The 71,790-nt window shown below is 41.1% G+C and overlaps 3 protein-coding genes and 1 non-coding gene across 6 annotated transcripts in view; all 4 read right to left on the bottom strand.

The window, feature by feature from the left end:
- The window catches only part of SAXO1 (stabilizer of axonemal microtubules 1), a 10,249-nt gene extending 4,723 nt beyond the window's left edge, over positions 1-5,526 (bottom strand). The window contains exons 1-4 of the mRNA XM_009954941.2: positions 5,428-5,526; positions 4,159-4,250; positions 3,278-3,457; positions 385-587 (exon numbers count right to left, since the gene is read on the bottom strand). Coding sequence (XP_009953243.2) covers positions 385-587; positions 3,278-3,457; positions 4,159-4,250; positions 5,428-5,526 — 574 coding nt within the window. The remainder of the gene's footprint in view (positions 1-384; positions 588-3,277; positions 3,458-4,158; positions 4,251-5,427) is intronic.
- A 22,681-nt stretch (positions 5,527-28,207) lies between these two features.
- On the bottom strand, positions 28,208-46,366 carry HAUS6 (HAUS augmin like complex subunit 6). The gene is made up of 17 exons (XM_086480109.1): positions 46,218-46,366; positions 45,592-45,687; positions 44,789-44,867; positions 43,236-43,368; positions 42,521-42,668; positions 41,727-41,792; positions 41,552-41,603; positions 41,178-41,360; positions 40,371-40,552; positions 39,661-39,787; positions 38,973-39,072; positions 37,025-37,115; positions 35,596-35,659; positions 34,756-34,938; positions 33,799-33,934; positions 31,231-32,250; positions 28,208-28,557 (listed from the first exon to the last, which is right to left on the bottom strand). The coding sequence occupies exons 1-17, from the start codon at positions 46,364-46,366 to the stop codon at positions 28,505-28,507; spliced, it is 2,862 nt and encodes a 953-aa protein (XP_086336235.1). The 3' UTR covers positions 28,208-28,504.
- On the bottom strand, positions 35,781-35,910 carry LOC147413294 (small Cajal body-specific RNA 8). Its single transcript, XR_015184086.1, has one exon.
- Positions 46,367-47,141: 775 nt separating the features above from the next.
- PLIN2 (perilipin 2) lies at positions 47,142-61,088 on the bottom strand. Of its 3 annotated transcripts, none has more exons than XM_086479060.1 (9): positions 61,057-61,088; positions 58,649-58,705; positions 58,373-58,568; positions 57,632-57,714; positions 56,843-57,128; positions 56,342-56,526; positions 55,449-55,583; positions 54,474-54,764; positions 47,142-48,106 (listed from the first exon to the last, which is right to left on the bottom strand). In XM_086479060.1, exons 2-9 carry the CDS (start codon positions 58,676-58,678, stop codon positions 47,972-47,974), a joined length of 1,341 nt encoding a protein of 446 aa, XP_086335186.1. In that variant the 5' UTR covers positions 58,679-58,705; positions 61,057-61,088; the 3' UTR covers positions 47,142-47,971. The 3 variants fall into 3 exon arrangements, with proteins under 3 accessions (XP_086335186.1, XP_086335187.1, XP_086335188.1); XM_086479061.1 differs by having other exon boundaries at positions 47,142-47,678; XM_086479062.1 differs by lacking the exon at positions 55,449-55,583.
- Between the last annotated feature and the right edge of the window lie 10,702 nt (positions 61,089-71,790).

Here is a 71,790-nt window from a genome sequence, read left to right as displayed (position 1 = left end):
CTTCATGACCTGCTCAGGAAGCAAATTCTACATATTTAAATGTGTGTGATCCACCGAATGAGTGGACCAGCCCTGACATATACCAAGAGCGTGTTCAGTATATCCTAATGATGATGCTGCTGAAGCCACTTGCAGGAGTTCACACAGTCCTGCTTCTACCTAGGATACCTGTAGGCCTGTCAGACATGCAAAAGATGTGACTTCAGAGAGATTCCAATAATACCATTATTGCAGGGATGTATTCCAAACGATTTACGTCTGTGTGGTTCCTGCACAGCTTGTGGGTATCCATAGACAGAAGGAACAACAACTGCACACTTGATCTGTCTTCTTCAAAAATGAAGTTACTGGTGAAATTTTGAAAGAAGCTGCAAGGGCACATACCTTTGTAAGTGGTTCTTATATCCAACTTGGTGCTGAGCATGTGTCTTGTCACACAAGGGAGGCATGGAGGTACTTGAGAGATAGGGTAAGAGTTGTAAACTTGTTTATAAGTGGAGGTCATATCCATACTCTCATTACCCTTTACTTGCTTTCCAGGTGGTTTAAGTTTCTGTGGCAACACTTCATGCGTTCTGTAATCTTTCCTGTGAAGAATAATTTCGCTATGTCTTTTGTCTTAAGAAAAAAATTATGTTCCTTTTTCTGGACACAAAAAGATATTAATACTTCTCCTTATCTCCACCTAAGAAAGTCTGGGTAGAATGCAAGTAGTTAATGAAACACAAAAGCCTCTCACATTTGGAAATCTGGACTTTGAAAAAGGAACTGAAGCAGCTCTGGACAACCTCCAGCAGGCCACGTTTCCCCTTCTCTCCACCTAGTGAGGTTAATGACCTTACACAAAGCTATCTCTGTTCCACAGTGGAGCTACAGCAGAAGATACAACTCCTTTTAAAAGCCCAATAATTACAGCAGGCTATCTAGTATGTATGGGAAACACATAAAAGAGGCAACAATAACCTTCCCAGACAATACACTGTACGGCAGTTCAGCCCAGGATGGAGAGATAACAACAAAACAGTTTTACAGCAAAACACCAGTTGAGGAAAGATACATCAGCATGTTCAGACAGTCAGCTTTTTCTCAGGTACCACTGTAAAAGAGCTATTTTAAGATACTGCAGTAGCGTTACGTAACTCCAACAAAACATTACAGTAACAAGATGGAGAAGAAACTAAAGTCACCATCCGGCATTCACTAACTCAAACCTATTTCACTGCCCATATCCTTTGGTAATGGGCAGAAAGTCTGCTGCCTGGCACCCGCAAATTCAGTCTCTAAAGTCAGAGTACTTTTCCACTGGTGTGCAGATCTGTTTACACCTTTGGCAGCTGGCTGGGAGAAACAGTCAGTACCAGAGGCAAGTAACAGACCATAGGCAGGCAATTCTTCACCAGTGTGATCAAGGGTTTTCTGGCAGTGGGAGTACCTTTTCACCCTCTGACTACTGTGATATGACAGAACTTGCACTGGAGAATACAGAGGAGAGATTAATCTGCTGATAAATCAGTGTCAACCTGCATCCAAAATGCCATGAAAGATGGTACTGCCTGCAACTCCCAGGCTTGCTGTTGCAATATGACACCTAACACTCAGCAGAGAGCTATTAGAGAAGACTTCTGACAACTCAGTGTTTGTTGGCCTCACAGTCCCTGCAGTTATTCTCATATGCACCGTCAACTCATTGTCACTGAGTTTAGCCATGCAGAACCAGAGCTTTTAGCTCTCTAATAGGTGGTGGCACTTTTCCACTAGGCTTTGGTACACTGGTACACCCACTAGGCTGGGTGTATTTTCTTACCAGTGCTCCCCAGAGGACAGCAAGACTTGCAGTCTGATGACTAACTGCTTCAGGGTCTGTTTTCTTCTCTCACAAGTGCAGGCAAGTTTTACATATTTGATAGAGTGCATGCGCTGAAGAAACAAATAGAAGTAGTTTCTGCGCTTTCCTATTAGTCTGGTTTTCAGAAGTCATACTAAACTCCAGGAGTAATAGTTACTATGGGAATCACTAGCCTTGTCTGAGCAAGAATAGTTTTGCTGATTGAACAGAAAGTTTCTAAGGACTCCTTGACAGATTCCACATTGCGGCTGCCCCTCCTTGCTTGCCTTAAGAGGACACCAATGAGCCCAGGATTTAGTTATATGCAGACACAAACATGTCTAGCTGCTTCAGCTCATGCTGGAGATGCAAGTCATATATGGAAGCAAAGTCTGCTCTTTGAAACTCTCTGATCCTTTCAGTTGTTGCTGAAAACTCCCACGTAGATAAAGTCATTCCAGATGTAAGTTGGGCAGTTCAGACTTTGTCAGCCACATTTGTGATTTAAATTAAAAAGGCATAGGTGGTGGAAGGAGTCGGTAGAGTTTCTATGTCGGAATGAGGACAAATGGGTGGCATTATCTGTTAAGACTTTATTAATAGCCATTGGCATCTCCTAAGTCCCTAATTCAGTTCAGCAAAGGCAAGAGTGATGTTGTTCATAACTATATTCGTGATGATAAAAGAAGTAAACATACAGATCAGGCAGCAGGTGCTGTTTGAGGAAAGGCAAGCTCTCAGATTCATACTAAAGGATCAGATTCATATTTTTTAAGCTTCATCTATGAACGAGCATTTAACACACCACTCTACCAGCAGCAGGAAAGAGCCTCAGAAGTTATTTCCACCAGGGAAATGGGCACAGTGCAAGTGTGACGACTTCTGCCAAACACCAACATCGAGCAACAACATAGCTGAGAAGCAGAAACAGCCCAGAAATCCACAGTGACTGCCTTGAGGAAAACATCCACACCCCCTTTCCAATCACCAAGCCCTACTGTATTCACACCTCCTTGGAAACCCGTCACTCACGTCACAGTGTACAAAGTGCCACACAAAACACAGAACAAAAGAAAAAAACACCTCCAGTATCATCCATACTTTCCCAGACAACATTTCTGCTGGTTTCCCCTAAACCTTCCCAAAACCAGAAAGTTAGCAAGTATCAAAATCACGACTGTGCTTCTATGGCCCATGTGTTCTTTGATCAGTACACACCTCAGCCTCCAGGAAGGGCAAGAAAAACAGCATCTTGCCTCCATTACAACTGGCCTAAGACAGACTTTCACCCCTCCTTCATAGAGCCCTCATGAATGTTGGTACAATTGCAACATTGTTCTTTTCAGGTTCCCCTTGTGAAAACAAATAATTTTTCTTTTCTCTGTTACCTATCTCTCACACACATACTTTATCTAAGTCACAGTCCTCACTCTCTTTCACTGTTTTTCATACTTTGTAGTCGAGATGCCTTCCATGGGTATCTGCACCATCTTGTACGCTTCCTTTGGCTTAAATGAGCCTCTGAGAACAATGATGGGATGAAGGGGGTATCGCTCCATGTATTCTGACAGCATGCATGACTTCTCATTCTTCTCATAGGGCCTGGTGGGCAGGTGTGGACAACGGTGACATCTGCAAGAGAAAAAAAACAGCGCAGAAGTTAGTGACTCACAGGTAGCTGATTAATAATAACTCGTTGTGTAATTTGGCTGCAGACTGCAACTATAAAATAGTGGACAAGTAAGCGTTACAATGACTGCTACAGCCTTGGTTATCTAAAGTGCAAAAGCATAACCTGTACAAAGAAAGGGTTGTTTCTGTCTACTACTACAGCCTGCAGTCAAAAAAGTCCATGAAGCCAACAAAAGCAGCCTAAGAAAAGCAAGTTCACCTAGTTGAAGAAAAGAGCAAGTTAATCTGAAATACAGCCAAGTATTGTGCTGGAATAGAAACCCTATTTAATGTCCCTTTTGTTCCATTTCTCAGAAATTTATTATCCTACTATGCCCACGTATTGAGCTCACTTGGGTAGACAAGTGAGCAAAAAGGTAACAGTTCAGGAGTCTCTATTCACTCACACTTGGGCAGCACTGCTCTGCCCATCTCTCTTTCGGAAAGCAATTTGGTCTGGGTACAGCAAGACCTCTCCATAATGTGCACCAAAACAAGGACAGTGAGAACAAACTGATTTTCTGAGGAAGCTCCCTCCTAACTGAAACTAAAATGCCACCATGGATTGTCCATCATTGGTGACCTCCTTCTTTCCACACTGGGACCAGGAAAGAGCAGGGTGGGCAAGACTCATCCTGTCAAAAAGATGTTTGGGATCCCACCTCAGATTTCTTCCCAGAAAGGTAACAATTTGCTTGCCTTTCTGGGTTGAGTCAAATCCACCAGAGTCAATGCGCAGGCTGCTGATTAAGGACTCCAGGAAACAACCCACGGGAATTATTACAGTGAGAGGCATAGGCCTCTGGTTTTATTTGTCATACATCATTCCTGCCAAAGTCAGAGTGCTCCCTACTGGATGTATGTTTTCCAGTGCTACATCTAGTCCAGACATGAATTAGTCGTTTGAAAGGGCTTCTATACTTAAAGCCCGTCTTAAATAAAATGTTGAGCAATCTAGGATCTGTAGATGTCTGATTACCTAAATTTATACAGACCACCTCTGGTCTACATTCAAGGGTACACCTTCATATACTGAATCATTTTCCAAACTAGCACAAGAGGGGAAGAAGGGCCTAGAGGGCTCAAATTAAAATTCAGCATCTTTTTAACAAGCTAATTTCTCACTTGGATTACAAATTCTTCTGTGAAATCATATATCAGGAGGAGTCCTGGTAGATTCATTTTTGCCTTAGAGAAGTTTTGAGTTTGGACCAAACGGAGTCCTTACAGCGAGTAAGGGAGACTATCCCTGTCAGTTAAAATATTAGAAGAAAAGACTTCAGGGTGGAAATCTGGGGGAAAAAAAAAAAAAAAAAAAAAAAAAAAAAAAAAAAAAAAAAAGATACCTCACTCTCTTTGGAACCTTATAAAAGTCCAGCTTTCACATAAGTGGAGGAGAGGCAAACAGGAAAATGAAAAAAAAAGATGAATATGCTCACTTTTGCTGGCCCATGTGACCTTGCTGGAATGGATTTAATGACAAAAACCTTCCAAACACAGGCTGCACTGACACTTTCTGGCCACATTTGTGGTCTTTCAGATTCCTAGGAATTTTTCCACATTTTCCAAGGGAAAATCACCTGCCTATTCTTTCTGCTTCAAATCTCCTGGCTTCACATCACCCTTAAGTGCACTTTCATCCCTCTACTCAAAGTCTATGATGCAGCAAGCCAGTCTTCAGTTTGGTTTTGGAGTGTGTTGATGAGGCCCTTGTGTTAGCTTTTTATGGTAAAACTGCATTCAGACTAGAGTGGGAGAAATAGCTGTACTACCTAGGATCATGGCCCTGCATATAGTGCAGACACTGGCCAGCAGTAGCATTTTGAAATAAGGAGTGGCTGATCAGGAGTAAATTAATGACATTTCACTAACACCATCAGTTAATATCTCATTACAGCTCAGCTGCACACACAGGGTTTGGAGGGGCTTACTTGTGATGCCATGTTTCTCAAGTGGTCCAGAGCAGAGGCTTTGTGTAGCTCCCTTGCCATACCAGACAGGTTCTCTGCAGCAGACATATTATCCCACATCCCGATAGACATTTGTGAGACAGAGTCCTGCACCTGCCCAGTAGCACTGTTGGCACTGAGAAGGTGAGGGGTCCTGCAGACCAGCAGGACAAGTGTGGGTACCTCTCTTAACACCCCGCAGGAACAGGCAGGGAACAACAGCTTGCGGAACCTATGTTTTTCCCCTTGCAGACATTGCTGACAGCATGAATGCTGGGGGACTTCTCAACAGCCCAGGATAGGAAAAAGGCCAGGGTGTCCTGCAGACAGCAGCAGCCCTAGGCTGCCAAGCTCTTTACCCTAGGATGAAGTTAAACCTTTAGTGTGATCTGGCAACACAGGTGGCTTTACACCTCAGGTATTCACACTTCTTCATGTGTGCAATCCTGCTTTCTTTGTTGAACTTCAGAGCACACAACAACAACAGAATGAGATACCTCAGAGTTAGCTGTTGAGAAACAGTCCCACAAATAAATCCTTCCGACAGGCCAGAGAAGTAAACCTGAATATTTTGTCTTCTATTATTTTGCACTAAATTGTGATGTATGTCCACAGATTTTACAGTAACACTCACTGTATTACAGACTATGAGCAGAAAATTACCAGTGATAATTCACTACCAATATATGACGCTATAAAATCTTTGCTTCTGCATCCAGAGAATTATTCCTGAAAATATTTTTTACTGGAGACTAATGTAAATAACAGAGTAAGACTCTTAACAACCAGGAGTAGAACAATGCTAGACTTCAAGGTTTGCTACACTTTACTACTCCTTCTGGCATGATAAATATTTATAAGACAATTACATGATTCTTCAGTACTGAAGTCACTGTTGTGTGATTGCAGCAAGTCAGTACATTAATGTCAGAGCTAAACAGTTAAAATTACTATATAAACGTTCTGATATTGCAGCTGTCAAACTGTAACCTATCTTCCAAAAACTGATGAGATCTAAATTTTGACATTTATTATGCTTGCCTGCTTAGATATTTGGATTTTTTTGGCTAATTCCACTCTGATTTTCACTTGTGCAAATTTTGCTTTACCTGATTGAAGTCTATCACGTTAGCCTGGACAATATTAGTAATGAAATGTAACAATAAGGAAGCACACATGATTTTGTTTACTAAAAATTATGGAAGAATAGCAGACTCATAGAGAGTAAAAAGAGTGCAGTTGCCCTGCCTTCAAACCAGTTGGGTTCATCTAAACAGAAGCTGAGATGAAACAAGTGAAAAATGTATCAGCTTACATTAAATACTTGTTTAAACCAAGAAGAAAAACGTGGAACCATTTCTCAGGACCAGAATTCAGGATGTTTGAATTCAATTTCAGCATTCAGCACAGTCTCCCTGACCAGCGCAGCTCTTTGCCAACTAAAGATAAAATATAGCATTCTCCAGAGGAGAAAGAGGAGGAATCCTGTAAGATTTATGAATTTCTCAAGATAAGCCTCTCAGACTCACCTGATTTTTTTAAAAATCTGTGATTAATAATAAAAGATTATCACAGTGGGCTTAAAATGCAGGTGGAATAGTAAGAAAGTTGTACGATTAAAACCCTAATTCATCCCAGTTATGTGGCTCACTACTGGTAATTACTGTCCACAGAGGTCATGGATGCCATGGTGTTACTGCTTGAGAGAAAAAACATGAGGCTCAGAAATGGCTGAACTCTCATTCAGGAGAACTTAATCTTCCCTTGGAAAAAAGACTGCTCCTCAGAAAAGTCTTCACAGGGAAAAGCAACACCTACCTAACCGCCTAATCTATTTCTTGTACCATCTCTAATTCCATGAGTCATCTGATCATGTCAGTATTGTAGAAACCTCTAGTTTAGATGGAATGATGATGCTGTCCAAAGAAAGACAGCGGTGTAAAAATGTGCCAAAGAACTAGGGCAGACTCTAATAGCAGGAGCTGATTTCCAAGAGTCAGGCTGCAAAGCAAATCACTGAAGGTGAGTCTTGTGTAAATCTCTTCTCTTTCAAGCAATGGAGATGCAATCAGAGGCCCAACTATACCTCTTTGAGTTACAAAAGGATGGATGACAGATCAGATGTTTGTGAAGGGGAGTATCCGTATGCAAAGTATCAAAGTATATCACATATAAATATTGAGTATGGTAATAATATCAGGAAAATGAAAGATTAATACTGAACCATTTAAAACAGAAAGTATAGCAAGTAGAAAGGAAGTCTTAAAGATCCTGACTATCATTATCACAAGCAACAACTGTGCAAAACCAGGCAATCATGCAGATTAAGTAACACTTTTATGTTGTCAGAGTTCACTCATCCTAGCTAAATGCAGCAAACAATCAACAAACTGATGCTGAAACTCAGTTTTGGGGTCCCAGGTGCAGTCATGGCAAAAGCACACACTAAACATTTGTGGCTGCATTGCTTTTGGCACCTGACCCAAGACATTAGCAAAAGGAAGCTCCAAACAGTCCAATAACTTCAGGAAATTATTTGTGGAAACAGTATCCTTTGAAATTGGAACACACTCTTGACAAGAAACAGGTAGATACCTATGTCCAGGGATACCACATTTCAGTGGTAACGGGTTTATATTTCACAAAATGAATACAGTGATTTATCTGTGCCCTCCAACTGAGAACAAAGTTTCATACCACTCTCCTCCAAGAGAGCAGTCAAAGTGTAATTAGACCTGTCATGAAGTACTATAATGCCATCCTTGCTGCAAGCCTAAAAGCTCTCAGATTTCAGCACATTAACACAATCACTGCAGATCCTTGTCCTTGTGCATGCATACCCACTGCACCTAAACAGCAATGATGGAGGAAATATCAATTTCTTTTACATCTTACTTTATACAGCACTACCACAGATCAAGCAGAGGTGCACACTTGATATTTATCTGAGAAGGTATAGATAGAAAAGTATTTCAGGTAAGTAAAAAAATAAGATATTTACGTATCAGTCCTCAGAGAATTCATCTGTAAATCACAAAGATTAACCAGTTTTTGTGGACAATGTTGTTTCTGTTTGTGAAATGAGGTGTTCAAATTTTTAATGTCAACAATGTTACTGTGGACAGATGCCAACAAGCTCTGCCTGTGCTCAGGATGCACAGGATGTCAGTAAAACCTGACGTGGATAAAGTGGGCAGAGGCAACCTGGTGACTACTTATCTGCTCTAGTACCAAACTGTTCAACTGCATTAAAGGCTTGCAGGGCTATTACAGACTGGAAAAAAAAACCACCTTTAAAATAATGATCACTCCATATGGAGGCACCGAATGAAGGCAACATCCCTTCTACACTGACGACTATCAAGAGCTGATTGTACACGACAGGCATCATTAGACACTATGTTTTCTGCTTGTGCATGCACACTATACGAGAACAAACTTCATGCAAAAAACTACATTAGAAGCTTGGAGACATTTGTAAAAACTTGTTGATTTAGATACTCCCTAGGCTGCAAGACTGGTGGCCAAAAGAAAGACTGCAATTAAGGACCTCAGAGAAAGGAATGAGGGAATGAATGAGTACTGAAAACATCATGGTATGTCCAGTGTGCCCGCTGAAATGATAGAGAATGGATTACACAGATTAATTGGGCCATTCTTCCTCACTCTGAAATATACCAATCACATAATATCTCAGATGTCAGTGATATAGTATATCTAGAGCGAAGACAGATTTAGTGCAAAAAAATCACCAGGTTCTTCTGGACAGATGGCTACTAGTTCTCGCAGAGTGTGTGAAGGGTTAGAAAAATCAAGTGTACACACACATGCTGCTTTCAGGAATAACAAATAGTAACACACATCTGAGCGAATTAATTGCCTTCTGGGTGCAGACAGGAAACAAAGACAGGCACCCATTCCCCTATGCTGCCCATTCCTTATTTGTTCAGAAGTCCAGGGTACAGCAATGCTATGCCAAAAAATGGAAAGCATGCATCCTTATGAAGGAGCTGTTGAACCAAAGTTTATTCTATGTCAGTACTCATAAACATGTGAGATCTTAAATGGAGTGATTGTTCTTTTACAAACGTGAAGTACAAGCAAATCACTCAGTCCAGGCTCCCAATTCTGAACTCCCCTGGAATTTGGCTTTGGATACAGATGTTTGGCCTCTACCTAATACGGAGCTGAGGCAAAATCTTAGCTATCTAAGCATCAAAAAGATTTAAGAAAAATTAGACGTAATTCAAATGTTGATGACTTCAGTTCTAGATAGAAAAAATCTGTTTGACTTTTAATAATTGCTCCCACTTCAACTAATAGTTGCTGTATATACTCAGACAAAGGAAAGTATAGTCCATCAAAATGACAGGGAAGAAAAAAGAAGTAAAGAAATAAGAGAGAGAGCTGAAACATCCATGAAAACTGAAAGGAACCTAATCTAGCTAACAAAGCACACAATTTTCTCATTAATGAGGTCCAAAGTTGCTCTCCTTCACACCATTGCAAAGTTTGAGTAAGTTTAGAAAACCATAGGAGGCATGACAGCAGCATAGAATTGGTCATAAACTAGATATAAATTAATCCAACTCTCATTAAAGAAAATGGTGAAGTAGGTACAAAAATACTCAGAAAAAAAAAAAAAAAGACAGAGAAGGGTTTGAGAGTAAAATTGAATGCTTAAATAATAAGCTTTTTGATGAATTCACATCTCAGAAATTATTAATCTCAAACAGAAAAAGTCTCCCATGGTTTTGTGCTAAATTAACAGCTGTCGCCTTCACCTCCGCTGAGATGGAGCATGCTGGAAAATGAGAACAGAAGGTGTTATTCAGAGTCAAAATGGTATGCCTCCCGTTCGATCTCGAGTAGCTGCTGTGTATCTAGTACAAGCTGCTCAACAAGGTTCCTTGTGAGGAAAAAGCTGAAAATATTGTATCTTTGCTCACAGGTTTTCCACCAGTGAATCTCATTTAACTTACACCTTCCCTAAAAAAGTAAGAAGTTACAGCACCAAGCCTGTCAGAATTCAAGGAGCATCTGGACAACACTCTTGGTCATACGGTCTAGTTTTAGGTAGTTTTGCGAGGAGCAGGGATCTGGACTTGAAGATCCATATGGGTCCCTTTCAACTTCATATATTCTATGATCCTATGATTCCATGGAGTTCCTCTGCATCATGGTGGTAGCCTGGGTCCCTTCCCTCTGCTCAATACCTGCCCCCCTGTGCCCCCCCTCCTTTCCTCTCTCACAGCAACCTCCCTCTTTAGAAGGGAGAAATCCTTTGCCCAGCAATCTCGTTCCTCCCATAATCTCACCCATTTTTTCAAACCTTGCCTCGAAACCTGCAGGGCACATGTGTTTCCACAAACCTGGCCTGCAGCCAGTGGAAATCCCTGAGGCAGGTGGAGTGGAGATCCAACCCCACAGTTTGCTTAATTTACCTATGCCCTTGTTTTTCCTTCAAATTTGTTACTGCTTTAGCATGTTCTGTAAACTTTGATGATTCACATGATACAGAAGCGGGATGCTCTGCATTCAGTAAACATATGGACCACAGCCCAGTGTCCTTAAATTCAAGACTTAGCATACTATTTTTTTTTAAAATAACTCCACCAATTAATTTCTGTGTTATAAAAATGGAAACTGATTGCCATTGATTTTAGGGCAAAACAGTAATTTTTTTTTTTTAAGAGACAGCTGAAGAGGACTTTAAAAGCTGCTATAGATTCAGAGAACCCAAAGCAACACCTTCTAGAGGTAATTTTGTTTTACACCAGTGAAATGAGGAGCTGTTCCTCTGCAGTCAGTAGATTTATATGGTGTACAACAGGAGCACTTGAGAGTTAAATAAGATCCTGCATTCTTTTAACAGGACCTGAGCCTGGTGCCATAGTAAAAATGAAGGCTTCTGCAAAACAATTTCCAAAATCATGTTTTCACCAACTGCTCCAGATTTCAGGAAGCAGAAGACGATGCTGATAAAACTCTGCCAAAAGATCTCCAACAGCTGCTTGCTGTGATTTATGTAATTTCTAATAGACGCTGCATAATGCAAGCCAAGAAAAGAAAAGAAGCTGGGGGAAGATATTTACAAACTATTCCCTCACTCCTACACTAAATTTGTCCCTCCTCCTGCAAAAGGAAAGTCAGTTTTCCACTACTTCTACTTTTGTACTAAATTTACCACCTGAAGTGCTACATAAATTCTGGTTAGCAACATGGCAATACAGTCTGACAATATAAACAGCATGGAAAGATCATAAGCTGCTCTAGGAGTCCATCTAACTTGCAGAATTGCAGGCAAATTTTCACTAACATAAAAGAAACAGTCACCTTGCTTTGCCAGGACACAAGTTCTTAAGTTCTAACAAACGTTTTGATGTGAAAGAAGTCAAATAGAGTAAGGTATAAATCAGGAAAAAGTTATATTTCCTGTTGAACTATTCCCTGTACAAAAGAATTCCAGCCATGAGGGAGGTGTCAGAAATCCTGAAATTCTTAACTGCTTTACATTTCTGGAAATGAAAAAATGGACAATCAGTCACTTCTCACTGCTGATAGGTGATGGGCTTCCATATTTCCAGAGTTAAAAAATAAGAACACAATCAGCCCTTTTAAGGAGACATTAATTTCTCAGTCCATCCTTCCCTATAGTAAAATGTCTTTTATATTTTCATCTCTGTTTTATCAGATTTTCACCAGTTGTAAGTTTAAACTGGATCCTGCATTATCAACAGCTTTTCTTGGTCAAACATGTCTCATCCTAAGAAAACAGCAACAAAGAATAACTACCAAGTCTATAGCTCAGATGGGTTTTGTTAAGCACAAATTTCTACGAAAATTTCAAGCAGTCTCACTTTCTGCAAACAAATACACATACTTGACATCAAAGTGGACCTATTAATAGCGTGTTCATCATAAGGCCCTCTAAGCAACAGCCAAACACTGTTGTAGCTACCATCTTTTTTCTTTTTTTCATTATTTTCATTGATTCAAATGTTTTTTAACTGTAGGAATGGCAAGAGAAAAAAAAGGAGACATACAAACATTGCATATAAGTATATCACTTGATTTCTACCATGATGCTTACATTGGATATATGTATATTACTGTTGCATGTGACTATTTATGCTGTCATGCTAAAAGCACACAAAACTGTTGATAGTCACTGTTATTATATTCTTTATCATGAACATTTCTATAAATCTCCATGAAATCTCTTTTTAAATATTAATCAATTATTAATATATGTTTCATGAGGCACAATGAAAAACCAGAACTTCAGAAATTCTTTGCGTGTATCTCATCAAGCAAACAAGGAAAAGGATACTGAATTTCAGAAAAAACCTATTTCTTTTGGTAAGATATTTAGCTAGCATAAAGGTACCATTTTATCTCTTCTTAGAAATGGAGAGCAGCAAGTTTAGAATACATTAAGACTATGAGTTCTTCTTCAATTACAAACCATTACTTTTAATGCAGGTACCACAGAAAAGTCAATACATTATGAAAGAGGTCACACTAGGTAATTACATGTCCTTGTAGGATTGAAATATATTTTCAAAGCTACTTAAGGGTTGTAGATACCTATCTTCCCTTTGAAAACTGTTACCATGTATTATTTGCCTTCAATATCTAGAAGGTTTTTAAAACACACTGTATTTCTTGGAGACATGCCAATGCACCAGCAAACACTTTACAACCTTTCATTCACAAGGGAAACAGGCCTCAGTAATGTACTCCTTTCACCTGATTTCTGTACTAGCAATACCGTTCTTTCTGCCAACCTGTACCACACTGCAGCATACAAACCTATTCAGTCATGAAGCAGTTTTTTGAACATTTAAATAAAGAGCCATAAGAATTATGAAAGGATCAGTGACATTCCATACACAAAATTTGCCTGAAATAGTTTCTCTTGTAGCCAAAATTTTATTAAAGGGCCATTTACTTAGTTAAAAGTTTCTGGTTCTGCCTCTGGCCAACTCTGTCTGGGTATACTGTGGTGCCTAAATTTTGCAAACCTGGGTGCTAGAATTTATTAAGGCCTTTAGCTCATCTTGCTCTCCTATAAACTTTAGAGAGACCTAAGATACTTTTAATGAGGGTAAATTTGCCCATAGTGGCTTTCAGATACTTATCAACAGCCACCTGTAACGATCTGAATATTAGAGCCCTTTTGGCAGCCAAAAACCCAAGGCCTTCAAAGTTTGTAAACTGCAAATTTGTAAGAAGATAATACAGCATTCAACTCTCAAAACCTTTAGGTACATTTTTAAATACCAGGTTTTACTACAATCAGGTTAATTAAATCAGCAAGCACTGTTAGGTTATAGAGGGAAAAAATGTATTCTTTTAATTAAAACTGCCATAATATTTTCTGGGTTTTCTTTCCTGAACTCTGTAACTTGTGTGCTTCTTATAAGGCATTAACTTGTGAAGATTTTTCTTTAGGAAACTATGTATGCATAAGCACATTATAGCTAGAACAGAAGCCAAACCATTCAAGGCAGAGGATCTGGCACCAAGTGGCTAAGTCAGAGCAGCCAGGCCGTCACCTAGCACTGCATTCAGTTTTGGCCAGAATAATTAGCAAACGCCCCATTGCAGAGAAAGTTGAAAACTCAGGTGCAGCAGCACCACGTATAAGGAAAAGTCACAGCTATTGGTGACTTTTGATTATCCATGGCTACTGGCAGTATGACAGACAATTCAATACAGAAATTAACACATGGTGAAGAGAACCACCCCTCGAGAAGCAGTAAAATGTCACATCCATGGACATCCTGTGTTGTGCACAAGGCCACCATTCAGGGCTTAAATTCATCAGGAGATTAAAGTGAGTGTTGTCTGCTCTGAGGTCTGTGCTGTCACTCTGCACCAGACTGGAGAGGCCAGGTCCTTGGACGTGGTACAAAGCATGCCTGTGTCAGGCAAGAGAAATCTCAGAAATCAGTATCCACCTGATATGCCCATCCTGCACAGTAAACAAGTTCTGGATTATATGTTGTTGAGCAGTATGGTTCTGTCCTGGCAGCCAATCCACCCAATTCTCCCATGACAGCTGCCTTTACCAAAAATTATTGATGTTTTTCACTTAAAACTGGTGGGGCAGACAGATTCTGCCTACCCAGATGAAGTCACGCTCTGCTCTCATATGAAGATTTGACAATAAGTCTTATCGAGCCATGGTGCAATGGATCACACTGGCTGGATTTGGTGTTTTACTTCTCATCTAAGAAAAACACATGCATTTTCCTCTCCTTACATTCTTCAGAAGGAGGTTTTTGCCAACGGTAAATTTATTCTGCAATACTTGAATGCACTGAAAATAGAAAATTTATAAATGTATTTAACACTGACATTTTGTTCTTGTTAACACACTAAACATTTACTATGGTGAAGATTAATTTATGGCTACAGGTTAAAAACCATCTTTGTTTCTCTGGCTAATACAGCTTATTTTCCATTAAAGATACAACAAAACATCTGCAAGAGCTCCACATTTTTTTATCAATATTTACATAGGCTTTTCATTGAAAACAAGAATTCTTTCTGCATCGTGCACTATCAGTTCCAGTCCTTTCTCTGCATTTGTTTGTCTCTGTCACAGAAAACCTGCATCCACATTTAACTGAAGTTTATTGCCAGGAAAAATAATTCTAGGAACAGACTGAAACGTTTTCCTGAACTGAAAAGCAATATGCAACAAATGCAAACTTATTTAAACAACAGTTCTACCTGCTTTGATTTTTCTTCCAAAATAAATGCTTTTGAAAGACTGTCAAATGAAAGAACATCACTGAACAACGGCCAGGAGTTGCACAGGACTTGCACTCCCGCAGCCAGCCAGACCTACAAACCCACAAAACTGCTTGACATGCAATGTTTTGCAATGCCCAGTTTCTCACTGTGAGCTATGGTAAACTATTCGATTCAAAGTATTTAGCACAGTATCTCCACATTTATCCAACAGTAAGCAGTAGAAATATTTGGGACTAACATCAGCCTGCTGCCATCTTCTGATGAAAAGTTCAGGACATTAAGCAAACACAATCAGTTCTTACTTGCTCCCATTAGCTTGGGCTTTTATCTCACAGTAAGGCAATGGAATATTACTTGTTCAGTAATATTGCTTAGAGAGAAACAAACAGGTTAGTGATCTCACAGAGAGTAAGGGTCCTTTTCACAAATCCCCTTTCACTGACCCTTTACCATACCCACAATAATCTGGATAGTGACTGTCAGAGGAACAAAGTGGCTTCAGCACTAAGTAGTAGCTATTATTTTACTTGGAGTAATACACCAATCCAGCAACAATAACATATACTTCAGAAGCCATCTATTTGTATAGACTGTACACAGGAGAGATAAAACACGAGTAAAGTCAGTAAAGGCAGAATTTGATACTAAATGGGCAAAACAAGGTTAACCAAGCCAGAACTGCAAAAGTGTAAACAGATACCACTCCACTCACTACAGTAGTCTTGACTGTTGGCTGTTCTTTGTCCTAAGTGTGTGCAGCTGGGAAATGTTCCTCTCAAGAGTGAGACATCCTGGGACATGAGAAATGAGCACATGACATTTCCAAGGGGAGATACAGGATTCACATGCCCAAGTCACTTCTTCCCATATTTGCAATGAAGAACAGCAAATTCCTCACCACATCATATCCAAACTAATGCTGGGGATAAGGAACACATGAGAAAATTATCTTAAGTGCACTGTAGTATCAGTTTTGGTGCTTAGAATATCCAGCAGAAAGATGAGAGAAATTTGCAGTCCTTTAGCCCATTTAATCCAACCTAGCTCTTGATGAACTGAGGTTGACTCACATGAAAGTTTATTGTTGAGTGCGCCACTGTTTCAAGCATTTAGATGAACATGTTCACTGTAAGATTACACACAAGGCAGTGTTGTCATAGTTCAACTGAGCATCAAACACTGCTAGGGGTACAACTTGCAGGTCCGCAAATTACTTTGGCAGACCAAGGAACAAAAAGCCAGATGCACAATTTACGGAATATTTTACGAGGCTGAAAAAAATAATACAGTACTCATATGCACTACAGTCACTCCTTTCCTTAGGAAACAGGAAATACAGACCTCCTGGTGCACTCAAACGTAAGCTTCACCATAGCCTGAAAAGCAAAGACTCTAGGAAGGAAACTGAAGATGGATTGAAGGTCACAAGTTCCCAGCTGACTTCAGAAACCCAACAGCACCAGTACTTAGTTTTGAAGCCCTGCCAAGAGCAGCTATCTGCGCCATCATAACACCGACCCAAGTTCTAACAGAAAGAGTAGTTTTGGACAGGTTTTTCCATCAGAAAGTACTGAAGGAAATACATGCAAATAGGTTGATTTCCATTTTCTTTTAAAAACTAGTGTTCTTTCCTGTTTATCTGTCTTCAAGTTTTCCTTTTTAATAGTTTAAGGATTTAAAGTTCTATTTCATGTTCTGGCATTTTATGTTCCTACAATGCCATGTTGATACCTCTGAAAGAAGCTACATCAAAACATCTGATATCACAAAAACCCTCCTCTCAATCCACTTGCATTACAGTTCAGTATATAGAAATTCTGAAATAACATGTAAAAAAATCATTAATTTTACACTCCTACCTTGGCAACAAGGAAAGAAAATATTGGCAAAGCATTAACTGTAAGTCCTTGATAAAGTCAGGATTTTCTAATTGTTAGCATTCCCCACTATTTTAGAAACAATGGTTGCAAGAAATAGTAACTGATGATAAATAACTGACTTCCAAATCTAAACCTGCTAAGCAGCTGGAAGAAGCCTTAGAGAGAAATGTTGTGTAAAGCTTGCTGTCCTGACCAGTATTACCACAGAGATTGTTCCTCCTACTGCAGAAAATCTGCCTGAAAAGAAAGCCAGCACAGCTGGTCAAGCCACAGGCAATTATTCTTGGCTCATACCGTTTGCATCTTTCTTCAAGATTAACAGCTTCAATTTGCAAGAACAGTCTGTTCTTTCTCCCTAAGCATCTAATTATATTGCAGCGTGAGGGTGTGGCCTCTGTATCTCAGTCTCAGCGCTGGTCTTCACTGGTATGACCAACTTTCAGCAATCCCAGGTCCCTGAAATCAGTGGGAAAGTCTGGGACAAAGAAAACTTACCCTTGGTGGAGGAGGAGCAGGTTAGGAAACACCTAGGTCTGTGGAACACCCACAAGCACCGAGGGAGCTGGCCCATGTCACTTTGAGGCCATTCTCTTTATCATTGAAAGGTTGTGACAATTGTAGGGAAGGGTCCCTAGGGCTAGGAGAAAGTAAATGTCACCCCTGTCTTCAAGAAAGGCAAGGAGGAGGATCTGGGCAACTCCAGGCCATTTAGCCTCAATCCCTGGAAGATGACAGAGTAAACAATCCTGAAAAACAAACGACAGACACTGGCTGTCAAAAGGGCTGGAAGAAGTCATCTGGAGCAGTCAGCATGCATTTATGAAGTGGAAATCATGCTTAAACTAAACCAAAAGCCTTCTACAATGAGAAGACTGTCTTGGTAGATGAAGGGAGAGCAGTAGATGTTGCTTATCTTGACTTTGGTAAGGCTTTTGACATTGTTTCCCATCGTATCCTCATCAAAAAACCATATGAAAGTATGGGCTATATAAGTGGCCAGTAAGGCAGATTAAATAATGAGCTGCTGGACTCAAAGGGCTGTGATCAGTGGCACGAATTCCAGACAGAAGCCAGTCACCAGCTGTGCACCCCAGGGCTGGATAATGGGTTAAACTCTGTTAAATAGCTTTATGAATGACCTGGATAATGGGACAGATGGCACCATCAGTAGGTTTGAAAATTATACAAAACTGGGAAAAATGGCTGATAGACCCCCCATTCAGAGGGACCTCACCAGGATAAAGAAATGAGTCAACAGGAATGTCAAGAAATTCAACAAAGGGAAATGCAAAGAGGAACAACTACGGGCAGCAGAACAGTCTGATGTCCAACCAGCTGCACAGCAGTTTGTCACAAAAGGCCATGGTGGCCCTAGTAGACAAACCTGCCAAGAGCCAGCAACATGCCCTTGTGTCAAATGCCAGCGGCACTCTGGATTGCATTGGATAGAGCATTGCCAGCCCATCAAGGGAAGTGATCCCTCCCCTACTCAGCACTGAGGAGGAGGTGTCTGAATGTTGTGTCCAGCCCTGGACTCCCCAGTATGAGGTATGGACAGACTTGAAGCAAGGGGCCACAAGGATTTTAAAAGACTGGAACATCTCTCATACAAGGACAGACTGCGGGGAGAAGGGACAGACTGAGGGGAGAAGGCTTAGAGGGGAGAAGGCTCAGAGAGATCTCATCAATATGCAGGAATAGCTAGCGTGGCTGGGCATAAAGAAGAGGGAGTTAGGCTTTTCTCAGTGGTGCCCAGCAGCAGGACAGGTATGCCATCCACAGAAGCAGGTAAGTAATGCAAAAATACAGATAGTAGCCATGCCCCATCCTCCACAGTGTCTTCTTTCTTCAACATATCAATTACTTTTACACTACTTTTTTATTGTGTTGATACGAAACCACGAGTTAAGCAGGACTGGGAAGTTACATGCGCTTTTGCTGGTTTTAAGTCTATTCCAAATAAATTTTATGCTCTACTGAAGACAACAACTCTGAGCTCTCCAGGTCTGAGTTGTTAAGTAGTGCTTAGCGTCTGCATCTCCCGTCGGTCTAAATGGAATTTATAGCTATCCTTTACCGGCCCATCTCTGCTAAACTCTCATTCTTCAAGCCAAGGCCAGAAGAATAATACCATATCTTTCCCAATACCATGAAGAATCAACTACTTACATCACAGTGAGCGAGCTGAGGGAAGACGTTTCTGCATGGGCCAAGTGAGAGTTAAGTACGTGAAGAAATTTCTTTTTTTTTCCCTTGCCTTTGAGTCTCCCCTTCGACTACTTAATGTGAAGTACACTTTAAACTTTTCCTGTGTTCAAGAATATCATAAGAATCTAGAAAATACTTCTAAACCTTGCTTTTGATTCCTCACTCACCCCCTACAATAATTTAAACATTACATAGACTGAACATTGAAGTCAATGGGATACAGCCAGGGCAGATATGTCAGCTTACACCAGTACTGTAAAGACCTGATGCAGTAATGCCATCTAATGGCCTGAGGCCATGATCTCTTCCTGAACTTTGAAGATGAGATCAGTCCAAACACTATCTTTTCCCAACTGAAAGTATTTTATAAAAATCCCACAATTCCTATGAATACTACACAGAAAGAAAAGGGAATAGAAAAAGAAGGGTTAAAAAAACTGTCTTGAAAAATCAAAGAACCTTTGTTCTTGCAACGCTAAAAGACTGTAACGTCTATAACATGGGTTTAATTCTGTTGCACTCTACTCATGCATGGATTGCATGCAATGGGTTGAACTGGTAATAGGCAATTGTAATAGGCAGTAAGGTGCGAAAGCAATAGGTAGGAAATTGCCCATCACTATCAGGAGGACTGGCAGAGCTGAAATCGAAGAATTTTAGGATCTCCAGCATAGGCTTTGTAGTATTTATTTTTAGAATTCATTTGGTTCTTTTGTAGGACTAAAGAAAATTTTCTGTTAGGGTTATAAGAACTGTTTTACTTGAACAGAATCCAACACTGGCCTTTACTAAAGCTCTTTCTAGACATAAATTTACCGTTTCGTTAACATACTGTTTCTAACACAGCAAAAATGATGAAGCCTTAAGCATCTTTAGTATCTGCTAAAAGAAATCCCACTCAGGTTTTTAAGAGTTGGTTTAAACTTAAAGCCAGAACTTCATTAAAACTAATAAAAGAAACAGAGCTCTATGGAAAGAATTCCACTCAGTTCTTGTTTTTCCCAAGTTTACAAAGTTTGGTCTGCATGAAAACTAACACTCTACACTGTGAAAACAAATTCACAAACTGCTGAAAAGTGATCCCAAAAGTGCTGTATATTCCCCCTAGGACTTGCCACCTCGTGAGACTTCCAGAGTTTGACATTTACAGGGTATTATATTTCTGCTCTCCAAGGCAAGCTACTGAAGTTTCAGTGCTTTACATAGTGGTGCACTGCCATCACAGAAGCTGTGTTTTGAAGATGGGCAAACACTTTCAAGTACTTAAACCAGTTCTGAGGCAAAATAATCTTAGTAACTCTGAACTTACTAGTAACTTACTAGAACTTAGGAACACTGAAACTAGTTAGGTGCTGAGTGGCTGCAGTGACAAGTGTTTTATTTCACTTTATCGCTGAGAAATCCTCACAAAAACTGCAACAGGAAATAACAAAAACCCTTTTCAAACACCGTCAGAAAGGGACTTCAGGATATCAAGATGGAGATGAGCAGAACATACTACAATAAAAAAAAAAATTGTAAAGTCACACTCCAGTGGCCAACACACTCTCCAATTAAAATTTGTGAAGAGTAAGCTGCAAACCTCCCCTTGCACTGGGAGATGACATCACTCAGCAACATGGTACCACCATCTCCATCAGTGAAAAGATGCACCCTAGTGTCCAGAATCGGCATTACAAAGTGTCAGGTGAAAAAATACTTGCCATATAGCTGCACCTGGCATTTAGTGTTGAAAAAAGTTCGTTACAAACGGCTTGTTAAAAGGACCATTATTTTTACCATAGATGTCTAACTATGAAAAACTAAGTAAACAAATACATATTCAGTCTGTTCATAGTTTTTATTTTACATTACCCTTGCTGACTAACAAAATTCCCTTGTTACATGATGGATGAAGCTTCTAAGCAGTGCCCAAGCCTATGCTCCCAAATGTTTCCTATAAATACTAGTAAAATATCTAATCTTTTAAAATGGTAAACAGCCATTGAAAAAAATTCAAACCCCATTGACATGAAATAAAAGAATTGCCCAAAAATTCAAAGGTAGGAGTACTGAGTATGAGAATCTGTGTGTTAGAAACACAGACAACACTAGTGAATCCCATACTGAGTGAACCTTTCTCTGAGATGATATGTACTGCAAAATTCAGACAGCACCTTTGATAAAAATCACTGTCCAGAATCTTGATTTGGTCATTTGGGCTTTCCGTTGCCATGAACTGCTTGAGAGTCAAACACAACTTTCACCCTGTAGGAGAGCATGGAATGCAGTAAGAACACTGCTGAGAGGGAAACAAAATAGCTACAGTAAACCTGTTCCAAGGACAAGAGAACCAAACATTTCCCACACAATTTATTTCATGGCTTTTGATGATCTGTGCAGCACTGTTCCTGCATACACATACTGTTTCCTCTCGTTTCATTCTGATGAATCACATCAGCAGCACAGATATTACCACTTCCTTTCTTTCCCGAGTAAGGCTACCTTACTCGCCACCTCCTTGACTGGCAACAGGTGCCAGTTGTGTCCTATTCTCCTTTTCTCTTCATACACATATTGTCTACAGCAGCTACAGCATACACACCACCAATCCCGCTTGATTAAAAACATCCATCTTCCATATCTCTGATTAGGCTTCTTGGCTAGATTTTTGTCTCTTAGTCTGAAAGCCTCTTGCAACAAGGACTGTTTCTACTTTTATCTATCATTGCTCAACTACTTTTAAAAAAAATACTGTGCAAATAAACTCTTTAAGCAACTAAATTATGTCCAGACATGAACAGGAGCAAAATGATTTGCCCCTGGCTCCTGCAGTACTTTATGATAACCATGAAAGAGTTTTCTTGCAGCTTTCCCCAACTGGTATTCGTAAGTGCAAACTACTAATATGCACGCAGCTGGAAGACAGTCAAGCTGCCAGAAAGTACATAATGAATGGGGAACGGCTTGGGGAAGAGTGGCTGGAAAGCCATCCGGCAGAAAAGGACCTGCGGGTACTGGTTGACAGGTGTCTGAATATGAGTCAGCAGTGTGCCCAGGTGGCCAAAAAAGCCAATGGCATCCTGGATTGTAGCAGGAATAGTGCGGCCAGCAGGAGTAGGGAGGTGATCGGCCCCCTGTACTCAGCATTGGTGATGCCACACCTCAAGCACTGTGTGCAGTTCTGGGCACCTCAACACAAGAAAGACACTGAGGTGCTGGAGAGAGTGCAGAAAAGGCCAACAAAGATGGTGAAGTGCCTATAGAATAAGTCATACGAAGAGCGGCTAAGGGAACTGGGGCTATTTAGTCTTAAGAAAAGGAGGCTGAGGGGAGACCTTATTGCTCTCTACAGCTACCTGAGGACATTGTAGAGAGGTAGGTGCTGGTCTCTTCTGACAGGTAATTAATGACAGAACACGAGGGAACGGGCTCAAGCTGCACCAAGGTAGGTTTAGGCTTGACATTAGGAAAAAATTTTTCACTGAAAGGATTGTCAGGCATTGGAATAGGCTGCCCAGGGAAGTGGTTGAGTCCCCATCCCTTAACGTGTTTAAAGGTCGTTTAGATGTGGTGCTTGGAGAGATGGTTTAGGGATGTACTTGGTAGAGTAGGGTTGATGGTTGAACTTGATTATCTCAAAGGTCTTTTTCAACATAAATGATTCTGTGATTCTATGAACAACTATGAGTTAGATCCACCTCTTAGGATGATTCTGCCTACATGTAAATTATCAGAAACCACTTTTGGTGCCACAGAGAAACACCATCAGATATGTGATATGTGATTTAGAAGTGTTAAAACGCCCTGAACAGGTACTGAAAGATACCCTCTGCAGTTTATGCCAATTAAATACAGAGTTCCTCAGCTGTTAGCCCACACACATTTCATAGACACAGCTGAACAGCTTCACATAGACTGGAGTGTAAGTAGGTATCACCAGGTAGGATGGTCTGAAAAGTACTCTCAAGTTAAAGAGCTACCTCCAAATAGTGCCACACTTAACAAGTAAGCCCAACTGAAGTTGTCAAGCTGAATAAGTCAGAGCTCTCATGCAACTGTCTGCCATAGCTACCAATAAGAGTAATTTCTGCCAAAGTTTTTCCAAATGATGCAACATAGAAGACTGAACCAGAACTATCAAGCCATGAATGTAATTTAGGCTTGCTGAAGGACCCCACAGTCAATCTCAAACTGGAGTACTCACACCCTTTTAAGTCCCTACTCATCCCATCTTCTCCCAATCTCCACTGAAAAATAAAATAAAATAAATGTTTCATGAGTAGCTACCAAGTATCTTAGATCATTTACCTGTCCAGCTCCAAGAAACCTCTCTGTAGGTATACTGAAGATGAATATACACTCTTCTACGTTCAAAACAATGAAAGCTATGAGTTATTAGACAAAAGCATACGATCACTTCAACATGTACCTCCAACACACCACAAAAATCTGCTTCCTTCTATTCAATTGTCCCCACGGCACTGTGGAAGACTGCTCATCCCTTGTGTGAGGCATTACAAGAACCTCAGCTGTGTGCTTATGGAATTACTAAAGGTTCAGTTTACTCCCTTATGCATAAACGGGTATTGTACAAGATGCAGGAACAAGAAAAGAAGTAATCCTGCCTGCAGTTGCTCTTGCCCTCACACATTCTTAATTTAAGATAATTTTATTCAGTAGATCCACACAAATTGTGGGGATATAAGAAAACATGGTTACAAACTCACCAGTTATCTCAAACACCTTTCTCACTGTACAGCTGCTGCTACAAAAAGCGGGTTTGCATTGCTGCCCTAATACACTGGAATTCTTACCCTCATGCCTCTGTCCACCATCTCACATGCACACCATCCATGAGTGAAAGAAAGATGGTGTGAATTTGCCCCATAAGGAATGATGATACACCTATTTCTGTCTCTCTCCATACATGCATATATATGGATACATCCATAAATGTCATCCGTCACTTCGCAGTTGTGTAGTAAACATTCATACACTGAGCTCAAGTGAAGAACACTGAATATCCTGGAATCATTAGAAAACTTGTAGCGCTCACATGGGACCCACACCCGAGTGACCTGGTCACTGTTGCTTGTAGTATGTTAGCTAGAACAGTTAGGTCAAAAGAGTCTTGCCTTAACATCTCAAAGCTGTGACAGAACAGGTCATCTTAATTTAAAAACAAAACAAAAAGTATTTCATAGCTACTGTCTTCTGCCTCTCCTAGCTAATATTTTCTTGATCCATACCATCATAGACAGTACAGAATGCATAACTGACTTGGTAAAACCATTTCTGCCTTTATGCAGAATTAACATAGGCATTCCATTCACAGCCATTCCTAGTACAAAGCAGAAATTTTGTCTCTCAGCTAAGTGCTACCACAGGCTGCAACGACCAATTCTAAAAGCAGTAGTTACACAACTAACAGAGGGGACTTGCTGTTCATGAAGTCTTATAATTGAAACAATTTCTCCATTACTTGTCGAAATCACTGACAGAACTGTTAGCATTTTCAATGCTCGGTGAGCTAGTGACACTCAAGTATATGTTCTTTCAGTGTTACTTTTCAACAAAAACAGACTAATGTATGTTCAGTACAGACAGAACATATACAGGATGGCAAACATCTATCCTGCAAAAGTTACAGCAATTTATGTTTTGTTATAGCTACACATTATTTGATATGCTACTACCAAACATTGTCACACTTGATACTACAGTTGGAGGAAAGATATTCCAGACATTTCATCATACTTTATGAGCAATGCATATATGCTTTGGTAAGAAGAGAACGTTAGTATAATCTTCCAAAGTAAAAAAAAATACTGAGTATAGAAGTTTGCCCTTTTGGAAGTCACCTGGTAAGGATGGGCAAATCTAAACTGTGAAATACCAAGTGGTCTGCAGTGTTGATCAAAATTATGGCATATTCACTCTGGAAAAGAAAATGAGAAATTTGCACTGTGAACTTCAACAAATGATAATCCAGTGCAACTGACTTCAGAAGCCCAAATACCTTATTCTTCAGAAGTTAAATGGCGGAATCTTCTGATTAGGAAGTTAATGAGAAAATTAATTTCCCAAGCTTAATGGGCAAGTACTTCTGAATGGTATTTCAGGACAGGTATCTTAGACTCGTAACTCGGTACATTATGAATACTATATTCCTCTTCAGCAAACACCCAGTTTTAAAGAAGTCACAGAAACATACAGAAAGTTCTATTCGTAGTTGCTCCTAACACCCTGCCTTTCTCCCAACTCCCTCTCACTAATCAGTAAATCACTGCTCTAAAAGAGAAGGATTTTATTGTAAAGTTCAACACCATTATGATGGGCTTCTAATATAAGCCTAACCAAAATTTCCTAAGAATCCACCACAAACCAGTAGACAGGTGAGCTACTACTTAGAACACAAAAAACTATAGTGTTGCACTTCTCTGCAAGCAGTAAAGATCTCTAAGGTACACAGGTGTATCATTTCTGCTTTTATATATATCACCTGGAATCTGAGGCCAAGTCTTCACAGGAAACTCAAAATTCTTAGCTGTCACTTCTTAAATCAGAACTGTCCATGTAGTAGCAACCCAAAATCCAGTTTAATTTTTAGGACAGTCCATGACCACGGTATTATCCACATCCTTACATCTAGCTCCTCCACCAGCTCATCTAGCATGTGCAGGACTACTGCAAGCCTCAAAGACAGACCTATACTTCAGTACATTGCTTGGTTAGAACTAGAGGATCCACCTCAGTCCAGATCTCAGTGGTCCTTGATAGGACAATCCTCCAACACAGTAATTAAATCACTATTATTTCTCTTTGAAACACACTTCCCCAAGTCAAATATAAATACTGACTGAAGAAAAAAAAATAGGAATGATACATACCAGTCTAGGAATGGAAGGAGTAGATGCACTTGTACCTTACAGGGCAACAAGAAAAGCTCCTGTAGGTACATCAGTGACAAAAGGAGAACTAGAGTTAATCCAGGCCCTTTCCAGAAGGAAATAGGAGACGTGGATACCCAGGATATGGAGAAGCAGTAGTCAAAGACATTTTTGCCTATCTTCACTGGTAAGTGCTCCAGACACACTGCCCAAGTCGCAAAAGGCAAAGGCAGGGGCTTGGGTGCGCTCAATCCCACTGTCCATGTTGCCAAAAGACATTAAACAGCACCAGTCCCGATGCTGACCCTTGTGGACGCCCGCTCCCTGGCAGTGTTCAGTGGGAGAACAGACATTATGCCTAAAGCTAATCATTGCTTTCAAGAAGAGTTTGCATGCATTCACAAGACTGCCACTAACAAAACTGCTAATGAATCCTGGTATTTTCATTTGTCTCTTCCATTTCTAAAGCTCTACCCCCTTAAGTCTTCCAGAATTAGCATGTTTACAAAGGAAGTACTACTTTGTATTACATTAAAACACAGACCTAAAGCCAGTAAAACCCATTAAAAAGCAAGTTTCTGGCCAAAACCCAGAAAGCTCTCCTAAAGATGTAACCCATCTACATAAGAAAAATGGTAAGCCTCCCTGCCATTTGTTTACTCCTATGACAAAAACAACCACCATGTGGTTGAATAGGTAGAATGGGTGAAAAATACTTCCTGTTTTAAAGCTTTAAAAATGCCCTATATTTTTTTATATATGTACTTTATATATACATATATTAAAAAGTGTGTATGTATATATATACATATACACACACACACCCCTTTACTTGTAACTTTTCATATACAACTTACAGCCCTAAAGAACAGTGCAGCCTGGTAGCCAAGTAACCACTAGCTCCTTCCCCCAGCCTCTCTTACATACCCACAGGAGCACAGCTGACAAATACACTTCTTCAAGGATGGAACTACATGCAAAGGCACAGGTTATGCAAAAGACACGTTTGCGTGCTATGATTCAGATCTTTCTGCTTTATAGCAGAACAGAAACAAAACGCCTCTTCAGCAGCAGTCCCTGGGGACAATTATGTCAGAAGATCTAGGAACCTCCAGAAGCGGGGACAGAGCACACAACACTGGTACAGACTGCACGACACGTCCCAGCATGCCCAGGTTCCTCTGGTGGCATCCCTATCAGAGCTCTGGTCCTGCTTTCAGGCCTCTTCTGACCAGAGCATGGAAGCCTTGACAGTCACCTGGGAAACCTTTGTGAAGTCACCAGCACCAAGTTCCAGAGCCCAGGTCTACAAGGAACACAGCTGGGCCTGTTCCAGACAGTCCATGCTAAGACCAGACCTTCCAATTCTCTAGCTGTTTGACCATGATCAGATTAACATGTAAACGGGCTATTAAGAAGCACTTCCCTCTTAGCTGTTAACATGTCAGTCGCCACATCGTAGTTTCCACAACCAACCACATAAATCTCTTTCCACAAAGGTTGTTAAATTCTGCTTGATAGGGAAGATGACATGCCAGTGGAGATTCTTTTTAAAACCTATTTGTAACTGTTTGGAAGAAAGGAGGAGAAAGATACACCAGAACAAAAAAATGCTTCTAAACTCTGTAAATCCATTAGGCTAGTAGTCGGTACTTTCACAATAAGAAGTTTATGTGCTGGAACTTCAGCTTTTACATTCTCACCGCATCACAAGCTGTATTATCAGTTACTCAGATGACAATGTCATAAATGTGTATCAACTCTTTGAAAATAAAGTGGCAATAACACGAGTCAAATTTTTTAAAACTTTGAACATTTATTCAGCAGTATGCCTAAAGAAATCGGCAGTGCAGTGGAAGTTTCTAAAATGAGAGCAGCCTCTATCAACAGACAGAATTGACGACAATTACCAATCTCAAATCTCAATAAGAGAGGATTGTTTGGGGGGGTGGGGGAGGGGCAGGGAAGATCAGCAGGAGAATTAAGGGCAAGATGCAGACAGCAAAGATTTCACTATTTGAGATTTTGCCTTCCTGTTTTCCAGGATTATGACACCTACTCAAACAGCTGCTATTTTTAAAAACAGGCTTAAGAAGGAATATGTAATTCCGTACATAAATGATGGGTTGTACATAAAATGCTTCTATGGATGACATGAAAATAGAAGAACCAGAGCTGGCAACCAACACTCTTAAACAAGGAGACTGGAATACAGTCTCTGCAAAAAGCAAAAAGGAGTTTTAATGTCTCCATCTCAGCAGTGCTTGGAGAAGACAATACACACTCAAGCGAGCCATGTCCTATTATGGGTATGCTTCTGTTTTATAAGTTCTATCCTGATGATGGTTCCTTTGTGCCCAGCTTCTCTTTCAACTGCTTTTTATCTGGAAGAAAAAGTTTATTAGTTAGTACTCTGTAATATTCTATTCACTGACAGAAATACTCCTCCAAAAGCATTTGGAATATATTTTTAAAAAGCATATATAGACTCATAGAATCGTAGAACAGTTTCGGTTGGAAGAGACCTTCAACATCATCAAGTCCAACCTTTGTCGTAGCTCTACCAACAGCACTAAACCATGTCCCTAAGTACAATATCTACCCATCTCTTAAGCACCTCCAGGGATGGTGATTCCACCACCTCCCTGGGCAGCCTGTTCCACTGCCTGACAACACTTTCAGAAAAGAAATTCTTCCTAATATCCAGCCTGAACCTCCCCTGGTGCAGCTTAAGGCCATTTCCCCTTGTTCTATCACTTGTTACTAGGGAGAGCAGACCAAGCCCCACCTTGCTACAACTTCCTTTCAAGTAGTTGTAGAGAGCGATAAGGTCTCCCCTCAGCCTTCTCCAGGCTAAACAGCCCCAGATCCCTCAGCCGTTCCTCACATGAGACGTGCTCCAAATCCTTTACTGGCTTGGCAGCCCGCCTCCGTACCCTCTCCAGCACCTCAATGTCCTTCTTGTAGAGAGGGGCCCAAAACTGGACACAGTACTCGAGGTGCGGCCTCACCAAAGCCGAGTACAGGGGCACGATGACCTCCCTACTCCTGCTGACAATACTATGTCTGATACAGGCCATGATGCCGTTTGCCTTCTTGGCCACCTGAGCACACTGCTGGCTCATGTTCAACCGGCTGTCAAGCAACACTCCCAGGCCCCTCTCTGCCTGGCAGCTCTCCAGCCACCCTTCCCCAAGCCTGTAGCATGACTGGGGGTTGTTGTGGCCAAAGTGCAGGACCTGGCACTTGGCCTTATTGAAACTCACGGAATTCACCTTGGCCCAGTGACCCAGCCTGTCTAGATCCCTCTGCAGAGCTTCCCTGCCCTCAAGCAGATCGACACTTCCACCCAGCTTGGTGTCACCTGCAAACTTGCTAAGGGTGCATTCCATCCCCTTCTCCAAATTATTGGTAAAGATGTTAAACAGGAGTGGACCCAGTACTGAGCCCTGGGGGACACCGCTTGTGACCAGCCACCAACTAGATTTAAGTCCATTGACCACAACTCTCTGGACTCGGCCATCCAGTCAGTTTTTCACCCAGCAAAGTGTATGCCCACCCAAGCCAAGAGCAGTCAAATTCTCTTAAGAGAATGCCATAGGAAAGTGTCAAATGCCTTACTATAGTCGAGGTAGATGACATCCACAGCCTTTCCCTCATCCAACAAGCAGGTCACCCTGTCACAGAAGGAGATCAGGTTTGTTAAACAGGACCTGCCCTTCATAAACCCATGCTGACTGGGCCTGATCACCTGGTTGTCCTGCATGTGCTGTATAATGGAACTCAGAATGATCTGCTCCATCAGCATCCCTGGCACTGAAGTCAAACTGACAGGCCTGTAATTTCCCAGATCATCCTTCCGTCCCTTCTTATATATGGGTGCTCTATTGGCTTATGCCCAATCTGTTGGGACCTCCCCAGTCAGCCAGTGCTGCTGATAAATGATGGACGGTGGCTTGGTGAGCACCCCTGCCAGTTCTCTCAGCACTCTAGGATGTACCCCATCCGGCCCCATAGATTTGTGCACATCGATGTGGAGCAGCAGGTCACTAACCATCTCCTCCTGGATTGTGGGGGGGACATTTTGCTCCTGGCCCCTGTCTCTTGGCTTGGGGGGCTGACTTTCCCCGGTACAAGTGTTCTTATTACTAAAGACTAAGGCAAAGAAGGCATTAAGCACCGCAGCCTTATCCTCGTCTCTTATTACCGTATTACCTCCTGGATCTAGTAGGGGATAGAGGCTCTCCGTGGTCTTTCTTTTGTTGTTAAATATGAATATGTGAAATGGTATTGCCAATTTTGGTAGCTGTTTCAAATAAGGTGAAAAAATCCGCTATCAGTACAGCCACATTTTTAAGTGAAAGCTAAATTGCAGCAAGTCTTTGCACAAAGTGTAAATCTCACTACTCCTTGAGACTAGTTTGTTGTGTTAAATTCCTAGTACTCCATTAAATACCATCTGTTTCAATGAAAGTCTTCTGTATAACCATTACTGGCTCATTTTTAGGAACACATTTCAAAAATTGGCTAAACATGACTAAACACTGCACTACTGACTAAAGAAAGTTGACATTTCATCATAAATGGAGGGAGGGTGCAAGCAGGCTGAAATGCTGGTTATTTAATAATAAAAACTATATTAATAAAGTATTAACAGAATATGAGCGCCTGACTGAACTAAAGTTCCAACTGCCTACAATACACTTCTAAATAGCCAAATTTGTTCGGAGTAAACATGCTATTTCAAACCAACGTTGTGAATCCTCAAAATTTAACTTCAGATTCCTCCATTGCTAATGCAACTTGCAGCTTTTTTTTTTTAATAGCTGCAGATTACCTCAGAAAGTCAGATGAACACCCTTCCTCCTACTTGCAAGATGTTGATACAACTAAAGGAAGCATGCTTCCTTTGCTTTTACATCTCATCTTCCACAAGGAATAAGTATACAAATAATTCGTCTCCCTACACTAAACCAGCAGGGTTCAGCTATTCACAGCAGGTTATTTATGGCAGCAGAATGGACAACATCTTGTTGCTAAAGTACATGGACACTTACCCTTCAGTCTGTCTGGTAAGTTTAATGGGATTTCGTGTACCGCTGATGCCATTTCCTCCAGATGTTGAGAGAATACCAGCAAAGATGACAGGGAATATTTTCTTTCATCAAGAGATTTTGGCAATGGCATGTTGGTAAATTCTTCATCCAAGCAGAAGAGATGTGGACAATTCCAAGATTCAGCGCTCTCTCTTTTTCCTGGTACAAGACTTAAGTCTGATTTACAACTCACAGATTCATCTCCATTACATGTTTGATGCACCTTCTCTTCACTGCTAGATGCAGGCTTTTTCAGCGCTTTACCTGTGTTGAACTGGGACTGCAGATCTAGCTTTGATTTTTTAATATCCCCTTTATTTTTTGAATCACCTTTTACATATGCACTGTCTATTACACCAAAATCAGACTCTGAGCTTGCAGATTTGTTGGGATCTATGTTACCATGTTCTTCTGGAAATGTCTCATCCAATATCCCCAAGTGGCCAGCTTCACAACTGACAGAACTTAACAATGAAGATACATTACAGTGCAGCATCTCACCCATTACGGAACCCCAAAATTGGTTTGAATGTAGAACATTTGTTCTACTATCATTTTCTGAACAAATATTTGGAGTACCCAGACTCTTCTTTACATATTGAGAAGTCTGTTCTCCTGGATCTTCTACAGAACTTTTGTTCAAAACAATACATTTTAATTCCCGTGCTTCAGTTCTCTCACTCTCTCGCATTCCAGATGTTTCCAAAACTGGAGATTCAACGATATGACTTATCTTCATCTGCTCTTGAGGTCTAAATTCTGTAGAACTTAGTCTGGACTTCCTTTCTGACAAGGGAGGATCAAAGTCAGGTGCAGGAAATGACGAGATAGAGCACGTGAATCTAGAGTCTGCCGTCTTCTGCACTACAGGTCTAGCATCCATTGGAGCTCTTTCTGTCATTACTTCAGTTAGGTCCACCTCTATGTCTGATAAGCCCTCAGTCTGAGTAGCTTTTCTCCATGAGGTTCGAATTTCAGTAACTAAAGGGAACAAACCAAGGTAAAATTTTAGTACTTTCAAACTCTCAATCAACCTGTTTTTTTAATGTCCCTTTAGTAACATAACCAATCCAAGAAGGAAGATGTATAGCTGCTTTGTATTATTTATGCTCCATTTTCTTCCTCAACACAAAGAGCATTCTACACCCTATATTCTATTCTAGGAAAAAAACCTATGTTCAATCTAACTCACAGTATTCTCATCTTACTAGGCCTACATGTTACCATGCCTATGTAACGGGTCTGCGTGGCAAGGTTTTGGTGGAGGAGGGGTTACAGCGGTGGCTTCTGTACAAAGCTGCTAGAAGTTTCCCCTATGTCAGATATAGCCAATGCCAGCCGGCTTTAAGATGGACCTGCCGCTGGCCAAGGCTGAGCCAATCAGCGACAGCGTTTTTCGCCTCTGTGATAATGTATTTAAGAGAGTGAAAAAGTTGTTGTGCAGCAGTAATTGCAGCGAGTGAGAGGAGTGAGAGTATGTGAGAGAAACATCCTGCAGACACCAAGGTCAGTGCAGAAGGAGGGGGAGGAGATGCTCCAGGCGCCGTAGCAGCGATTCCCCTGCGGCCTGTGGTGAAGACCATGGTGAGGCAGGCTGTCACCCTGCAGCCCATGGGCGGTGGAGCAGATGACTGCCTACACCCCGTGGAGGGCCCCCACGCTGGAGTAGGTGGATACCTGAAGGAAGCTGTGACCCCGTGGGAAGCCTGCACCAGAGCAGGCTCCTGGCAGGACCTGTGGCCCGTGGAGAGAGAGAAGCCCACGCTGGAGCAGGTTTGCTTCTAGAGACCCCATGAGGGGGGCTCACGCTGGAGCAGTCGGTTCCTGAAGGACTGCACACCATGGAGGAGACCCACGCTGGAGCAGTTCATGAAGGACTGAACCCGTGGGAAGACTCATGCTGGAGAAGTCATGGAGGACTTTCTCCTGTGAGGGGGACCCCACATTGGAGCAGGGGAAACGTGTGAGGAGTCCTCCCCCTGAGGAGGAAGAAGCAGCAGAAAACAACAGTGTGATGAACTGACCCCAACCCCCATTCCCTGTTTTCCCCCCTGTGCCGCTGGGGGGGAGGAGGGAGGAAAATCGGGATCAAAGTTAAGCCCGGGAAAGGAGGGAGGGGTGGGGGGAAGGTGTTTTAAGATTTGGTTTTATTTCTCACTACTCCTCTCTGAGTTAATTGGCAATAAATTACATTTTGCCTTTAATGGAGTCTGTTTTGTCCGTGACAGTAAATGCTGAGTGATCTCCCTGTCCTTATCTCAACCCCACAAGCCTGTTACTTTTTTTTTTCTCTCCTCTCTCCTGTCCAGTTAAGGAGGGGGAGTGATAGAGTGGCTTTGGTGGGCACCTGGCATTTTGGCCAGGGTCAACCCACCACAGCCTACTATGTTGTGTTACAGAGTGAGACATTAGGATAACTTGCAGCTTCATTGAAATAATTATCTTTCTTCTTGTGCAACATGTACAATGTCAATAAACTAATCACATTTCCAATCCATGAGTATCATAAACACATAGTTTTACACTTACGCAGATTTTCTGGAGTTCTGGGAATTTGTCTCCTTGTTAAAAACGGGTTAAAAGCTAGTGAACTAATGAGATCTTCCAATGCCATGCTTTTTCCTTCACCACTCTGAGGCGACTCAGACACCACTGCTTTTGCAACCTGTAGGATGTTAGAGAAGGGCAAATCCTGAGAAAACAAAATTGTAACCTCTTTATTTCTGTCACTAATGGCTCAAAATAAATCCCATTCTCCAAATGATCTGAAGAGTTTGGAATGTCCTGACTCTTCTTCTGAGTCAGAATCAAAATTCAATTCTGAGTTCCCTCATCATCTATAAATCCATCTTTAAAATAAGAAACTGTGCCCAGACAAAAATATATTTGAGACACTAGTCAAGAACTGCACCTGCATGAACACTAGAGCTATATTTACATAAGTAAAACATTTTAGCAGATAAAAAATAACTGTACCATTTCAGTGAAAGATGCAATTTACTTTCCAAATCAAGCTGTGGCACATTTTACAGTAACTCTTGTGAAGGAATTCCTCAGTTAAATGTTAAATAAAATACCTAAAAGAGGAAATAGTTAAATTCCTGCTTAAAATCGCCAAGTCCCTATTAAATAGTTAACCTGCACAACTTCAGAAACAAAAAGGACTGTTGAATTCTTAATATGCAGTGGTTCATGAAGTATGAGAGGTGACAAAAGTCAACACATTGATTCTACTGAAAGTGCTATTCACTTCACCATGATTTGCAAGTATAATAACTGCACAAGCTTCGTGCTTTCAGAGTGTACTTAGTTGCGCAGTCACTCCTAAATCTTAGCGACACCGATGACTACCTAGCAGAAAAAAGTATCTTTTAATGTATGCAGATCACAAGAGGCATTTTACAATATAATTAGTGATTTGTTCTCTGAACTTAATGACCATTTATTTAAAAACAAACAAACAACTTAAAAATAAGTTTTCCTAACCTCTTCTGCCAGTTCATCTCTGGCTTTCTTAAGAGGGTCTTCTTTTTTGGCGGGAGACTCTGTTTGGATAACAATACCACCTGCCCTCTTCCACAATTCTGAAATGGCAGACTCATCCTTTCCATTTTTCAAGACCTTCGGAGACATAGGTTTCTCCCCCTTGCACGTTTCAATATGTGAGTTCTAGAGAAATAGACAGGAATTATTAGAAGTTTTAAACTCAAGTGTCAGAAAATTAGGACAAAGAAACTGTCATACAAGTTGTCAACAGCAATGGCCTTAGTGTTTAGTCAATAAAAATACTGCAGTCTTAAATTTTAACTAAATACAAAATATTTTTACAATCGCATTTAAAGTATGACATAAGTAGTGGCTAGGACAGGGTGTTGCATAGAACACAGATGACTCATGCGCAACTATCTCGAACACACTACCATGAACAATTGTGTAATCGACAACTGTACATCCAAGTTGCTTTTAGGCCACATTGTAACCCTTAAGTTCACATACAACTTACAGAACATCAAAGTCGGACCACTGCTCACACCAAAAAGACTGTTTCAGCAAGCAGGGAATCAGTGACATACTGTGTGTTGTACTGGAAGTTAGCTGCAACTGCACCTACTTCCTACTATCCTTTCCCAAAACCTAACACAGTCCCTGACAGCTTTAGGTTTACAGGACTGACCCAATGTGTAAAAACACTGCTTTAAAAAGAAGCAAAACCAAAAAACCACAACCCTCCCCACAAAACACTAGGTCCAGGCTTCAATCAATGTAAAAAGCAAGCACCGTAAGTTTTAACATCTTTTGACAGATAGGAAATTACTGAAGAACAACCTTTTCAATTAGCACATCTCTGTTTTCAGATGTTTTTGAAAACTCCATAGGCACCGAAGAGATCCTTGGGGGCAGGGGAGAGAGAAGGGGTTAAAAAAAAAAAAAAAAAAAAAAAAGGAAAGAAAAGAAAATTTGAGAGACAACTTAAACAAGTGGCATGAAAGTCTTAGTAGACAGCTATTACATATTGTGTGCCCCGTATCTGTCCGTTACGATTTCCCTCAATTCGTCCCGGTCATCAGAAGGCAATTTTACTATAGGGAGAACATGTGACAATTAGAGCAGATTTAGCCCTAGTTGTGTATCAGACTCCCAAAATTAGTTATGAAACTTTCCCCTTGATTAACAAACAGAAAAAGGGATTTGGTGATATATTTTGTAAAGTCTTCTGTATTCTGCAGTCAAAGATAACTGGAAAGTCTTCCGCACACTTGATAATGTTCTTTTCCCTATATATTCTTCCTCCGACTCGCCCCTGGCATCCACAAGTCTGTTCCTATATGAACTTATTGATATTTAATAAACACCTGGCTACCAAAAATTTCAGTCTTATCACTTCTGATTAGCATAGTACTAATCACATAGCTCCCTAAAATGTAAGGTACAGTCCTCACTTGTTAGGAAGAATGCACCTTGAAACACTCATATTTGCTGTTATCTGTCTTTAGACTCAGAAGCAGACAAAAATATCCATGCTGTATGAAGTCACTGAGAGAAATCTGGGCTTTAATTGCTAACTGCTTGGGCAACCTTATGCAACTACATCTACTGAAGTCTAAGCATAGGACAGCCTTCCTTTGCTAACTCTCTTTCTCTCCTAGTAGGCAACTTTCAAGTATTTGTAGGAATCATATTATCAAATATAGCACTATTCAAAAGATTATGAAACCTTCCTGGACTAAGAAAATGACAAACAGGCCAAAACTTTTCAGAATATGAGCTCTATCCTTTGCTGGAACTGTAGTAAGAGAAGTTACAGAACAAAGTGATTTTGGAACATTCATAATAAAAGCCTTGTTGAGAAGGTTTAGCACAGTAATTCTGCTTGGGAGTTAGGGGGTTTATGTTCAGTTTTAGTTGAGTTTTTTAAATACAAAAGAAGGGCTCCTCTGGATGTCTCTTCTTTTATTCTCAGGCTATACTGAACATATATGCCTACCTCAAACCAGCCTGAAAAACAGACTGTTTTCTCCACCCGCCTCTTAAAGCTTGAAAGAATGTAGTTAAAAGGCGAGATTGCAACTCAGCTGCTGACACTAGCTGGAGAAAGTGGCAGTTACTTTTGGATTATCTTGCTAAATCAGGTGGATGTGACATGCAAGGAGTGGGCTACTGAAATATTCCACTAACAAGATGCAATATATTCAACTTTAAGTAAATTTCTATTTTTTCCACTGCTTTTTTAATCAATTTCTCATTAACATCATACCGTCTTGGTGGTAGTGTTGACTTATCCATCATAGTTTTCAATGCCCCATCACCTTTCTCATAATGTACTTCACGAATAGAGTCACAAACATCTAGAAAACCAAACCAAAGAGTTTTATTATTGTTTCATTTTTTTTGCTCATGCTTCTGTAGACTATTCATAGGATGAATGAACACTTCAGGAAAAATAAATGAACACATAAGCAGGACAGCAGAATGAAACCTTTTGCTCAGATACCACCTGCAGCCACAGATGCCACTAGCAGTCAGCACTTACTGTCTTGCTCCTGAATGCATGTTCTAAAGGCATCATTCTATCTGGTGCCCTGCACATACCAATCACACACTCCACCTTCCTTCAAACCACAGCCCCTGTCACATGTCATCATTACCCCCTCCCCTCGATATACACATAAGTTGTGTGGCACATTAATTCCACAAAGCAAAATTACACCTATGTTTTCTCCACCATCTTCACCTGCATTTATCAATAAATATTTCTGTGGACATACTCATCCCTCTGATCAACGCTGCCTCAGTCCAAGCAAGGCAAGGCACACCGTAACAAAATGTTTTGCACGTTATCAGAGGTACGTGTATCTCAGCTCAGGACTCCCTGAAACAATAAACATCAATTTTGGCACATCATTTGGATAAACAGTCAAAGTTTAACCTCAGTAGTTCTCTACTAACCTTAAATTTCAGCTTCTGCAAACATAAAGGACATGTCCTTTTGTATTCACTTCAACATACCTCCAAAATCCAAGCTCACTTATAAAAGTTAGGTGAGGTTAATGTTGGTTTTCTGATGGAGTTTTTTTGGTGTGTTTTTTTTGGGGTTGGGTTTTTTTGGTTTTTTTTTTTTTTTTTTTGGTTTTTTTTAAGCTTATCATGTTAACAGGCAGAAAGTTAGTTTTCTTAGCAGTTGGATTCTCAGATCAAGCAGCTTAACCACAAAGGAGACAGAATGCCACGGACACCAGTTTGTCTCAATCTCTTTCTGGTACTACCACAAGCTCACAGCATTATTGCCCAGTGCTTTAATCTTTGCAAGTTTAAGGCAAATGACCTTCCATCTGCAATTCTGTAGCCCTTCCTTTGCAGATTCTAGCCTTATACCCCTACATACCTTCAGACTGCTGAAGCAGTCTTTCAGCTTTGTAATTAAAAGCATCTTCTCCCTATTGCTTTGCACCATGAAATTCCAACACACAACTGCTATGTCATTTTTGCTAAAAGGGACTGCAAATGACAGACGATTCAAGGTGTCTTCCCCCTCATTTTCCACCCTTGCTTTGTAGCTTCTAATTTATAACTCTATACTAAGGACAGCCAATACTTGGTGAATGAGCACTAACCAGTAAAATACAATTAGCTCATCAGCCAATTAGCAAGCACAACATCCACATCTGATCAAAGTGAGCTCTGATCAGTACTGTTAACCTCATGACTCAAAGCAACCAACACAAAGATCAAGTAAGGTCCTGATCAAATGGCACAGTTACTGGGGAATAAGTATTTTAGAATACACCAGGGAAAGATGCTTATCTGGGAGAACCCCTTCAAGTTCTTTTCCCAGCTGGCCAATGGGAAAAGTTTTATCTTCTCTTTCCTATTACTCCTCCAACCTGAAGCAACTTCTACTGTTATGAGTGAATGTACTCTCTACAACCTATGAATGAACCTTTGTACATGGAAATCTGTCTCAACATCCTTCATGCAAGAACAACAAAACACCAAACAGCTCCAGCATTTTTTTTTTGCCATATCAAAAGCTTCAGAGAATCTTCTGAGACACAACAAGGTTGAAAAATTGAGGCAAAGAGTCATTGAGAACCACATTATCAGAGACTATTGCAAACACAAGCAGGGAGTCTTTTTAACTCCAAGTAACTTTTAACAATTGTGGGATCAGGGAGAAGGAAAAGAAGCTTCTCCTGTTCACCCACCTGAAACTGATACTAGATATTGACAAAAGGTGCTATCCTCATCTTCTTCTTCTGCGAGATTAAAAGAATGGGCTGGCAAAGGGCACAACAAACCAAGTTCCTTTCAAAAGAAAAAAAAAGTTACACAAGCAGCCTGAAAAAATCTGCATATGAACAGCAATTAACAGACAATTATTTACAACAGCTTTCCTGCAAACCAGACTCAACATGAAACTTTTCCTATCTCTGCAGGGTAGTTCAGCAAGGGTATAACCTCATATCCCTGTATCAATGTGAATGTCAGAATGGAAATTATTGTTCATTCATCAAGCAGATCACTTGAGGGAAAAACAGAACCCAGCAGCTGTTCAGACTGATAGCACACAAAAGTTCTATGTCCATGGCACGGGGGGGTGTGGATATGGACAAAACAAAATCAATCAGTTCACTCTTATGCTGATGTACTGTCTTGACAAGATGGTTCTATCTCCCATCTCAAATGAAGACACTAACTGCCATTAAGTCAAATGTATCTTCTTTAAGAAATACTACCTCATAAAGCAATTTCTGCTATATTGTTCTATCTGATTCCCTAATCTTACATATAAAGCTTAAGTGTTGCAATAGAACACACCAGCTTAGATGTACCATCCTCTCTCACCTTCACCCTTTCTCTTCCCCAAAATCAGATAAACTGAACACTACTTACTGGATCTTGATCTACGATTAAATTTAAAGGGCACAGGCCAAGAAAGCTTTTCCACTTCACTTCCCAGTCTTCTTGTTTTCCAGAAGTAGATCCACTCATTGTCACACAACGTTGCTCTATTTCTAGCCTGTAACATACGAGCATGGAAAATGAACGTAACACATCTGTTGGTGGAGATAACAATTTGTATAAAGATAGAGAGTATTATGTGTTCCCCTTATCCTGCAAAATCTTTGACACATATCAACGTATTCATGCATTTGTGCATGCACTAAGAACTAACTGAAATCCACAAGCTAAAAAGCAGCTGCTAGGTAGTCTTCATGTTTCTCGCAGTAGAGCACACAATGAGATACACACTTAAACTTTCCCTAAGACAGCTTCAGATAAAGTTTTAAAATCCCAGAAGTGATCAGCTTAATGAGAAGGAAAAAAAAAAAAGAAAAAGAAAAAAAAAAATCTGCTAGCAAACAAAGTCCCCGGGAACGAAGACTAAAATATTAATGAAGCAAGGGCAAAAAGTCGAAGTTACCTAGAGAAGAATCTGTTAAAAGATAATCAAGACAAATGTGAATTTCGCAGAAGCAAAGGAAAAAGATTGAACCAACATCTTCCCACTATAAATACTATTTTAGAAAAAAATCCAAGGTAGGAAGACACGATCCTTAGATTAAAGAACAAGGAACCAGAGAAAATTTTCAGACAATTACCTCTTTGCTTTCAAATTCTGTAGTACTGTATTGCAGCGTGTAATTCCATTCTCAATGACGCAAAGTTGTTCTAATTCAGGTTGACAACGTTCATCTCTCAGTGTCCTCAGGGCTTCATTTAATAACTGAATGACTGTTAAGAAATTCAGGTTTTCAGCTTCATATACATTTCCTGTACAAAGCTTGAAGTATATTAAACAATAAAAAAAAAGAATTAGTGAACAGAATCAATAACATGAAGTTATGTCTTCTGTAGTCAGAGCAGGGCTACAAAGTTCCACTTTGTATTTTGATTCAGTTCCCCACTGTTTCATTTTTCAAAAAGCGTACTCTAGATTTAAGCTTTACACTTGTTTTCTAGAATCAGCTGCTTGAGAGCAGTCTATAAAGCAATACAAACTAAGAAAACTTCAACTAATGAGGTATTCTGTTTAATCACTGCCCCAAAATATGTAGCAGGCCTAAACAGCACCATACATACTGAAAACACAAGGTCATTAGTTAAAGCTGCAGTCAAATCGGTCAACCTAGTTTTAACGTCCAGACAAAAAAATCCAGTACTAATCAGGCACACTTACCAATGCAGTTATTGAACTCAAAAAGTTAATGGTTGAAATATAACCAATACAAAACAGCAGCATAATCATCACAAACTTTTACATACAAACTAGACATTTTCTCCATTCTTGAGCAAGCACCTCTTATCACCTGTGAAGTACTCTTCTTTTTTTAAAGGTATCTAATTACGCCCCTGGGTACAAAAAAAAAAACAAAAGTAGTTTAGCAAGAAGGACAAAATTTACTTACTTGGTGTATGCTACTTTCAACTCTGTGAGCCAACAGCTGTGGAACACTGAAAACAACATTCGTTCCATCTAAAATGCACTGATCATCACGATCTTCAAGTTCACCAAATACAGAATCCACAACTTCCTTTTCCTTTTTCAGAGATGTAAGCACTTCCATTATATGCGTCCACATACTGCGCACCTTAATAGGCAAGGACAAAAATGCTACATTAAAATGTTTGCCATAAAACCTATAAGGAGAGAGCATCAAAACAGAATAAAGGCAGATGAAAGGGCTAGAATAATCACAGTGGAAATAACAGTATCTGAGAGTAAATGCTGCAGAAATTAAGAATAAAGAGTACACTGCCACAGCAGAAAAAAAATGCTCACCTTTTGAATTCTCTCAGTTTTGTCATTTTTGGTTTGGTCATTTTGTTTCATCCTATATGCACATGCAAGACAAAAGTTCAAGTGGACTACAATGAAATTATAGTTATTACTTCATAAAATTGAGTGTAAGAAAACAATTTTATATATGCTAACAGTCACAAGAAAAAACACTTACTTGCAAGGCTGTATCTCCAGGACTGCATATTCAGACTGTATCTGTTTTATTTCTTTAATTAAAAGCCTAGGAAAAAAGTTAACAGTTACCACAGATTAGCAGACATGCACCATGAGGCTTCCCTTGATGCTAAACCCTCTGATCCTCATCCAAAGGCATGGTTCTCTTGTATGGAGCTATGCTACATGCCCTAAAACTGTTATTTTACCTATAGTGGAACTCCTCCTCCTTTTCTGCCATTTACTGAACAGCTTGCAACTGTCCATGACAGTGCTCCAATCACATAAACTATCCCACTCAAATTCTGTAAATTCCATTGATACATAATTCTATGCCTGCACAGAAAGTTCCAGCTTTTCTTGTTTCTCAAACTAGGAATGCTTTCCATACAGAAGAACAAAGAATAGCATAATTTTGGAGAAATAATTAAGGATTATGTAAATAAAATGTGTCCAACAATGATTAAGCAAAGACCAAATGTTTCATCCTGAAACAGTTATATTCTAAGATATGACGCTTCAGAATGCTACAAATGAATTAATGTCCAAGTAACCACATCTTCCAAAATATAGCACCTTGTAACTGAAAAACTAATTTCTTTAGACTACCATGCTTCACAGAAGACCCTACAAACAGCAGAACCTTCAAATAAAGGAGGTTAAGTGGGAAAAAAATGGGGAGAAGCTCAACAGAATTCATGATGTAAAGCAGATGTAGCCTCCTCAAACCCTTTTAAAAACACACAAAAGTCAGCTTTTATGAAAACACTCCATTTCTTTAAATGTATTACTTACTGTGCTTTTTTCTCATACTCTCGAATAACAAAATCTTGCTTTTGAAAAATTTGCAGAAGTTTATTGTATGCAACTCTACATCTTGCCTTTGCCATGTGCACATCCTTAGGTCTCAACTTTAAAGCTTCAGAAAAAGGTGTATCAGTGCCTAAATGAAAGTTAAGGTTTGAATTACATCATTCACTTTTAGCAAAGAGACAAGTTCCTAATCTACTTAGTTTGAATTGAAAGAATCATAAATCAAGATGCCCATTTTACCTAGACTGACATACAGTATGCAGTGTACTTTTTCCCAGTTCTTTCTATTATATAAATTTTCATTCCCTTGCTCACACTTCCCTTCCCTTGTTCTTTAGGTCACCAAAACAATACAGGATGCTTAGAATAGACAATTCTGAACCTTCAGAATTCCTCAAGTTGTGAGAAAGAGCATAGTATAGTGATCCAATATTTTTGGACCACACCATTGTTTGGCAATTGTGTACTGCATTACACAGATGAACCTCGGAGCAAGACCCATAAAACAACAGAAAGCAAAACAACCTGCATTGTTCTATCATCAGAAGCTCAACCAAGTGCACAGAACACTGCAAAAGATTTTGAACGAAGGAACCACCTCAGAATCACTTAAAGCTCTTGGCATATAATAAAGACTTGACAGATTCACTGTCAAACATTACAAATGAAGCATTTTTATTGTTCCATTACAACTTACCTAAGGAGTTTGTTTTCATGTCCTCAACCACTACATGTCTTGCAAACCAATAGAAGAGGTGAACAAATTTAGGACCACCAGGAGACATTAATGTAGAAGGTGTCATTTGTGGAAGACAGCTTTGATGTTTGTCCTAGAAAAGTTAAACTGATTTTAAACACAAAACTAAGAAACAAAGCCTAAACAACAGCTATCAAACATTTAGCTGAGTACCAAAACACTGCAGCCTACTTGCTAGAAAGCCTGGCACAAAGCTAAACTACTTTGTCACCACAGTTGAAATCTACTCTAGCCAGCAGAAGTGACCAAAACTTTTTGAATGTTCCTCCCGCCATCCCTAGTTCTATATGCAAAAGACGGTTTCAACACAGACAAAATCAGTGTACGGTAAATGTTAGAAATCTCATCCCTCCTCACTCCTAACTAGTAATCCCTACTTTTCAAAAAACATGCAAATTTTCTTTCATATTTTCTACTGAAGACATTAGTAAGTGTACTTTGTTCTGCTTTTATTTTATTCTAAGACAATGCATTGTTGGCTTTCACCTTGTACCTTTGTCCTGGTATGGCTGGGACAGAATCACAGCCCAGCCATGCTGGGCAGGCCATTAGCAGTTTCAAGCCAGGCAGGGCAGCTGACCTGAGTGAGCTACAGGTGTAGCCCATGCCATAACGGTCAGTATAAAGGGGGATGGTTTGCTGAGGAGAGGGAGATCCTGTAGGGTTTCTGTGGGGTTTCTCCTGCCTCTCCTCCGGCTTCTGCTGAGGGCTACTCTGCAGTAGATTGTGACAACAGCATATTCATTTGTCTCAAGTATATTTCTGTTCATGCTGGTGGTATTTTCATTAAATCTGTTGGACTTCTACCCATGGGTCTTCTCTCCTTTTTCCCAACTCCCCTCCCTGGTTGGTGAGGGTTCATTAGGTGACAAAGTGACTGTTACAGTTTAGCCCTGGGCACAAGCTAAACACAGACAACATTATTGCTAAAAAAATGTGTTCCACTACATAAAGACCTGACTTCTAGAACTATCATTAAAACACAGGCAGCATGAGAAGATAACATAATAACCAGTAATACCTGAAGCAATCAATGTTGCTTTGTCTCTTCTTCCTTTAGAAAGCTTGCCTTAAACTTTAGTCACTTTCCCCATATAAAAGGGAAAACCCAACATTTAAGAAATTTTTCATGCATCTGAAAAGTTGCTTAAGATAACTTAAGCAAACACCTCTCAAGTTAAAGAAAATTATTCTCACCCAGAGCTGAAGAACCCTCTACACTTCTGCTTGATAAAATTCCATTATCCAGAAGCAAGCCACAGCAGTTTTAACACCCAAGATTAAGTCTCTGTCATCTAAATTCCACCATGCCACAATTTTTTCCTCAAGTCTAAAATAAACTATGTGAAATAAGACATAAGGTAAAACCGAATTCTTTGGTAAAACAACCTTATTTAAAACTCTTATTTAACAGCACTATTATATTCTCTCAAAAAAAGAGTAAGGTCACTGAAACCAGTAAAGCATCAGTTTCCACTCTTCATAATACTCACTGCAATATCTTTTAGCCATACGTAGCACCACTTCCTAAATTCAGGGTAAGTCCATTTTGCTGCTGGAAAGGAACAGTCTCTTTCCATTTAAAAAGGATAGGGAAAAGAAGAGGAAAAAAAAGGCAATTTCAAAACATATTTAAATATTCAGTTACCTAATTAACCATTATAAGAATGAGACTAAGACAAAGATCTCTTAGTGATGCCTCCTGGAGGAGCCAGAAAATTATGAGACATAGCCTAGACTAAGAATAGCTAAAGGTTTGTTAAACGACAAGTTTTTCTTGCCATTATAAGTTAATTACAAACTATTTCAGAGACAGATTTGTCTGCAACAATTTTTAACTCAAGAGAAGGGAAGAGAAAAAAAAAAAAGGGTCAGAATGCTGATGATTTTCACATCACTGGTCTTCCTCCAGACACTTTACTGTGTAAGCTAAAATAGCTCAACTACATGAGGAAAAACATTAAGACGAGGTTGTTGCCACGTTGAAGATCCTGGCAGCAATTCATAACCGGGAAACGTTACTTACTGTTTGGTCAGGCAAATGAATGGTAAAGGTAAACGTTTGCTTTGCAGCTATGAGGTTTTTACCAAACTCGCCAAGTTATAGGTACTATGAGAAACAACTTTAATTAAGGCAACATTATAGAGTCGCAACCAAAGGAAACAAACTCGCTGATTGTATCTTCTTCTTCCACATCATTCCCCCACAGACCACTTTTTCCCCACCCCCCAGCAGCTGCAGAAATCATATTTTTGATTACGTGCACAGCAGTAACCTCATAAGCCAAATACTTACCCGAAAGTTTCTTCTGGGCAGTAGAGATCCAGCTTAGCAAACAAGAAGAGGGCAAGGACATGAAACGCCCTGCTGTTTGGCTCATCAAACATGTCCCTAACACACAAGCAAACAGCTCCATCAGAAGTAGTTAGGATGCCGAATTAACACAGCGTTCTTACTGACCACTTAAGATTACAAAATACTACATTAAAGCGTTAAAAGTTAACACACTGAATGCTTTACTTTCTGCACAGTTAAAAATACGCAGCCTATTTAACAAGGTTGAAGTTCTGTGAGAGCGTTTTCTCTCAAAAAAGTTTTCAAAGCAAGAGGCACAGAGCCTATCAGCTCAGTTTCTCCATGACTGTGGAGCATGCATCCATCGCGGAGCTGGAGTGATTACAATCGCCGGGTTTAATTTCTTCAGGCAGAGACGACACAGATCACTACAACAATTCAGGCATCTCCTCTCTGTTACGTATCGCCAAGGGCACCAGGCCCCTCGGCGGCCACGGCGAGACTCCCGCCTCCTCGTGAGACGCGCGTTCCTGCCTGAAACCCAGGGCCTCGCTCGGGGGCGGCGGCCGCAAAAGGTCCCCCCTTCACCTTCACCTCCTCCTCCTCCAGCTCTTCCTCGCACTTACGCTCCCAGTAGCAAGCTGTGGTCTTCAGACTCCGGTTCGAAGCCCAGGGCCAGCACGTACAGCCAGAGATGGTCCCTCTGCCACGGGCCGCCCACGGCGCCGAAGATATTACTAAACCAGGTAGAGACCGGCTGCGGTGCCTCCGCCATCTTCCCCCGCGCGCCAAAAACTCCCGCGCGCGGGCCTGACCACACCCTACTCTAAGACCGCGAGACCGCCCGCGGGCCCCTACTGACCAGAAACGACGGAGCGCGAGGCGACCTGCGCGCTGGTGCTGCCTGGGCGCGCTGCCTGACGGGAGGTGGAGTCCGGGCCGCTGCACGCCCCGGAGGTGGCCTTGCGCCTGCGCGCCGACGTGGGCGGTGGACACAAGGGCCGCCCGCCGCGGGGGGTGGGGGTGGCGGCGGCGGCAGGGAGAGGGTCTCCGGCAGGGGCCGGACGGCGGCGGCACGGCGAGGGGCTCCTGCAGAGGCGTGAGCTGGTGGCAGCGGGGGCCGCCCTCCAGAGGGCCCTTCGAATTTCAATCATTTTGTACTCGGGTTGCAAAATTTGACACGGAAGCCAAGTAAAACTCACACCGGCAGCAGGCTGTGCGGTTCAAACTTTTATTCCAAGGCATTTCAGTGACTAGACTTCACAGGTTTCACAACAGCCACGTGTTACACGAGGAGAGAGCGGAGGCGCCGAGCCCGCAGCCGTGGCGGCTGCTGAGCGGTGTTTCCGCGCGTGTAGGACAGCAGCACCGCGCAACACCTCCAGACTTGCTGCCGTCACCCCGGCGACGAGGAGGAGACCTCTGCGGGAGGAGTTCAGCCTGGTCCTCGGGAAGGAATGAAGCCTCCCTGCAGTCCTTTTCCCTTTCACCCCAGCTCCTACAGAAGTCGCTGTGTGCTAGCAAATGCGGATTCGACATTCCTCAGTAAATATTTGATTGAGATTTTATTTAAATATAAAGAGATCATGACTCTCGCCAGAACTATCTCTACCTTCAGTTCTCTTTTTTTTTGCAATTTTCTTTTGTCCGATGTGTTTGTATCTCTTTGCCCTCCATTTTTCCTTACTTGTTACAGTCTCTTCCACTTTCTTTTTTAACTGTCATCCTTATTACTGCAAAACTTTCCTTTTTAAGCATTTACCCTTTTCTAGTCTCAGGCCCCGCAGCTGGTAGCATCACACTGGCCAAAATTTTTGCACACAGAAGGCATGTAGAAAGGGAGCCCTTTTGTGCATAAAGCTCTCTTGCCAAAGGGAAGCTCTAAGGTTCTAAGCTCTGTAGGTACAGAGCCTAACAAAAAGAACCCAAGAGAATCTGAGACAGTGTCTTACCCCTTCCAGCAGCAAAGAGGTAGATGCAGAAATGCTGTTCATGTAGACGGAAAGGAGAAATTTTATGGGCAAATCCTCATCAACTCCTTTTGTTGGCAGTCATTTATGCAAAGCACTGGCGTGTTCTCATGGCTGCTGCCAGCAGGAGAACAAATCGTTAACAAAGGTTAGATCAGCTGGACACACTGGTTAGGCTATACCTGGCTTGTTGAATGGGAGCTTGACACCCATGCTAATGAATTAATGTAGCATGCATTCCTTAGGTAGAAAAAAAAATCAGAATTTTGATGCAGCTAAGTGAAACAGTACTGATGAAAAAAAATATCCCCAAAATCCCTAAGCTAGGCAGGTTCATCTTTAAAAGGAAAAAATCTAAGTTAAACATGGCAAAAGTACATTGTCTCAAAAAGACATTTTTATGCTTCTCTTTATTCAGCTCTTTGCCCTGTAGTATAAGGGCCATTTGTGCGTGAAAAGTCTTGTTGATCATCTTCATCCAAATCCAAAATGTCTGGGATATCATCTGACTCTGAAGACAGGTCTGTAATAGTGAAATCTGGAACCTGTGTAGGAATGAAATTTCAGTCAATTTAAAACTAAATAAATTTGTGCAGTACTCCTCACTAAATTCAAGAGACAAAGGTGCTCAGCATCCCTAGAAATCAGACCCAAAATAATGAATACAGAGTGAAATATGCTCAGTCACATATGAAACATAGCATTAAGACACACTAAATACTATGTACAGTGTAGATTACTTGCATAGAAGACAGGAATTTGTTGTGGAGATGGAACAGAGCTGAACAGAGTGGAGTGTATTCACTGGTGACAGGAAAATTAAGAAAGGAAGTTTTAAAACTTATTTTGCCTCTCTTCTCTCCATGGAAACTGTCCTGAGGAGCTTGATACAGATGGCTCTGTACTGCTCTGCCTGCCTACCATATCAAACCTTTCCTGAGGAAACAAATATCTGGAAATGCAATCCCACTTTGGCCTCTGCCTTAACTGCATGTATAGTATTCTGTACTATTAAGCAGCACCAGGTTTCACGAATTGCCAGAGACATTAGTGGATATATGGATGTTACACACTTCTAAAAATGTTGGCTAAGACACTTAGGAGCTTAAGTCCCAACCCTTAAGTCCCCTTAGTAGGACTTAGATTACTTAGGCACTTCTGAAAAATGGGATATAATTAGGCAATTTACTCATAACCAAAAGATTTTTGTCCCAAGTGAAAAATACTTACATCTATACTTTCACTCATCGTTAGTTTTAATGATGGTGACGTTACATACTTGGAGCCAGGCAAAGCATCAGCACATAACAATTGCTGCATGCCGGCAGGACTTTGGTTCTGCATGTACAAAGAAGCAGCAACTTGAAGAGGCTTCTAGGCATTTGTGTAACTTAAGCTCAGGGCTGACTGGAGAAGCAGTTTTAATCCGTTCCCTAACTGCAAAACACCTTGTTTATGACTTACTTTTATGAAAGACAGTCTGCAAGACAAATCTATGCTTTGCCTGTTATGAAGACATGTCAGAAGAATAGAGAACACATCAAAGGATAAAGGGATTGCTGTTTCAGCTGTCAGGCTGTAGACAGCACTGAGGCACTGAACGTGAATCACCCCCTTCCTTAGAGCACAGGTAGCCACAGGGCACCAGAGACTTAAAAAATAGTAATTAAAATATTGATTAAAACTGAGCTTCAGAAGAATTTACGCAGCATGTCACTTATCAGGTGCTAATGTGAATACAATGAAATGCATAACCACTTTGAGAACTTAAGCTTGATCAAAATGAGGTCAGTAACTTTTGTCTCCTAAAAAATCAAAAGGCACTAGGAATGGGGGAAACATCTTTCTACTAGCAAGAATTATCTTGCATCTTTCTGCTTATGGGAGTTTATCTAAAACTAATTACTGCACTTAGAGAAATCAACTTTTTCCATTATCAGGACAGGACTCTATTTCATACTGCAGTACAAACAGGGATATCTTAAGAAGACTAAGGCTGAGTAGTCCATATGCAAACTTGTTTAAAAATGTGCCCAAACGGATGGTTTAAATAAGTTGTTTTATTCTGTATTTACACTGAGCAGGGCACATGGCCACATTCAGTAACTGCATCTGACCAGTGATAATTTTCACTATGTCCTAGGTTTAAGACACTTTTGTTTCTTGTATCCATGTTGTTCTTACTGACAACAGGATAATTGCTCGAATTTAAGTTTGTGCTTTCTTCATCTCCTTAATGCACACATTATAGGTAGCTGACTAATACTAGTAAGATGTTCACAGCCATGAAAGAATTTCAAACTGGAGTGTAGAGTAAACCAGGGTTGATGTCAGGATGATTTATCTCAGTTTTGAACATGGTAAATTGTGTTAGAGTAGCATATTCTGACATTGCACCAGTCTAACTAAAGCAATGCAAAGCCCTTAGTGTTACGGGCTTGCTTAGGTAAAGGACCTTCACTTCTGTATCACTTTTTACAGTTGATAGGAAGTTGAAACAAAGCAGGAAGTCAATTCTTGCAACAAAGAATAACGCCAGATATGACTCTTCTTCCTGCCATTTCTCTGTAAGACACAGTTGGATCACTTACACGGAATAGTGCAAAACTTGCAAAATCCTTGCATGGAATAGTGCAAAACATACTTCAGTGTTTTGCAGCCTTCATATACAAATGTTAATGTCAATACTAACTTAACTTTAATCTGTTTTTTCTTGCTTAATTTATTTTCAGAACCGAGTCACTAGCAATTTGAGAGACTGTTCTTATTTTGTACACTTTCAGAACAAGCACTTATTTTTAGTCATCAGAGACTCGTATTATCCAAAAGAAATAAAATTTGTCTTAGTGTGAAACAAATACGTTTAACAAAACACTATGCATAATGCCTCCAGCGAGCTGCTGCATGTAAGACTTTCAGATGATGCAAATGACCAACAGGTTGCGCTTAAAAATAAGTTAGGTTCTGTTTTCTCTTTTTGATTAGATGGCCTAGGTAAGTTTTTGGGTGGGTTTTGGTTGTTTGGTTTTGGGTTTTTTTTTTTAAATAAAGATAAATAATTCATCATTTTTTTCCAAATCCTTTCACCTATTTTACTAGCTATATAGTACTACTGTAACTTGCATTTTGGAAAAGATTACTGCAAAAGCTGTCTTAACAAATGGGAGAGATTTCAAAAGCTTTCGACCTTTCTTTAGTTTGAGGCAAACTAGCTATATCCCTGCAAGTCAAGCCCGTACACAGATCTTGTAATGTGGATTTAAACAATATGTATGCTACTATAAATATGTTTGCACAACTTTTATACCATATGGAGCTATTTATGAATGCTCCTATTTAAAACTTCCATAGCAAAGGATTAGCAACCATGATAGAATAATAGAACTCTGTTAAATGAGCCAGGAAAGGGGGAAGTTTCAACTAGCATGAATGATTTTTGAGTGATCTCTTAAAAGAGAAACAATCATTTTCTGAATTCTAAGTAAACCCTAAATAACCTTACCACTGATAATTACTTTGTTAGTATTCTAACCTTTACCATCGCAGTTTGTGTGATTAGCAGCCTTTGACACTGTTACATTTCATCTGGTTATCTGCCTTGCTGAAAAAAAAAAAAAAAATCAACTATTTCCTGTAATTTTCCACATATCTGGTCTTGTAGTTTTTAAAGAGTTCCAGAGAGACTTCACATCTTTCTACTCCAAGCTATATCCTCAAAAGTGGTTTTGGACTAAGAACAAGCAAGTTTCTGTGCAGTGCAGCTGAGCTGTTTGATACACGCAATTTTAGAGAAACAGGTAAGATGGCAGGAAAAATTTATGAGCAGGCTCTGCTCTTGTTAGTATCTTAGGTTTTCCTCCTTCTATCTTCTAAGCTTTCAGCACTTCAGCTTCAGTCCACTGTGGCAAAAAAAAAAACCAAAAATGGCTTTGGAAGGTGTCCACATCATTCTTGCCTCCAGTGGGCATTTTAATACCACTTTCTCTAACTGTGCTAGAGAAAAATACCAAGTTTTGTCTGTAGACTTGTAATTAGAATAGAGTCTAGGGATATGCTGTACTGAATTACCAGCGAGAAGACACCCATGCAAGCTAAAGTTGTAATTCAGTTTAAACATTCAGTGCTGTCCTCATTAGGAGAGTCTAGTAATTTCAATCTAGAGATTTTTATTCCATATAATAAACCAGGAACATACTGATTTGCTGTTACTCAGCCCTCTTCTCCTCCAAGGAAGGGTTCTTATTTCTATAGGGGGCAGGGCAGGGCAGCGCAGATAGAAACATACACTTTCAGGGTAGCAAGATCCAAGGAACAACAACACACCACAATAGCATGATACAGGAACCTGTGTACAGAATTTTTGGAATGACAGGCTATTAGCCCAACATTCAGGTAAGCATTTAACCAGGCATGCCTCTCTTCGTGGCCACCAGTTGTAGGTCAGCTGTCAGAAGTCAAAGTAACTTTTACACAGAAGGCACTCAGTAGTGCATGGTGAGGGATAAATGATTTAAAGGTCTAAGCTAGCGATTTTCTCCTTGCTTAGTAAAGCTGGATAGCAATCTAAAAGATTACAAAACAGTAGTGCAGCTTAAGGCAGAAGAGAGATATGTGTTGCTCCTGCATCAATACTAGATGGTGGCACTTACTTCTCAGTCCTCAATAAACAGTGAACAGTTTGAATACCTTATTTGATTGATGACCTCAGAATGAAGGCCCACAACCTCCAGATTTTAAAATACATACAAACAATGGGAATTCCCTTCTTTGAACTGCCAGCTGCTCCCAGACCCAATTAGTCCCATTCTGTTCCCCAGCACCTCTACAACAGTAGATGCACTCTACAAATTTTGTTACAAATGGAGATTCACCATCTCACGTTAATTTCATGTGAAACAGTTCCCTTACAAAGATTATTTTAGTTACAGAATATTTATCTGTAATCTTTTGTTGTTAGGATTTCACTTAATATTGTGCTTAAAATACAGTCTTCCTAACACTTCTAGACCAACCCTGACTTAACAGCTGAGCAAGCCCTCGCACATTAGAAGGCCATACTACATGTGATTTGCTTTAGTGCCCATATTATACCAGGTGAAGGTATTGTTCCATGTAACATGTCACTAGGTGACAAGCTTCCTTTGAACTCCATTTTTGCCTCACACTATTTGGTGACCTCTTTGAAAACGGTGGCCAATATTGCTACACAAAAAAATTACAACTCAAAGTTCCACAAGACATGCATTAAGAACAGACACAGCTTACCTGGACAGCCCTAAACCAAGAAAGCTTATTTCTTAGTGACTGTAATTCTCTTCCAGGGGAGGGGCTCACAAGATTTATTGAGGAACAATTCCACCCAAGCAGCTGAGTGTTAATGTACACTAGTCACTCAGGTTCAAAAGAGGGTAAATAAAGTTAAACAGGTTAAACATAGCGTCTGCAACTGAGGAATATATACTGTTTATAGGGAGCCAGCAACCAAAGCAGATAGCCAGCAGTCTCATGCATACAGAACACCTACTGCAAAGGCAGGACAAGGGTTTTTTCTGTCCACATCCTTCTCTTTATATTAGAACATACATCAGCTCACAGCTTCGGTCATCATTAAAGGTAGACAACAGCAAGCACCAAATAAGCAGCAGTAAAGCCAAGACTGAATGGAAGGATGCGCAGGAACTCGAAGGAAGAAGGAAATGCTGCAACAGTATCTTACCTATCTATACACACACACACACATACCTTTTCTATGCATGTCTAGTTCATTTGCTTTCTGCTGGACCCAGTTTGAAGGGGTCCCAGAACAGCAAGTTATATTTGTTTTAAACACCACTGAAATGGAGACAGACTTTGGCTACTGAAGCATTTATTACTAACGTACAAAATGAATTACAAAGACATAGCTACAAAAAACATACAAACGAGCTACACAACAACAGGCACCTGGGTACAAACAGCATGAATCTTGTCTTTATGCTGCATATTAAAAAAAATTATTGATAATGATTTAGTCGATCACTGGAACAACCTCCCCAGGGAAGCAGTCACAGCACCATGCCTGTCAGTTCAAGGAGCGCCTGGATGACGCTCTTGGTCATATGGTTTAGTTTTATGTAGTCCTGCAAGGAGCAGGGACTTAGACCTGATGATCCTTATGGGTCCCTTTCAACTTGAGACACTACAATTCTGTGGTCAGGTTACTGTGTTACACAATAGTTAAGTTCATATAGTTAATGTTAACACTGTCACAGCATTTAAGTAACTCCAGCTGACTCATGCAGAAACCCCACTTTCAGCTTTGAAATTCTGCACTCGCAGAACTTTTGTTATGAATTGCATAGCAGTAGAATTTGAAACAGTCAAATCCATAATAATCAAATGTATTATCTGCAGCAAACATGGAATTTAAGCAGACTGCAGGGCTTTTAAATACATTTCATAATATGTAAGGCTTTTACATCATTCCAGTACATATTAAGCAACAAATCAAATGCTTTTAGCTATGGTAGGTTTCATTTAGACTAACATTAATGCCATTAACAAGCATGGTGAGGTTTCTTAACTTGACAAACAAGGCATCTCGACAACTGTAAGCTGCCAACAGTTAGGCATTCGAGACAGTTTGAGTTTAAGAGTGGCTTAACTACACAGGACAATGCAGCCCATGTGTGAGAGTGTCCCTTCACTGTATCATTCCCCACTGCTATGTTTATGCATTTTTTCTCAAACACTTTTTTGACAGCTACACTTGCTAAGGCCACTTGTTTGGTCAGTCAGCAGAGTACATGCATGCTATGAAGTTTATTCAGCAGTGTGTTCAGGCTGTTTGTCTTTCTGGCTGGAATTTTTCTCCCCTTCACCTTTGCTCTCAGCATGCTGAATGCCAGGCAGTTGGGGGTAAAAGGGACCTACCAGCCAGTTCAGCGGCGTGTTGTTAACAAGATAATCCATCACATCATCCAGAGACTCCTTCATTTTCTTCAGCTGTCCTTTGCTAGTGGTAAGAAAGCTGTCTGATAATTCTTGGAAGGAGGATGCTGACCAGAAGCTCTGGTAGACATCACCTGCCATTGACCCAACACTGTAAACCTGATCCTGCACATTCTGTGGCAACCCCTGTAGGCTTGAGACCAGTGTGAGGCAGGTGGTCTGAAGCTGCTGAGTGAGGCTCCGTGCAATAGCTAGAGTTCTTGACTCAATGTGCTGGAAACAAAAAGCATAACAGCACATTAGTATCTTTTTATGATTGTAGCAGCTTTATGTTGCTCAAGATACATAAAGCAGCAAAGTGGATGTAAGTAAAATAAAGCTGTAGCAGATAAAACAGGTCTTAAGTCTGAAGAGTCAAGAGACTTGAAAGTACTTGATATTTCTTCAATGCTCAAGTACTTTATGGAACAGAAATATTGGTAGCTTCTACCCAGTGACAGATAAGCAAGCTCTTGTTTCAACTCTGGATAACAAGTCACAGCAGCAAAGTATATGCTAATCAATGAACCACTGTTTAAAGCTACATATAAGACTCAGTGAGTCTATGCCTGAGACCGCTTTATGCTGTTACTTCTGTTCTTGCCATAGAAAAGTGAGTCCTAGCTGATCTGGATCTGGATATCCCAACATAGGTTCACATGCTAAACAGGATGAGCGTTCTCTTGAAAGAAGAATGAACCCCAGAGTGTTTGCAGAAGTAGGCTCATTTAAGAGTCTGGGTGTCCCCTACTTTTCATAGTAGTCACTAGTCAGTTTCCCTGAGCTTCAACATTCAGATGCCGCATTTGCATATAGCTTCTGTGCTGTTAAGACACTGCACACTTTGGGGACAGTTAGCCATTATCTTGACAGTATACAACCCATTTATTTCAGGTTTACATCATTACATCTATTTACCTCAGCGCTATGCGGTTCATCACCATCATTTTGGCCTGTATTTTTCTTCCATTCTACCCAGGATTGATAAAGCTTTTCCTGAGCATCAAGAAGTTTCTTATTGGCACTATTCATGTTCTTTCTGGCATACTCAATCTGAAATACAGCCAAATAAGGAATTAAAGCAAAGAGTCCAAACAGTTCCATTAGGGATACCCTATCTTACCTGCTTTGTAACCTCCTTTTTTAAAATACTTGCTTTTAAAATACTTTTTATACTGAACAATAGAGTTCAGTATAAAAGACTTTGGGGAATATAAGTGTGTTCTGTCTCAAAGGAACAGGAAGCAGTTTTGAGATGTGTAGTGTATCCCTCTGTCTCAACTATTTCTGTCTCCCCTACTAGCATCCTACACAAGGATTTGAAAGTGTATAGAAGGCCATGACTCTTTATGTGCAGTTTGTCCTGTACATAAAGGTACATTGTTAGGAGAAGTCTCCTGAAGTACCCAGGAATGCTCAGAGATACCCACAGCAAGAAAAGCAAGCCCATACAGAAACTGGGATTTTATTAACCAAAAGGACTTAAAGGGCTGAAGTGTTTCTAAATTGCAAGAAATTTTCTTCACCTAATGAAGTCTGTGTCAAGAGGAATCTAACTTTAATCATGTCACTTCTATTTCTGCAGTGCTTAAAATTACAAGCAATTGCTAGTTAGTTTACAGCTTACCCTGATTTAGGACCTCTCCTGAATGGCAACGGAAAGCTCTGAATGGGAAATGCTTTATATTTAGAAAATGCATTTAGTCTGAGAGCACAATTCCAGTTTTCCTATGCCTCTTTTGGTTGTTTCCTACACTTTAAAACTATGCGACCATTTCCTTCTTATACCTCAAGTGAAAGCTTAAACTTACCAGACTAACAGTGTGGTGGAGCTGAGAGATTGTCTCCTGGCTTTTCTGTTTAGCATCTCTAACTTTGTTTAAGGCTTGTTGGTAGGCACGTATGCGGACCTTTGAAGACAGGGATCCTAGTCTAACGTAGTAGCTTGGTTTTTGAACTCCAACTTCAAAACCTTCAACTTTTGCAGCTTCTTTCTCTAGATATGCAGAAAGGAAGCAAATTGACCATGGAAAGAAAACTTAAGAGGTCTGAGGCAATTTTATTTGCTTAGTAATGGCCGAATACTGGACTTGTTTAGTAGTCCTTTAGCACCAAGGTAGGTTGACAGATCACCATATGTGGAAATCCTTACTTTCACTCTGCTTCCCTGTGAAGATGCTATTACAACTAGCAAGGCAAAAAGCAGTTTGGGAAGCATGTGCCCCCTCCCCACTATGAGCAAGTAATAAGTGGATGATTGTTTGCTTCTCTCCAATACAATTCCAACAAAATCAAACCTTAATTGGTCTTACCTAGTTCTGCTTCTGTAAGTGGAAGATATTGGTCTACAAGGGTCTCTGATTTAGTGAGAGCACTGTCCACTCCACTGCTCACCATTTGCACCACACGACTTCCGAGGACAGTGTTAATGCTGCCATTGACAACTGACTTGGTCATTTCTACGCTGTCTTGCATTGCTTCTTTAGTCTTGCCCACAACTCCCGTGATTGTGTGAGCAACAGTTTCCTTGGCACCAGTCACACTGGTTGTTACAGCTTCTCTGGCTCCAACAACTACATCCTTGGCATTGGCAACAACCTACCATAGGAAACAGGTTGATTCACTAAAAATATTTTCTAGTGAGAGCTACATAATCCAGGAATATAAATTTATGCTAAAGCTTGTAGAAGTATTGGCTATCCAGGAGAAATTCTGCCCTGAAAACATACATACAAGACAAAACAAAATATGACTGCCACACAGCCTTCAGCTTAAAACACTTCAGTGAGTGTAACTCAGGCACTATTTGCTCCACACTGAGCAGGAAAGAAAAAAGGACTCAAATTTGAAAAAAGATGCCCACCAGTGAACAGCAGCCATAGACAGATGTGTCCAATAGTGGGCAAATTTAAAAAGAGGCTTAATGGCCCCCCAAAGGCAACAAACAATTCTACAGGAACACTTTTCGCTTCCTCATTACTTATAAGCTGTGCTTCAGGCACGGCTTCTTGAAATCTTTCTCCCTACATTTTTAGTGATAATACAAAAGAGGAACGGTATATAGTGCTTCTGCTTAGCATACGTACATGGAAAGAACTTACCTTGTCAGTGGGTTGATTCAGTATAGGCAGTCTCTCTTCAATTTTGTCTAGACCTATACATGCATAGTTGTTGGCAACTACAACTATAAAAGAAATTACAATAGTTGGTTTTAATTTTAAGGGTTTTTCCTTAGTATAAATAACTCCAACTGAGATTTCCTCTTGAAAAAGAGCTCATGCAACAGCACTTTTAAAGTAGTTTCCTCCCCTTTTCAGTGAGATTTGACGCCACAAAGCCCAAGAGCAAGGCAGGTTTATAGCGCCAGACAAAAAGCTCACTTGCAAGCAGAGAAAATCCATTCGATAATTTACAAGCAACTGTTAGCACAAGCTGAAGCACCTAGCCTTCTGCCACTGTGAAACCAGGCTCCTGTTACAACAGCTTTGTGACACTGTTGCCAAATTTAACCACAAGTTGTTCCCCGTGAGGGAAAGAATAAAAGTAGCATGTGAAACCAGGTGAAAGGTGAGGAACCTCTTGAGCAAGAGACTAACGTAACCATCTCGCATATCAAGATGAGTCAGTCAGCATTATGAAAGCTGGAAACTGCTTTGGCTCTGGATTTTTTTTTTTTGTAGTTAAATCACACCCATCTAATCTCAACACACCAGGCAACAGGTGCAGTCAGCCAACTGAAACAGCACTCGAAAACAGCACAATCATGCTAAACTGTAACTGCATCTGGATATATAAAGCAATCAGCTGAATTAAAGTTATCAGCAGCTCCATCTTCGCCTTACTTTGTGGTTCCAGCTTCTGGATGATAGGCATAGCACTTGTCATGGCTACTGAAGTAATTGTCTTCACTCCTTTCTCTGCTATCTCACATACTGATTTCAGATAAGGATGGTTATCCTTTGTGGTAATGTAAGCTGTGGACACCATATCATAGGTGGAGCTCACCAAGGGAAGGTTGACAATCCTCGATACAATGTTCTGTTTAAAAGAGAAAGAGGTTAGTTGACTCCTGTTTTTCTGAACTAGACATAAAAAATATGGGGCCAACTCAGACATACCTGCTGTGGATCAATTGCTGCCAACGCCATTTTTTCAGGTCTTGAATCTCACACAGCCTGTGAGAGAAGCATATGAGTTATGGCATCCTCTTACCCACTTCATCTAATCACCAGACTTTGAAACCAACAACCCTTTCGTGATCAGCCCCACTGACCAAGGGGATTAGGACGTCCACATTCTTGCACACAGGAATTACATTTTATTATAAGAATTTAGAAATCCAAAACTTTGTTTTCCAATTACTTTGTTTCGTTTCAGCAACAAAGTAGGGCACATGCAAGAGACAGGCTTTGAGGTACAGCAGTTTGTTGTAGAATTATTAAAGAGTTACCGACTGGTGGATTAATGGTTTTGGTTGGGGTTTTTTCCGTGGTTTTTTGTTTGTTTGTTTGTGTGTTGTTTTTTTTGTTTTTGGTTTGGTGGTGTGGGTTGGTTTGGTTTTTTTTTTTAAAGAAGAAATACACCCACTTGGGCTTAACTGGTGAGCCAGGACAAAGAAAAAACAGTCAACAAGACACTGAAACTCTAGTTTAGGATGTGTAAATCAGATGAAGAATACACCACCAATATCTTTAATCAGATTAGATCTTCTATTAGCACAATGGAGTCAAGTTTGAAATTTGAGCCGTCATTGCTGTCCAAATCTTGAAAACACATGGAAGATTGAAGTGCTCATGTCAGCTCTAATCTCAGCTCAATTTGCAAAAGTCATTCCACTAAACTCACAAAGTTCATGATATCTAATGCCATGCCTGACGCTCACATAGGGCTCCCCCTGCTCAGCTTACTCCAAAGTTAGCATTCCTGAACCACACAGAGCCTAGGACTTTCCCACTGCAGAAAATTACTCTCCTTTATACTAGTTTAGACTTGTTACCCATCCAACAGTGAAACAGGCTGCAGACACCAGGCATTCAACAAGCCTATACTACTCAATTATTTTCCCACATATATCTCCCCGGACAAAATACTAACAGCTCTCCCCATATGAACCCTGTAAAAGGAGAGGGGTATTGCAGCACCACATAGCGAGAACACACACTGTCACCCTATGTCCACACGCAGGCTGAACTAAATCTGCAAGAAGCACTTTTTGCATTGATGGTTTCATATGACACTTAAGTTCCAGAAGAACCTGCAGAAGTGAAGGCAACAGAAAGGCAAGCTAGAAGTCATTCCTCAAAAGGACTGTCATTTTTGAGGCTTTCTGCTACACTTGTCAAAGAGCCAAGCAGTTTTCATTCTCATAAGTATGACAATATCAAATGGAGTATGTTAATATTCTGCCCAGGGTCAAGTAAAACTTTTCCCCACAAAGTAACAGGGAACAAAGACAAAGGTGTGTTGTTAACATTTTACAGTCATATTTGCACACATTAACACACACATGCCACAAGGTAATGCCTGTAATGAGATTAACCACTGTATGTGGATCATACAAGCAAGTAACAGATGAGTTACAGCAGTCACAGAGAAGTTTTGCTTCCATCTATCAAGTATTGAAATACCCCCATAAACAGGTTATGTTTCTCACACAGCTTTACAAGTCAGATTACCTAGAGTACAACTGAATTTCACTTTGAACTGCAAAGTATGCTGTAGAACACCAAAAGCAGCTATGAATCTGGCCTATGAAGGGCCCTTACTTTAAGGATTATTCAGTATTTGTAATGTGTCCCAGAAGATCCAGTCACACACTGCATGGATGTGAATTTCAGTCACTAAAATAGGAGAGTCAGTCTGTCAAGTTATTCCTGCTCTTAAAGACAGGGAAGATAACTAGGATCTTGCACAGTTTCAGAGACCCCCTCGAATAGTTTCAGCTCTGGCAAAAGTCTGATCCACTTCGCTGAAGTGGGTGAGCAAGATGCCGGAATCAAAGCCCACAGTCTGGAAGCGTATTTCAGAGACAGCAAAAGATCCTGAACCGGAAAGTGAATTAACGAAGTCACAAATTTCACTTCTACTTTCCCCCCTCGCTATGGAAAGAAGTTGACGACCAGAGAGCAGCACGATGAGCCGTGCAGACGAGTCAGAGAGCTTGCCCTGGCTAACCGCGCTGCCCAAGGGAGGAAGGCGCCCCAGTTTTCAGGGGCCACCACGGACCTCTGCAGGGACGAGGCAGCCCAACGCCCCTCCTAGGGGCAGGCGAGCACCTCGGGACTTTCTGCTCCCAGGAGCGCCGTAAGCAGCCCACCGAAACACACCGGGATTTGGGGCGGGGGGACCGCAGGGGCGATGACGGAGGCAGCGGGGGCGGCCCCGCGGCGAGCCGCCGCCGCAGCCCCCGCCCGCAGGCTCCACCATATTGCGGAGTCAGACCCGCGGGGCGGGGGGGCGCCGAGCTCTCCCGCCGCGCCGCGGCCGACAACAGCCGGGCCGGAGCGCCTCAGGCGGCCGTACTCACTGGGGAGGGAAGAGCCGCCGCCTTACGCACGGACGCTGCTGCTGCTGCTGCCGCCGCCCTTCGCGTTTGCGTTTCCGTTGCCGTTGCTGTTGCCGCCGCCGACAACTAGGGAGGCCCGGCCTCGCCCCGCTATTTACGGGGAGCGGCCGCCGCCGGCCGCGCGCCGCCCGCTCTCTCGCGAGAGGAGGGCGCGTCACCGCCGCCGCGCGTCACCGCCGCGGCCGGCCCCGGGGCGGGGCCAGGCCAGGCCAGGCTAGGCCCGGCCGGGGCGGGAGGCGGGCGGCGGGCGTGCTTTTGCGAACGCCCGTCGAGCATCCGGGGCAGGAGGGTAGAGCGCCCTCCGAAAAAGAAAGCTGGATAAAGGAACGCGCTGTTCAGCCGTTCCCTCAGGAGGGCGGCCCTTGCACCTCACACGAACACAAGGACCAGAGAGAGCGGTTGATCCAGCTTTCGGATGAGGTATGCAGGCCCGCACGTCGCCTAGCCAGGAACACACAGGTTACAGACCAAATGGTCTCTTCTCTGTTCTTTTCTCTGCTCTTTTCTCTCACGCAAATCTTTCAGCTCATCTAGTTGGGGAATAAAAACCGAGGTGAAGAGATTTGGCTGTGTTGGTCGTAATCACCTCTCTTTCTTTCACCCAGCACCTCTTAACCAGGACTTAGCCCAGGTGAGCTCGAGGTGAACAGAAACTCGGAGACCCCCCGCAGCCACCGTCCCTAAGTGAGCTTCCTGCTCGGAAAGGCAGAAGAGCCTCCAGTTCTGCCCTCCATCGCTACACGTTCCATTCAGCACATTCTCGGCTGTCTCAGCTGCAGTTGTCTCAGCAGGTTCAAACACACCTTTGGTATGCTGTAACTTTTTTAACTCCAGAGGTCCACTTCACTTTTAACCTATAAACAAATGAGATGCACATCCCAGTTAAGGGTACGAAACCAGCAGGAAAAAATAGTTGTGGGCAGAGGTCCAAATACATATTTACTACTAAAGTTGTATGTAGCTCGTTGTTGTTGTAATGGCAGGGTATCAGAAGAGAAGACAACAAAGATTCAGGCCTCAAGGGTAATCGTGTGCTACAAACATGTACAAACAAATTCTACTTGGGCCAGTCACAAGTATTTTACCTAAAGGAAATTTTAACTTCCTTCCCAGAAAACTTTAATTGTTTTAATGGTTAAAATTGACAACAAACCACCTTATCTCTAAGCCACAGAGTACAAAGACTCCTTTATGTTATTTCTGCTCCCTAAACAAAAGTTGGCCATAGAGATTCTGGTTTAACTTCTACTGCTTAAAACAAGGAGACCTCTTTTTCTACTCAGCGATGTGACAGGACAACAAATTCCACCAATGTGGAAGAGCAGTATGGCAAGAAATTATATGTCCAGGACAGGGGAAGAAAGCTCCTTTCCTCATTGGACTGACCACAAAGAAGAGTCTCCTATAAGGAAGGAAAATATACAAGCCATCTGTTCTTACTATTTAGTCATTATGTATGGTCACATAGTACAGTATTATCAAATGTCCTTTGCGTACTGCTAGAGAGATTCTGATGCTTCCACAGAACACCGTCTTCCTGGGGTGCGGGAGAGGACATGATTTTTTTTCCCAGCCCATTTCTAGAAGACCTTCCCAGAATGGTTGCTCAGTTTGCTTCTGCAAAGAAATCACTTATCTCTTCTTGTTCCAGAGCAGAGCAGATAGAAGACTATTCTGGAATAAACCAGGAATTTTAAAGTGTCTGAACTGCTTTATTATGCCTCTATGAGGCTGCATCCCAAACACTTTTCAGGCATTCCACTGTTTTCCTTACACAGTTGTTATCTGAGATCTCCATTTGTTTCTCAATCATAGTGTGACTTCTCAAGTGTAAAACATCTAATGCACCCATGATATCCACAAAATGAATTAACTCCTTTTTTCAGGGGTGTCTGTACTGGGAATTCTAGAGTATGCCAGGGATTTTAGTTACTACTATGTATGTATCGCCATTGTTTGTAGTACAGCAACACCCGTGACTCACCCAGCCCAGCCCAGGGACATAATCTTGCCAGAATGCAATAATTAGAGATAGCATCAACTCCTCAACAGTCCTTGGCAGGCTAAGAATTCAGATTCTGGACATGTTTTTCTCCACAGACAGGTCCCCTTCTGTATTCAGTGAACTCAGAGGGGCTTATGCAAAATTCTGAAAATCTAGGAACCTGCCTTCTGAGAACCTTGGGGGTGGGGTGTTGTTACCTCTTGGATGGACCAAATTCCTCAAATATCTTAAAACAGAGATAGGTGTGGTCCCAGTGAAGTCTGAAGGAGGAGGCAGGAAAGCATCAAGTAAAGCAGTAGTAACATAACATAAAAGCATGCTACACCAGCCATTGCTAAAAGAGGAAGGCAGTAATAGTATACCCTACCCTTCGCCTCTATAGGACAAAGGCAGATATTTAAAGTCACATAATGCATCTAATGAAAAAGGTTTCAGTCTTTCAATCTGAGTAGTACATTCATCCATCCAGATACATTTAATTAATGTTTTAGAACAGAAGTCAACCTGCCTATCCTTCAGAAAAAAAAAAGGTATGAAATTACGGCTCAGACAATAAACATTTCTATCCTCTGGTGCATCTCTCTTAAACTCATGATAACACGCTCCATGATAGTGAATAGCTTAGGTTTCAGCCTCAGAAGCTGTGTAACATATCTCTGCCAGAGATAGCAGCAATACACAGAATTCAGGTCCCCCAGCTTTTCTTACGACCTCAGTACAGCAAAAAGGAGGAGCTGTGCACCTCTTGCTACAGTGTCAGAGCCCTGTGTGGGCTGGTGGCTTCCTGGCAGCTGGGAGCCATGGGGACTCCCCATGGGTATGGCAGGGCTGGGCATGTGTCACACCACCCCAGCCAGGATCAGGGCAGCGAGGGGCAGTCCCAGCTCCAGGGATTGGGAACCTGATGGGGACTGGGATGGGCCGAGGCCAGGCTGGGATGTCAGCCCAGGTCCCAGCAGGGCTGAGGGAAGCTGGAGACGGGCCCTGCTGCAGAGTCACTGGGGCAGGGGCTGACAGCTCCAAGGGGCTGACATGGCAGGATGCAGGAGGCTGGGCAGGGCTGCTAAGCCCTGTCAGTGCCATCAGGGCCCTGACAGGCAGTTCCAGCTGGTTGCACGTTCTCTCACTTCAGCTATGAACCTCATGAGACCCAGGTATCAGCTGTTTACTAATGAGGTGAAAGAAAGGCTGAAGGGAAGAGCAGTAATAATGTCTGTAGGGACCTGAGTGGGCTGATACTATTCCTTTAGGAACAGGTAAAGTCTAATATGCCGAGTCAGAGGCGACTGACAGGTAGAGTGCTATTGTATTGGCGAGATCTGACACAAGGATCTTCACCTGGCCTCACAACTGGTGGATGGAGGAATATCCTGGGGAGTCAAAAATGGGGGAATGAGAGCTTTCCCAACAGATTAAAGCTCCTGTTATTTAAAAGTAAGCATGGTTCCTCATCACCAGAGTGATGACTGTTTAAAGCAGTGAAGTGGTGACATACACTTAACCATGTCAGGAGAAACTATCCATGCTCTTGTCTGGGAAAACAGAGAGCACAGAGGGACGGCCCTTTGCAGTCATCAAGAAAGAATGTCCAGTCACAGCCTTAGGAAGCTAGGAGGCTTTAAAGGCCTGCCTCCAGCCACAGTTTGAGGAGTCAGCTAGAAGCATGAGAAAACTCTGACATGTCTTCCATGCCTCGAGTTCTTACCAGTAGCACCAGCACTGCAGTAGTTCTCAGCGGTCAGGATTGCCGTAGGGACACAAAGAAAAAGAAGGTGTTCAAAGCTGTGAAAGATAGATGGTTCAAGGTGATATAAATAATCAAGTCAATTGATTATGATGGTTTCTCTGGCCTTAAAGATTTCTAATATTCAAAGCTGTCCTGGTTTGGGCTAAATCAGAATTAATTCTGGTTTAGTGCTTTAACTTTTCAGTTAGGTCTCTTTTAAGTAACTGCACTTTCTGAAAAAACAGCAGTACATATTTCCAGACAGTGACTGCTTCTAGCAGTGATAAGGCCTGATGTTTATAGTTCGTACCAAGGAATGGTGTGCAGAGAGGCCCTGGCTTATACTTGTTCTTGTAGCAACCAAAGTCACTGCTAAATCCTGTACTCCATGTTGGGGTCCTGTAAGTGAAAAGGGTCACAAGAAGGAAAAAGGTCACACCTGGAGAGAGGAACGAACTGGACAGGTGACCCAAACCTGACCAACAGAGTATTCTATCCCATATACGTCATATTCAGTATAGAGCTGAGGGATCACGAGGGTCAATCTCTATTCTTCGATGGCCGACATCTGAGGAAGACTTTCTCTGTCCTTCTATCTTCAGTCTCGATCCGTGCATCCCTGAATCCAGTGCTTGAGTTCAGCTCCTGCATCCAGTTCCCGTCTGCTGCCGAGTCCAGCCTGGGACTGCCCCAGTGCCAGCCCTGCAGCGTCAGTGGTGACTTATCGTCATTGGGGTGGGGAGAGTTTGGTTCGGTATTGGGTTTGTATCTATTTGTACATATTGTACGTATTTCCTTATTTCCTTATTCTTATTATTATCTTTTCTTTTATTGTTATTGTTTCATTAAAGGTGTTTTAGTTTTCTTTTCCAAACTGTAAAGTCTCTCTCTCCCTTGTTCTCTCTCCTTTTCCCTCCTGGGAGGGGAGAGGGGTTAATAGAGAGCGTCTGTCATTCGTTAGTGGCCAGCCCAGCCTCAAACCATGACAAAAGCACAGTTTTCTTTTCCGTGTTTATAAAAGTTGCTTTGTCATGCGAGATGCAAGTGATTTTATTGAACTGGGAATTTACATACTTGTGTTGGAGACCCTGAGACTGTTATCTGTTATCTGTGAAATAACACAACTGTCAAGGCTGTCTTCCCTCAGCTTTCTCACTTTTCCCCTTTCTTTCCGATCCCACAGTAATCCATTTCTAGGCTTTGTAATCCTGCCTTGCACCATTCTGTCTTTGGACTTGCAACTAACTCCTTATCCACTTATCTACCTTACTCCTCGGTTTTGGGGTTAAGCCTTTTGTATATTCCTGTATGAAAAGCTTTACCCTGGTCTTAATCACATCAATAGTTTCCCTGCTGTGACTCTGTTTTTCCTTCTCAAGGAGAGAATATCAGATTTGTGAGGCATGATCCTCCTTTTGGGAGTCCACATTACTTGTCTTCATAAAGAACAGCATCTTTATTCTGCTCTGCCTGACAGTAAAGCACTCCCACCTTTTGTTTCTGAGCAGCATGATCTGCAGGTTTTCTCTGTAACTTGCTCCATTTCCTCCGGAATGTACATGTCTTCCCATGTCTTATCTTTTATTAGCTGTCCAAAGATCATTACCTCTTACCTCTTGAGCTGTAACTGAGTTAACCTGACATCTGATTCAAAAGAGAGGAACTGGGTGAAAGGTCATTCTCCTCAGAGCACTTGAAGAAAGGCAAAGGCAGGCAACAGTGCTATCTGTTACAGGTAGACAGGTACTGTTGCCTATTTAGTGAATATGAACCACCCCCACAACAGATGTGACGTGTTTAATTAAGACAGAAGTAGAGGGAAAGGGATCGACTCATTCTGGCTTGAGACAGACAGGGAGTCAATTACATGTGTCTACATACTGTGCAGGAAATTTTTATTCATTCAGCTACTTTGTGTATAACCCTGCCAGATGTTCTCGGAAAGCTAGGCAGCAACATATTGTTATGGTAACTTGCAGCACCTCCAGAAAGTTCACAGCAGGCCTTCATGTCTCATGATATATGTTATAACTCCCATCAGCCCACATATAGCTCTGTAGTTTATGGGCTTTACACAGTCAAACACACTAGATGAGGCCATAACAGAAGTTATCAATGTAAGGCAGTCTGTTTTAAAAGACAAATTACCTCATGATGACATATCAGCAGAAAGAGAAACAAGTGTCCTAGGTATTTGGCAATTATCTAGGTACCATCAGTTAAACAATACAACAAGTTCTGTATTGATGTTTACACGATCCCATAATTGTATCATTGTATTGCGTTAATGCCCTGGAGATGCAGTTTTGGGTCAGGATTTTGTTATGGTAGATAGACCACAAACACAGGACAGAAATACCTAGGCCCTGTTCTAGAACTAAGGAATACTATGGCTAGGGGATGAAAGCAAATTACAAGGATTTAAACTACAGCAATATCATATTCAGTGCAACTGAGAGCAGAGACATGTAACCATAAGCCACCGAGGTGTCTGGGGGTAATATCTGAAGTCATGATTTATAGCTGCCTGAAAGCTGCAACAGAAACCATTCTGTTAACCAGAGGCCAGAGAATTTTGTTCTTAAGAACTTCTGACAAGGACATGCCTTTTTCACATGCAGCACACATGCTTAGAAGAGGGCACAGAGCAAGGGAATTATGGTTAGTACTGCTAAGTCTGTGCTACTGAAAAAATCCCAGCTGTCAGTTTTCAGACTGCTTTGCACTTTTCTTAAGAAATCAGCATTCCAAGAATATTTCTGTGTGTTTATATTGTTATGGCTTTATGAGAATGTAATGCTGTTCCATCAACACTAGTCAGTGCTGTAGCAGTTCATAGTGTGATGACAGTCACATTCAAGAATTCTCATCATGATGCACAGAGTCACTTGAAGACAGTCCTTTCAGTATTAGCTTAGTGGGTTTCATATGATTTCATTTTCAGGGTATTTAGTCAGGGATGTTTTTTTATAACAGTAGACCTAAACCAGACTCCTTCCTAGTCAATAAAATTGTGATATATTTACTAAGCTGCATAGAATAATAGTTACCATTTGCATTTGACTGATGCCATAGGAACACCGGGTACAACACATTAAATGGATTGTTCTATGATGACATTATTAGTCTATTAAGCTACCCCAATTCCTTCACTCATTTCTACTTCACCACAATGCCTCTGTTTTACCCTGTACGCTGTGCCCGTGAATACCATCATTGTCTATATTTAAGGTGATCTTCTCAGTCAAAATTTATAACAACCAGAGAACATTATTGGTTGTTTTCAAGGCATTCTAATGTGGACATTATTTTTAAGAGTGCAGTGCCATTTCAGTAGGCATCTGGGAGTTTGGGAAGGATAAGGGGTTGAAGAATAATTTAATATTGTCAGTCGCTCTGCTAGAGATATGTTCTTGTATTAAAGATTAGTACATGCTAGACAACAGACAGATAGAAAAAACTGTTTCTGTACAGTGGTTTACTTGTCAACTGGGGGTCTGACAAAAACTGGCATAATAGTGGAACACAAGTAGCATCCGACCAACAACCTTCATGGTCGCTCAAGAAGTTGCCTAAAACCCCTTATGTTGGTGAAGCCTGTATTATCTAAAAAACAACACTGAGAAATTTGAATAAATTAGAACAGTAGTTTATTAAGTCTGGTTGCTGGTCTATCAAATTTCATTTTGGTACTGGTAGGAACTACTTTGCTGGAGAACTAGGATCTCTCTGAAGTGTCAGGGATCAAAAGGAGTCAGACTGCCCTGTAAGGGAAAAAAAGCCACAAGTTAAAGGTGGCCCCAGCACAGGCAGTGCCCTCAGTGACAGGGTACAGTCCCACAGGGTCTGTCTGAACAGGGTACCCAAGCAGGGTCAGGTTCAGGTTAGTGATAAGAACATGTCCCCTCAATCACCAGATAAGGCAAAGTAATGAATCAGGTTCTAGATGAAGTCAGGAAATCCAAACAATTCAGGAGCAATAGAAGACACAAATGAAGAAAGGTACATATACAACACAGCTCAGGCCAGGACGGGGTGCTTAGGCCTGGATTTAAGTGGGACTCCTGGGCCGTGGGCAGAGGGTGCATGGGTGATGGTCCGCAGTGAGATCAGTTAAGGCAATTAAGACTTGTATGTGCACTCATGGACCCGGCAAAGTTGAAATTTGCACCCTTAAGAAGTCCTGTGGATGCAGAGATTTGTACATTTTCCTCCACACACTTTCTAGGTGATGATAATGACTCTGATGGGATGACAGTTATCCTAGAAAGAGACTGCTATAAGATATGTTAATAGATCATTATTTCACTTCCCTGTCTGAAAGGAGAGTAATAGTACCTGTTATTTCTGACAGAAACCTGTTCAACCTGTTTTTAAGACCCTCTGACAATGAAAGTTTCACATCACACACAGGCAATCTGTGTCCTACCATTTATAAGGTTTTCCTCATGTTTATGCTGAGTCTTTCCCAATGCATTTCAAGCACATTGGTGGCTTTTCTGTCCTCTGCAAAGATAGAGACCAAGTATTCCTTTTCTCTTCTTTAGGTTGAAGAACTTAGTTCATCCAGCCCTTCTTCTTTGGTCACATTTGTTAGCCTGATGATACTCATTCTCATCAATTACCTCAGCTCTTTCTCAAGTAGAAGCACTGAGCTCAAACTGAAACCCTCCTAGTCAATCCATATTACCTCTACAATATTGGCCTCTGTCCTAGTATCAAAGCAATGTTGACCACATAGAGCTAGCCTGCAATATAATTCTCTGAAGAATAACTGCCTGACAAATTGTTCATTGTCCGGTGCCTATGTAGATATTTTGATATCAGACATCCTGCATTCAACTTCAGTAAATTTCTTTGCATATTTTTAGTTAGACCCTATCTTCAATATCTCTAATAAGCCAAGTTCATTTTGAAATCTGCTGCTTTCCTTCATATTTATTTCCTTCTTTTTAGAGTGGAATATATTTCCTTGTTTCAAGAGGACAACTGTCAATGTAACATAATACTTCAGACAGTAACATTCAAATGCCCTTCTTAAGTTGCAGTGAGTTGCTGGGGTTTTCCATAAAACGTTACTATTAATGATATAACTCGTGACCTTTGCAACATGACAAGGTATGATTTGGATTACTCATTACATTATCTACTCTATTTCTTAGAGGAAAATAAAACTTTTTTGTTGTTAGTAGCATTGCAAGTACCTAAGTATTCTCTAGGACCACAGTGCTTAACAATGTGCATGTATACGTAACATGCATACGATTGGGCAGGATGCAGGAATGACAGAGGTTGCCGTTATTATTTACAAGAGATATGGAAAGTAGAAAGTAGAAGTGACTCATTTGAAGTCATGCAGCAGATCACTAGCAATACTGAAAGGAGAACTGAATTCCACCAAAACCCCCATTGCTTCACTGAGCAGTGAAACATTTGATAGTGTCGACTCGACAAGTGGTACCCAAGCCTTCACTAATGGAAACACTTTCATAGTTTGAAATCATACCAATGAGTCAGCTATCTTGAAATAAAAAAATAGTAGGAGGGTCTTTGTTTCTGTGCCTTCTGCGCCTTCTCATGCAACCTCCTCAAGTTCAACAAAACACTGAACACATTCAAGGAGAATCTCTTCACTGATTTAGCTCTGTTTAGTGCCCTTAGGAGTTTATATCACATGCTACTAGAAATTTTCACTTTCAGCAAGCATTTCAGATCACTTTTTTAAAAAAGAAATGTTAAACTTGACCACAAAAAGTATAGTCTGTATAAGTGCTGCGTGAATACTTACCTTTCTAGAATACATCTATACCATGCCGCACCTGAGAATACAGCATAAAGAAACTTCTCACAGGCAATCCTAAAAAAACTTAAATCAATCTCTTTGGCTGTAGCATAGGAGACCTTATCTTTTTAGTTTGATTTTCCTTATTTATCACCATTGTACAGTCTGGTTTTAAGTTATGATGAAAAAGCTTTTTTATAGTCAGATCCAGATCCCATTATTGCTATGCTGCATCCTGACTGTGGATTCCAAAGCAATGAAGCAAGATTGGGTACTCTGTCTTGATATTGACATAGATGGCATTTGGCCCATTCACTTGCAAGCCCCATGCACTTGTAAAGCAAAGACCTGTAGTGAAATATGGGTTGATGATTGGCTGATACCATATGTGAACAGTATTTTCTTTCCACAGCTTTTTTTTTTTCTTCAATAACAAAGAATACTATTCTATCGTGTTTTGCTTATGAGAGAAGAAATTTGCCAGAGGTCTCTAATACATAAAGGATTAAATCCTAAATAAAACATGAACTGGCTGAGGATAGGAATTTTAAGAAAAGACTTAATCTCTCAAGATCCTAGGTTAAAAGTGTTCCACAGAAATCCAATCAGCTGCTCTTCCTCAAAGATAGAGCTTGCTCCTTTACCAGAGCATTCCCATTTAGAGCAGTACTTTCCCCTTTTCTCCCATAGGCTCTCATATAAGACTTTCCTACCACAAAAGCTAAGATACCTCCTGTAATTCTCCACCTAAACAATATTTTTTTTTCTTTTAGAAACCAGCTACATATTAGCAACTAATTAGTCCTTTTTCATCTGAACCTGAGAATTTCCTTTATTAAGCGCAAAGAGGTTCCTTAGCAGGAGGGTTATTTATTCTTATATGTTTCATAGACATCTAAGAGGTGTGCACTACAAAACATTCAAGCTTTCTCTACTTACATTTCCTTTTACTTGATAGAGAAAAGGAAACAAGGCCAGACAGGCAGCTACTGTAAACCATTTTAGCATTACTGGCTTCTATGGGGTTCTATGCTCACTTAGCTGCAAAAGGCCTTGGAGACACAATCAAGTCTGAGGTCTGACAGTGTAGGAAACATTCTTCTTTTGGAACCCAAGGAGGCTTCCACTGCAGCCTTGTCTTGCTCCTTCACATATGTCCTTCCTTGCTACTCTGGTGTTTCC

This window comes from Leptosomus discolor, chromosome Z (genome assembly GCF_034619465.1).
Source record: "Leptosomus discolor isolate bLepDis1 chromosome Z, bLepDis1.hap2, whole genome shotgun sequence".
NCBI lineage: Eukaryota > Metazoa > Chordata > Aves > Leptosomiformes > Leptosomidae > Leptosomus > Leptosomus discolor.
The sequence above is the reverse complement of the archived record's forward strand: the minus strand, read 5'-3'. Positions and strand labels throughout refer to the sequence as shown.

Excerpts from the sequence above, each read along its gene's own strand:
- HAUS6 (XM_086480109.1), bottom strand. The coding sequence starts at position 46,366 with ATGGCGGAGGCACCGCAGCCGGTCTCTACCTGGTTTAGTAATATCTTC. Across the intron at positions 41,604-41,726 it reads CTGGAGATACAGCCTTGCAA|GATGAAACAAAATGACCAAA; the intron begins GTAAGTGTTTTT and ends ATGTGCATATAG. Across the intron at positions 39,788-40,370 it reads CAGAATTTGAAAGCAAAGAG|GCTAGAAATAGAGCAACGTT; the intron begins GTAATTGTCTGA and ends CGTATGTTACAG.
- PLIN2 (XM_086479060.1), bottom strand. The coding sequence starts at position 58,678 with ATGGCGTTGGCAGCAATTGATCCACAGCAG. Across the intron at positions 58,569-58,648 it reads CAGCAATTGATCCACAGCAG|AACATTGTATCGAGGATTGT; the intron begins GTATGTCTGAGT and ends TCTTTTAAACAG. Across the intron at positions 56,527-56,842 it reads ACTTACAGAAGCAGAACTAG|AGAAAGAAGCTGCAAAAGTT; the intron begins GTAAGACCAATT and ends CTGCATATCTAG.